The 53,880-nt window shown below is 33.2% G+C and overlaps 2 protein-coding genes and 2 long non-coding RNA genes across 5 annotated transcripts; 2 read left to right on the top strand and 2 right to left on the bottom strand.

Moving 5' to 3' along the window:
- On the top strand, positions 25,516 to 28,557 carry LOC109350317 (ubiquitin-conjugating enzyme E2 22-like). Of its 2 annotated transcripts, none has more exons than XM_019591548.1 (7): positions 25,516 to 25,627; positions 26,615 to 26,741; positions 26,856 to 27,000; positions 27,084 to 27,161; positions 27,403 to 27,515; positions 27,672 to 27,775; positions 28,128 to 28,557. In XM_019591548.1, the coding sequence occupies exons 2-7, from the start codon at positions 26,739 to 26,741 to the stop codon at positions 28,477 to 28,479; spliced, it is 795 nt and encodes a 264-aa protein (XP_019447093.1). In that variant the 5' UTR covers positions 25,516 to 25,627; positions 26,615 to 26,738; the 3' UTR covers positions 28,480 to 28,557. The 2 variants fall into 2 exon arrangements, with proteins under 2 accessions (XP_019447093.1, XP_019447094.1); XM_019591549.1 differs by having other exon boundaries at positions 26,601 to 26,741.
- On the bottom strand, positions 25,885 to 41,850 carry LOC109350321. The gene is made up of 3 exons (XR_002108102.1): positions 41,610 to 41,850; positions 39,924 to 39,926; positions 25,885 to 25,896 (listed from the first exon to the last, which is right to left on the bottom strand). It is a non-coding gene; the product is annotated as an uncharacterized LOC109350321 (long non-coding RNA).
- Positions 32,801 to 37,343, top strand: LOC109350319. The gene is made up of 3 exons (XR_002108101.1): positions 32,801 to 32,812; positions 33,386 to 33,390; positions 37,119 to 37,343. It is a non-coding gene; the product is annotated as an uncharacterized LOC109350319 (long non-coding RNA).
- On the bottom strand, positions 37,220 to 39,646 carry LOC109350318 (calmodulin). Its single transcript, XM_019591550.1, has 2 exons — positions 39,461 to 39,646; positions 37,220 to 37,821 (listed from the first exon to the last, which is right to left on the bottom strand). The coding sequence occupies exons 1-2, from the start codon at positions 39,534 to 39,536 to the stop codon at positions 37,448 to 37,450; spliced, it is 450 nt and encodes a 149-aa protein (XP_019447095.1). The 5' UTR covers positions 39,537 to 39,646; the 3' UTR covers positions 37,220 to 37,447.

Here is a 53,880-nt window from a genome sequence, read left to right as displayed (position 1 = left end):
ACTTGAATGATTAAAATTCAAACTTTTAGAATATAAGAAGAAGTAGAAATACATTAACCATATTCAAAAGAAATTGTTAGGAGCATGAGCCATCCATCCAAGGATTGGATGCTTTGAGTTCCAAATGAGATTACAAAATTGATTTTTCTATCTCATTTGCCTTTTCCTTTTCTCCTCTTGAATTCTAAACTAAAATTACAAACTTACTTGAAATAAAGCTCCTAAAACTAAGAACAAGAAGAGAGAACTTCGGAGAATTTCTAGGCAGAATGTGTAAGATATATTGTATCTTATTGATTCTCTTATGCTCGAATGGAATGCCCTATTTATAGAAATTCTTCTGGGCAGCTGAGCTGCTTGTCAGCCCCGCTAAGCACTGACCAAACCCTTCAACATGAGTTTGGTCCCTTGATCAAGTACATTTGTCACCTCCTTATGCTTGACTCATCAAAGCTAGTTGTGATTTATGAAACCAGCTATTGTGAGCTACTCTGAAAAGCCTATGGTGGGCTACTTGAGGTGAGGTCATTCGTGACTTCATGGTTTGCTTGATGGCTAAGTCAAGTCTGGGTGCATACCGCTTAACACACCTGTTGAACCGTTAAGCTGCTTGTTCAGCAACTTTGACCGTGCTGACTGGGATGTGGCCTGGTGCTTGCTGATCTGGTCAGGAGTCTAGTTATCCGCTAAGCTGCTTGGTTGGACTGCTAAGCTGCTTGTTCAGCAGCTTGGGCATGTGCAAAGCTTGTGTCTGACCGTGTCAAGCTTGAGTTCTAACCGTGCCAGGACTAGTCTGGTGCTAGGCTGAGCGGCCAAGCAGGTCCGCTCAGTTGCTTGCTTGAGCAGCTTGGTCCAGGTCAGGCTAATGTCTAGGTCAGGCTAGTGTCCAGGTCAGCTTAGTGTGGCTTGGTCCACGCTTAGCTGCCTGGTTGAGCACCTTGGTTTTTTACTTCTTTTTATTTTTGGCCATGAGTCTTTTTTCTTTTCTTTTCTTCTTTCTAAATTCTACAAACTACAAAAAAAGAAATACACACACAAATATACAAGATTGTGATATTTTATACAAAAAATATTGTTTTAAGTTGGTTTTTCTCTATTATGTTTAAGATAAGTGCCATAAAAGTGTATGAAATTTAGGTATGTTCGACACTTACACCAATTCAGATTAGGGATTGAAACTCTAATCCTCCTCATTTATATTCTTAACTTATAAAGGATGAGGCAACAAATTTTAGAAAACCCTAATTCAAAAAAAGGAGAGGCACTCTTTCTTATCTTATGAAAAATAAGAGGAGGACAAAAACCAAGAAAGGAGATAATTTTAAGAAAATGAGGTAAACAATATCTTCCTCATTCACACTTTGGAACTCAAATATACTAAGAGGTTCATTTCCCTCTCCCATTCTTTTCTATACTTCCTTTCTATTACTATTTATGTGCTTATTGTATTGAGGTTTGTTCTTAGAAGTGAGAATTAGAACTGTGGAAAGAACCCATTCGGTGACGGATTCAAACCGCAACCCTTAGAAAACTCGACACTGCCACCGATCCAGGTGGGAGGCGAAGGGGGGTTGCCTTTCTATGGCAGCCATCTAACCCTATCCTCTATTATTTTTCATTTTTTGTTGATTATTAGTTTACTACTTCTTTCTTTTTTATTTTTTTTATTTTTTCACTGTTCACATTCTTTTCATTTCTTTTATTATTATATTTTTTTTATTCCAACTTGTGTGGTCTAATTGTTTTTTTTTTGTGTATAATAAAAGAATATTTATAATATGGAAATACGTTGGAAATATTATTCAAAGGAATTTAATAATAGGATTAGGTAATTCCACTATAGGCATTGTGCCTTGTCGTGTTACCTTATCTAATTAAATATTTTTAAATAATTAAAAAAATAATTAAAAACACTATATGCTAAGTGCATTGATGCATTATTTTATGTTGTCTAAAATGAGGTGAGGTAACCCACTATAGGCCTTGTTCCTTATCGTGTTATCTTATCTTGTTAATTTTTTAAATAATTTATAATACTTTTTAAAAGCAATATAAAGTACACTATAGGCTGAATGCTTTGACGAGTTACCTTATGTTGTCTAAAATGAGATTAGGTAACCCCACTATAGGCCTTGTGCCTTGTCGTATTACCTTATCCTATTAAATATTTTTAAATAATTTGTTATAATTTTCAAAAGCAATGTTAAGTTCGCTATAGGTTGTGTGCTTTGACGCGTTACTTTATGAGGTGAGATAACCCCACTATAGGTGTTGTGCCTTATTGTATTACATTTTCTTGTTAAATTTTTAAATAATTTTCGGAAACAATATAAAGTAGTACATTATAGGTTGAGTGCTTTGTCACACAACTTTACGTTGTCTAAACAAGATGAGGTAGCCTCACTATAGGCCTTGTGCCTTGTCATGCTACTTTGTGTTATTAATTTTTCAAATAATCTTAAAAGTGATGTAAAGTAGTTCCACTATAGGCTTAGTCCTTTGTCGTGCCACTTTATGTTGTCAAAAGCAAGTGAGGTAGCTCCACTATAGGACTAATATATTGTCACGCTATCTTATCATGTTAATTTCATATATGTAAAAATATAAAATAAAAATATATCAATCAATCAACTATTTTCTAGAAGAACTATGTAGAATTGATTTCTCTATTGCAGCTAAAGATATGTAGGAGCAGTTTTCCTCTGTCTGGCACAAAAAAATAAAAAATTGTTTTTGGTCTTTCTTTTGTGTAATAATATAAGGGTACAATTAATGTTTTGAATGAATATCCATATTATTGATCTCGGTATCGTTTTATAAACAAACGTTATGAGGTGCCTAACAGTTTCCTCATCCGTAATGACTCTCGAACCTAATTTTTCTATGTGAGCAGATCAATCCTTATTTTTAAATTGGTTTTCATGTTTCCCCTCTAAAAACACCGATGTCGAATCCATTTCATTTATTTACATTACTGTCGTCGCGCCCACAAAAGTCGGGTAGCGACAACATGACGACTTCACTAGGGATAACTGAGAGTCAGGCCTTCTATGATTAATTGTGTCGATATTTTGTTCAGTACTTTAATGTTATCCCTTTTTATTTTTGTTGTTAAAAAAATTTACGACCAATGTGTATATATTTAACTTTTGTATATATAAGATGTGTGTGTCTACCATGTACTGGTTCTAGAGGTGGTTTATGGGGTTTTTTTATGCATTTCTATAGTTGAGGTTTGTACACTCCCATACACACTTCACACATTATGCATTGTTCCTTTGGCCATCTCTGAGGCCTATTTACCTATTGTATAAGGATACATTGGCTTGTCATCATTGGGCCTCTATGCACACTTCAATATTGCACTAATGTATCACACAAATTATTGCTAGGTATTACAGATATGGCCCATATGGTATCTCATACATTTTTGTGTCATATTTCTGATATCCGGGTCATCAGCTTCTATTAGTGACGACAGTCTAGGGAACCCATTAAATTGGCTTCTTTGAGGATTCATATCATCCTTGCAACTGTTTAGGCAGATCATTCAGCTTTTGCTTCACCTCAACAAGTTGTTGTTGAAGCAGTTTATTTTGGATTAACACAACATTTGTTGACCCTAGGTCAAGGATACCACCTCTTCATGGTGGACATCGTTGGTGTTGACTCTTTTGATCATTTAAAGCTATTGATTGAATGATTTCAATAGCTTCCTATGGAGGTTTGGTCATCAAATGTCCTCCAATAGTTGCATTCAATATCCACTTGTATTGTTGTTTTAATCTGTTGACAAAGATATGGATTTGAGTTTGAACGTCAAATCCATGGTTTGGGAACTTTCTTAGCATAGACTTGAATTTATCCTAAGATTCACTTAGCTTTCCTAGTTGGTTGAACAAAAGTTGAGATTATTGTCTTTAAATCCATGAACATTCCTTGCAGAAATTATTTACACATGCACTTTTCTTCTACCATGTTCTACTTATTATGAATTTGGGGTCGAAGATCCAAGAAACATTCCTTGGCTTTTCCAATTAAAGTTAATGGAAGTAGCCTTACAAATATAATTTCCTCTTCTGCCTCAAAGATTCCAATAGTTCCACCAACTCATGAAATTTTGTGAGGTGGTTGTATGGATATTCATGGTCTAAAGCAGCAAATGGTTTGGCGTACATCAAGTCTGCCAATTATGCCAATTCTGGGGGTTATTGAGTTCCATCAGGTTTGCCAATTTTGCCATACTTCATCACTAGTTAGATTATTAGCAATTATTGGTGTTGAGTGTGAAGAATCAACTCCTTCACTATTGGTCTTGTTCTGGATAACTTTCATTTGTGTCTTCTTTTTGTTTTTCCTTAGTGTTTTCTCTAACTCAAGATCAAACAAAAATTCTCCCGGATATTTCCAGTTTTTCATACACTAGTGGAAATTGTGCTATTTCCATATACAAGTTAGTAAGAAGAAGAAAATAAAAGATGTAGAAGACATAATTTACATTTTCGTACAAAGAAAATTAATTTGAGAAAAATGAAAACGAAAGGATTTTATGTACAATTAATAATAATAATATAATATATGATAATTTCTATTATAAGGCAATTCCCCGACAATGGCGCCATTTTGTTGAAAGAGGTTTTCGCCTTCGGATTGTGATTATCCGATGTGTTCCAATTTTGAGTGATTTTATTAACTTTATGTTAACTCTCTTTTCAAGTTCAGTTAACCATACCATTTATTATGAAATGTTGGTATCAAGAAAAAAGTTAACCATGTCATTTCATGTGAAATGTTGATATGAAGAATGGTGTTAGAGTGATAAAAGAGTAAAAACAATAACAAATTGTTAGTATGTGCATAAATTAAATGACAGAAAGTAAATAAATAAAAATAAAGAGTTAGTAGTTAGTTGAGGAATTTAAATGATATAATTAAATAAAGAAAAGAAAGAGTTAGTTGCATGACATAAATGACAGAAATGTAAAAGTTAACAGTTACATGTTAATTTGCCAATTATATCACTCTTTTACATAAAGCTACAATCAATTGATTGAATTGCACTTTTCTATGTTATTGTTATTCACAAAGTTACAATCCATTGATTGGATTAAACTATTGTTTTAGGATTTTAACTTTCAACTAACAAAATTTATGAGTAACTCTTTATTATATTTACTTTTGGATTTCTTTCAAGATTCAATTATAGTATAGTATAGAACTATGTCGAACCACAGATAATTGTCTAATAGAATATAATCACAAACACACACACACACACACACACATATATATATATATATATATATATTATATCAAGAATAATGATAAACAAATTTTTGGATTTTTATTAAGTTATCTTAATTAAATGTAAACAAAAGAAAGAATCTACATATTCAAGAGGAAATTGTGATTGGTTTAGAAATATGAATGTAAAGTTTCTTCTAAACTGGATTTAGTGTATACAAGTTATTTTGATGTGCTTTAATTCACCATACATCATTTCTTAACTCACCCTTCCTCCCGGATCAGGTAAGATGATTTTCAAGCCTTGCTTAATACATTATTAACCATCAAGTATCATATTAATGAAATAAGATTGTCACCACTTATTCTGGATTCCCAAATGTTAATAATCTTGAAAACAAGTTGCTTATAATGGAAAATATTCAAGACTATCATTGTAGCATGAGAATATTTGTTATTTCATCTAACAAAAGATTTTTGGATGTTTGAAAAACATATTTTAGGTGATCAATCTAAAATAAGCATTAGGAGTAGATGGAATAAAATAATGGAATGAAAAACACATAACTTGTATAACTAAATTATAATCAAAGTAAACAACTAGAAATGTTACACTATAGCCTAAGCCATTTATGAGCATTAGCCATCCAAAGATTGGATGCTTTTGGTTCTAAATGATGATGCAAAATCAAGTTTTTGCACATCATTTGCCAACTTCATTTCCTCATGAACTACCTAAGGAAAAATAAAAATTACCTAAGCAATGAAATCATATAATAAAGTTGTGTAGAAGGTATATAATGAATGTCTTGAATGGTGAGGGAAAGGATTTTATTTATAGATTTTTCTAGTCCCGCCGAGCCACTTTTGGACACCGCCTAACGGTTTGATTACTTCATGGATGGGTTTGCCCCTTCATCAAGATGAACTAATTTTGTCTCATGCAAAAAAAAGCCTAGTTCCTATATGGACACACCTAGCGGATTTGTGAGTATTGGTTTATGGTTTCTGAAAATTTATTTGAGATGAGTGATGAAATTTTCAAGAATGTGGGAGGTTTGTCCACCATTGGTGCTAGCATTGGTAATTGTGATCGGGTCAAGAATTCATTCGATGCTACAGAGGTTTACTAGTCATGCTTGAGAGGTCCCCATCTGTATATCCAAGGAGAATTAACACAAGATGGGTCATTATCTATGGAAAATAGGCTATTGGTCTATCTGATAGCGTACATTTTGGTTCAGAGGAACACAAACCATGCATAGCCTACCGTGAATGATTTGAGGTTCATTTATGATGTTAAGGAAAATGTTATGATTAATTGGCCTGAGGAGATCCTTAAGGTCACGTATAGTGTGTTAACATCACAATCCAAGCTGCTACCCTATAGTATATTCATTTCGAGGATCATCGATTATGTGCATATTAATGTGTCTGAAACCATCATCATGGAGTCTTCTGATAAAGATCACCTGGTTGGTGAAAGTTTGATCCACAAGATGAGTATTTACAAGTATGGGAATACTTGGCAATACCAAGAGGATTACATTACTATGGATCTGGACTTATCTGGAGATGAGGATCAGGCAGGAACGGATCAGCATAATGCAGGAACTCAGGGGGAGTTGGTTGGAATCGCACTACAGGTACCACCCTTTGGATTAGCTCAGTTAGATGCAATGGAGCAAAGGCTAAATAATAGAATTGATTTACATTTTCAGTCCTTGAAGGATTCTTACCATACAGACTTGGAGCAATTTGAGGAATGTCAGGTCGCCTACATTGATAACCACTATCACTCTATAAGGAGCTTTGTTCAAAACACTGTTGAAGCACATAATGATAGGTTTTGTGCAGAATTTGAGAATCTGAGAGTCCTCATCCAGGGAGATAGTAGTCTGACAATTCCTGATGACAGCGACCTTCCTCCGTATCCTTAGATTAGAATACCTTAGACCCTAGGTTGCCTTTGGTTTAGTTCTTCTATTGGCTAATTTTAAGGATTTTGTTGCTTTGTACTCTTCAGAGATATTTTCTCATTGTTTTTATTTGGTTGTAATAGTTACTATCTAGTCTTGTTGAACTTTTATCACTTGATATGCATGATATTGAACTTTAATTGTTATTGGATTTGTTTTGCATTGCTTATATCATATGTGTATCTATGTCATATATAGTATGAATTTGTGTTTAATGGTACTTGACCATGATTGGTTATCTGCATATATTCTATTTTATTGAGCCTGTTGTATACATGTTATGATATTAATGCTTGATCATTTTGTGCTTAATTAGTCATTGTATAACCTTTCATGCCATTAAATGTGTTCATTTACTATATACTGTCAATTTAATCGATTAACCTACACTTTTAATCAATTCCTTCAACTGCTTAATTAATTGAACTCCCAAATTTAATTGATTGATTACAGTTTTGATTTTATTATATAACTCTTCTTACTTTTGACGAGATTGATTCGTTCATCTTTTTGATAATGTCAAAAGGGGGGAAAGGTTGCTTTGCTGTTTGATGTGAATTTGTAGGTTGCAAATAATATTTAGCTTCCATTATCCAGCTATGCGCTTTAACTTTGAAATTAACAACCATGAATTCTATAACCATCATCAAGCTATGCATCAAAACAAGATTTGATGTGGAGTTCGTCATCATCAAAAAGGGGGAGATTGAAAGTGCAAAGTGTCAAAGTGTAGCACTATTAGATTGCTTATGTTTTGATGAAGACAAGGATTTAGTGAAAGCTTGAAGATGACTCAAAAACTCAACATGCCATGGACTTAAGGATTTCATGTCTAGACTAGGTTCCTTACAAGGGTCATTTTTAGAGTCTTAGATGTGTGCCTTAGATATTGAGTCTAGGTTAGGTAAACCTAGATGCAATTCTCACAAGCCTTAAAAATAATCAATTCATTTACATGAGACATGCCATCTAGATTATTATATGTTCATGATTTAATCATACATGTAACTTGTGCATCTTAGGCATAATATATTGGTAAAACATGTACAGTTGATGAGCATAACATATAGGTAGTTTACCATTTAATCATTTAGTTGAAAAATATGCTAGTTAATCGATTAAGGAAGATGTTAATCGATTAAGGAAGGTGTTAATCGATTAACGTGAATTTGGTTTTAACATATAACTGAAAACCTGAAAACATTTATTCTCAACAACCCGTTAATCGATTAAAAGGACACTTAATCGATTAACTGGTCTCAGAAAGGTTTCCTATATCAATTATCATGCTCAATTATCATTCATTCATTTTTAGAAGGGAGCGACTAAGTTTTTAGGTCATGCACCATACATCATATCATTCATTTTTAGAATTTCGAGTTGCATATTTTTCATGCTCAATTATCATATTGGCAGAGTGAAATGCATTGTGAGATAGTGAGAGATAGTATCATACTTAGGGTTTAATTGTCAACCAATTGCATGTGATTAATGTGGTAAACTTTGTTATCTTTTCTTGCATGATTATTGCATTTCTTTAGAAGAATTTTAGGATAGAAATTCTCTGTCTCTGTATATTAATGAACCCATACATATTCATGTTAACTTGTGAGTTTTGTATAGGGTTTTTAGCTGAGTTTCAATTGTAATATTTTGAGCTATATTGTGCTTAATAATAGTGCATTTTTGTCCTTTTTTGTGTTGTAATAAGGGAACTCGTCTCTTGGTGTCTTACCACCTAAGAGATTCAGTGAGTCTTCATAAAGACTTAGAGGTCTTGACTTTAGAATATTTTTTTGGCTGGGGCTAGATCGTAAGAAATGTTTTCTTAGGCGATTAGGATAGTCAAACCAAGAAAGTGGGTTCTTGTATTCAAGAAGGGAGCGACTAAGTTTTTGTATTGGAAGTTTGCATGTAACAATACATTCATTTCAATATTAGTGAAGAAAATCTTCCGAGATCAGAAGGGGAGGCCTGGATGTAGTTTGCTAGTGGACCCACAAACGAATTAGGATAAAATTCCTTGTTGCAAGCTTTTTCTATCCTTAATCTCTTTATGTTTCAAGTTGTAATATTGCCTATTTTTACCTGATTTTTTGGATACTGTAAATTTGCTATATTGAGTTTAATTCTGTTCAAATATATATGCTTTATTTGTATCTGAATATTGGTGAGTGGTTGTGCAATAAGCCATTCTGGAACTTGTTGTTTTCTGTGAGTTAATCGATTAACTGGGGCTTTTTCCAGAATAAGGCTTCGGTGCAAAAAGCGCTAATTGGTAACCGCGACACCTATTCAACCCCCCTTTTAGGTGTGTTCTATCCACTGATAACTAATAAAGGTAAGTGGTAACTTTCCTTATGTATATCACTAATGATGTTGTTGATAGGATAATATTGATGTGTTCTCTATCCTTTAGGTAAACTAGAATGAATATGCTCTTCTTATGCAGGGAAAGCATCATCTATTTTCAATTGCTCCATATTGGTTGTTGCTTCGAAAATTGAATTTTCTAAGAAAGAACTCAGTAAATCATCATCATCTATAATGGACTTTTCTTCCATAGAGGAATTAGTCTCATCAGAAGGTACATGAATAGATTCTTCAATGGCTAAAGTTCTCTTATTAAAAATTCTAAAAGTTTTGCTTGTAAGAGAATAGCCTAAGAAAATTCTTTCATCAGCTTTTGCATCAAACTTACCCAAGTTATCCTTACCATTATTAAGGATAAAGCATTTGCAATCAAACACATGAAAGTGAGAAATATTTGGTCTTATACCTTTGAAGAGTTCATATGGGGGTTTTCTTTAAATTGGTCTTATAAGAACTGGATTTGAGACATAAGAAGTCATCCTAACTGCATCATCCCAAAAATACTTTGGGAAATTAATCTCATTTAACATGGTATGAGCTAGTTTCTCCAAAGACCTATGCTTTTTATCTACAACCTCATTTTGTTGAGGTGTTCTAGGAGCAAAAAAATTGTGAGTGATTCCAAGATCATTATAGAATTCTTTAAGATAAGCATTTTGAAATTTCCCCCCATGATCACTCCTTATAGCAGCGATTTTCAAAGATTTTTCATTTTGTACTCTTTTAGCATATTTGCTAAAGGCATTAAACGCTTCATTCTTATGTAGCAAGAATAAAGTCCAAGTGTATCTCGAGTAATCGTCTACTATAATAAGAGCATAGTAGTTACCATCAAAACTCTTTGTCCGAGAGGGACCAAATAAGTACATGTGTAGTAAATGCAATGGTCTATCAGAAGAGACCATACACTTTGGTTTGAAAGAAATATTTGTATGTTTACCCTTTTGATAAGTACTACATAGTTTCTCTTTAACAAACTTCATATTGGGTAAACCAACAACTAAATCTTTCTTGATCAGTTTATTCAAATGATCCATATGAATATGAGCAATTCTCCTATGTCACACACATGCATCATGATCATTTACAGCTAAACATTTAATGGGAAGAGAAGAATCATTTAAAGCAATCATATAGATATTATTAATTCTCTTACCAACGAGTTTAGAGTTTTCAGATGCCTTGCAGTCAATGATGCATTTTTCGGGGCAAAAAGCCACATGGAACCCTTTGTTATAGAGTTGACTAATACTTAGTAGATTGTGCTTGAGTCACTCCATGTATAGAACTCCTTCTATTGTAGTAGAAGGTGGCTTCCCAAATCTACCAACTCCAAGAATCATTCCTTTATTGTTGTCACCATATGTGACATAGCTCTTATCTCTTGGAGTAAGGTCATAGAACTTTCCTTTGTCGCTCATCATATGTTTTGAGCAGCCACTATCCAAATACTATAAATCATTGGCGGCTCCCAAATATTCCTGCAAAACAGGTTAAGTAATATTAGATACCCAATTCAGTTTGGATCCTAGAAGGTTATCACCTTTCTCTACCCATTTAAAATGTCCAAGGGGTACACCATATTTTCTAATCATGCAAGTGTTTGGTGTATGCCCATGATTTTTACATTAAGTAAAAATTGCTTGATACTTATGTGTCCTTGTTCGAGATTTAGAAACTTAATGATTATGGATACTTTGTTTTTGAAAATTATTTTTGTAGATACTTCAATTTTCTTACTTCAAGAAGGTTTTGAAAAACCAAGACCTCTACGGTCGATGGAGTGCCTTTGCATTTTCAACATTTTGTCCAAGTTTTTACTACTCTTGTTTATGTTCTTGAGTTCTAGATTCAAGGTAGAAACTTTGTTTTCAAAAGTAATACAATTTGGACAAGAGGAAGAAGAAGGATTGTCTCTGAATATGTCTAATTCATTTTTTTAAACAAATTTTAGTGAGTTTAACATATTCACTATGCAATTCATTAAAGGCATTTTGTAAATTAGAAAGAGATGGCTTATCTAAAAATTCAATTTCACTTACCTCATCATCGTCAGAATGATGAGACACCATCAAGGATAGATGAGCCTGATCCTCATTCTCTGGTTCTGAAGTTGAACTTGTGTCATTGTCTTCCCATGCAATACAGGCCCATCATTCGGTCCTCTTTTCTGATTTTCCTTTGAATGGATTCTTCTTAAGTGTAGGACAATCCATCTTCATATGAACAGGTTTTCCACATTCACAAAAATTGAAGTTTTTAGTTGAAGTTGAAACTTCATTGCTCTTGGTGAATTTCCTTGATTATCCAGCCTAGACTCCTTTGTTCCTTTGAAGAAATCTGTTGAACTTCTTCACCAGCATGTTCATATCCTCCCTCTCTTCTTTTTCTGATTCGTCTGTTGAAGACTCATATACTTCTTCTGCCTTTGCCTTAAGAGAAATATTTTTCTTCTTTTTTTCTAGTTCCTCATGTTGATCAAGTTGGCTTAATTCCAACCTAAAGTGACACACAGATCGAAAAAATAAGAAATGTGTTGGAATTAAGCCAACTTGATCCACATGTTTTGGAATTAAGCCAACTTGACCAACATGAAGAGCAAGAAAAGAAGAAGAAAAATATATCTCTCACGAATTGGAAATCAACCAACTTGACCAACATGAATCGGAAAAGGAAGAGATGGAATACATGAGCCTCTTTGTAAAGAAGTTCAGCAAGTTCCTTAAAAGGAACAAAGGCACTAAAATTGGACAAATAAAGAAATTTACTAAGAATAATGACGCCTCCACTTCAAACCAAAACCTCACATGTTTTGAATATGGTAAGTCCGGTCATATGAAGATGGACTATTCAAACCTGAAAAAGAATGCCTATAAGCCAAAAATCAAATGAGGACTGGACGAAGAGCCTACATAGCTTGGGAAGACAATGATACCAGTTCTGCCTTTGAACCAAAACATGAAGAACAAACTCATCTCTCACTAATGGCATCTCATCACTCTGATGATGAAGAGGTAAATGAAACTAACCTATTTTCTTCTTCTGAATTGCAATTTGTATTTAATGATTTACATGATGAATATGTCAAACTCATTAAATTGTTTTGAAAACAAAAAACCGATTTAGAAGTATTCAGAAATAAACCATCATCTTCTTCATGTCAAAACTGCATTACTCTTGAAAAGAAAATTTCAATGTTAAGTCTTGAACTTAATAAATTAAACAAGAGTAGCAAAATTCTGGACAAGATAATTAAAGATCAGAGACATTCTACAGACCGAAGAGGTCTTGGCTATTACAGCAGCCAAGTTTTTAAGAAACAGAATGTCTCAACAACAAAAATTCTAAAACAAAGTGTCCATGCATTTAATTATAGTAATAATAAATCTAGGATACATAAGCATCATCACATATGTACTTATTGTAAAAACCATTGGCATACATCAAACACTTGCATGATTAGAAAACATGGTGTGCCCTTAGGTCACTACAGATAGGTTGAGAAATGTGCTAACCATGTAGGACGCAAAGAAAATTGGGTACCTAATACTACTGAACCTGTTTTGCAGGAAAATTTGAGAGTTGTCTACAATCTATGGTACTTGGACAGCGGCTGCTCAAAGCACGTGACGGACGACAAAGATAAGTTCTTTGTCCTTACTCCAAGGGACAAAGGCTATGTCACATATGGTGATAATAACAAAGAAAAAATACTTGGAGTTGGTAGTATCACTAAGCCACCTTCAACAACTATAGAAGGAGTATTGTATGTCGAAGGACTCAAGCACAACTTCTTGAGCATAAGTCAACTATGCGACAAAGGATTTCATGTGGCATTCTACCCTGATAATTGCATCATCAAAAGTAAGGATACTAAAAACTCTAAACTAATTGGTAAGAGGATAAATAATATATATATGATTGACATAGATTCTTCTTTACCAATAAAATGTTTAGTTGCCAATAATAATCATGATGCATGTCTTTGGCATAGGATAATTGTTTGTATTCATATGGATCATTTGAATAAATTGATTAAGAAAAATTTAGTTGTTGGTTTACCCAAAATGAAGTTTGTTAAAGATAAACTATGTAGTGTTTGTCAAATGGGTAAACAAACAAAAACCTCTTTCAAACCTAAGTATATAGTTTCTTCCAATAGACCATTGTAGTTACTCCACATGGACTTATTTGGTCTCTTAAGGACCAAACATTATGGTGGTAACTACTATGCTCTTGTTATAGTAGGCGATTATTCAAGATATACTTGGACTCTATTCTTAGTTCATAAGAACGAGGCATTCAACACCTTTAGCAAATATGCTAAAAGAGTTCAAAATGAAAAATCACTAAAAATCGCTGCTATAAGAAGTAATCATGGGGGAGAATTTGAAAATCCTTCTTTTGAAGAATTTTGTGATGATCTTGGTATCAATCACAATTTTTCTGCTCCTAGAACACCACAACAAAATGGTGTTGTAGAGAGAAAGAATCAGTCCTTAGAAGAACTTTCTCGTACAATGTTGAATGAAACTAATCTCCCAAAATATTTTTGGGCTGACGCGGTTAGTACAGCATGTTATGTTTCAAACAGAGTTCTTATAAGGCCAATTATCAAGAAAACCCCTTACGAACTCTTTAAAGGTATAAAACCAAACATTTCTCATTTGCATGTATTTGATTGTAAATGTTTTGTTTTAAATAATGGTATAGATAACTTAGGCAAGTTTGATGGAAAAGTCGATGAAGGACTATTTCTAGGCTACTCTCTTACGAGTAAAGCTTATAGAATTTTCAATAAAAGAACTCTAGCTATGGAAGAATCTATTCATGTGTATTTTGATGAAACCGATCCTGTAATAAAGGATGGGTTAACTCTTGATGAATAGGACTTGCTAATTCCCCTTTAACTCAAGAGTCTTTTACCAATGCAACAACCAATACTGAGCATTTAAAAATGAATGATACTCTATCTTCTCAAGAAGAGCATATTCATTCTGATTTACCCAAAGAATGGAGAACTCATTGAGATCATCCTATTGACAATATTATTGGCGACATAAGTAAGGGTGTCACAACCTGTTTAAAGCTAAATGATGCATGTTTAAACATGGCCTTCATTTCTCAAATAGAACCTTCCAAGATTTATAATGCAATCGAGGAGGAACACTGGATTATTGCAAAGTAGGAAGAGTTAAACCAGTTTGAGAGATATGAAGTTTGGCAACTTGTTCCTAGACCAGATAATATGCATGTTATAGGAACTCGTTCGATATTCGGTAACAAATCAGATGAAAATGGAATTACTGTTAGAAATAAAGCTAGACTGGTAGCACAAGGATACAATCATGAAGAAAGAATAGATTTTGATGAAACATTCGCTCTAGTTGCTTGACTTGAAGCTATTCAGTTGTTACTTGCATATGCTTGCTCTTTAAATTTTCAGTTATATCAAATGGACGTAAAGAGTGCATTTCTTAATGGTTATATACAAGAAGAAGTGTTTGTAGAACAACCTCCAGGTTTTGAAGACTACAAACATCCTTCTCATGTTTATAAACTAAAGAAAGCTCTCTATGGCTTAAAGCAAGATCCTCGTGCTTAGTACGATCGTCTAACAAACTTCCTACTTGAAAAAGGTTTTACCAAAGGAAAGGTTGACACAATACTTTTTATTAAGAAAATAAATCATTATACTCTTCTTGTTCAAATATATGTAGATGATATTATTTTTCGTTCTACTAATGAGATTTTGTGTAGTGATTTTGGTAAAATGATGCAAGGGTAGTTTGAAATGTCTATGATAGGAAAGTAAAATTACTTCCTTGGATTGCAAATCAAACAACTCAAGGATGGCATTTTTGTAAGTCAGTCCAAATATTGCATAGATTTGCTGAAAAGATTTGAAATGGATGACTGCAAGACAATAGTCACTCCTATGGGTTCGGGTACGTACATCGATACAGATGAAGCTGGAAAATGCATTGACATATCAAATTATTGAGGTATGATTGGTTCCCTACTTTACTTAACTGTCAGTAGACCTGATATAATGTTTAGTGTCTGTTTGTGTGCATGTTATCAATCAAAACCAAAAGAATCACATTTAGTTGTTGTCAAAAGAACCATGAAATATTTAAAAGGCACAACTGACATTGGATTATGGTATCCAAAAGGAAGTATATGTGATTTTCTTGGACATTCATTTTCAGATTTTTGTTGGATGCAAAACTGAGAGAAAAAGTACACGGGGTACTTGTCCTATATTAGGAAATGCACTAGTCTCATGGTCATACAAGAAACAAGCTTGTGTTGTCCTAAGTACTGCTGAAGCAGAATACATAGTGGCAGGTAGTTGTTGTACCCCAAGTGTTGTGGCTTAAACAACAATTACGAGATTATGGCTTAGACTTAGGCTGCATTTCCTTAAAATGTGACAATACTAGTTCTATAAATCTCACAAAGAATCCAGTAATGCATTCTAGAACCAAACACATAGATATAAGACATCACTTCCTTAGGGACCATGTCCAAAAGAAAGACGTGTCTGTAAAATTTGTTGAATACTCATGATCAACTAGCAGATATATTTACTAAAACTTTGGCAAAAGAACCTTTCTATAAAATTAGACGAGAATTAGGCATTCTTCATGAAGCTTACTTGTCCTAAATTCTTATACATGATTATATGTTTGTTTCATTATGTTTATCTTATGCCAACTTGCACTTAAAATGGCTTAATTTTATTCAAAATTTTCAATTTTTTGGGTATGTAATTAATTACATATGTTTAGTAACCGATTATCAGGCATCAGTATGCCTAAAAAATTCGAAATTCTAGGGTCAGTAACCGATTATTGTATTAGACAGAAATTTTTAGTAACATATTACTCATATGCGTAATCGATTACCTAAGGCTACTGTTTGAAATCTGGGAATTTTCTGCGTTAAGTAATTGATTACTCACTTTGAGTAACCGACTACTCTAACCTTATTTAAGTTTCCCTTCTCATTTTTCAAACACCTCTTCGTTTTTGATCTAATTTGCGTGAATTTTGAGACATTTCATATTACTTTTTCAATTCTAAACACTTCTATTCCCTAGATTTTGTGCTTAGTGGCCTAAATCAAAAATCCCCAAATCTCTCAAACCTCAAAAACCTAACCTTTCAAAAACCTCAATCAATGGTTTCATCATCAAGGGCTAAGAAGCGACATACCATTGTGTCTCAAAAGAAGCAAGGTAGTTAATCTTTTGAAGCTAACCCTCTGGATTTGGCACGTCTTCTCGTCAATGATGAACAACGCAAAGTTTTCTTAGAGCATTTCCTTGGATGATCAATATTTGCTCCTAAGTATGGCAATGTAAGTAACTTTGAGTTTGAAGATTTACATTTCCCTATTTTACTTAGGCAACAAGATCTTTTTTATTTTTGTGAAGAATCAAATGCCTATTATCCTCAACTTGTTAAAGTATTTTACTACAACTTAAACTTTAGGTAGAATCGTTTGACATCCTATGTGATAGGAAAAGAAATTGTTTTAGATGTTAAAACCTTTAGATCAATATGTTGTAATATACCCTATCAAGGTAGCATAAAATATTCCGGTCTTGCATGTGAATGGGATAATTATGATATAAAATATTTCTACTACTCTATGTGTAGATTTTCTAAACGGGAAATAGAAATGCGTAAGCAACTAGCTTTAAGTGAAAATGTAAAGAGTAGAGATATCCTTGTTGTAGGAAATCTCAATCTCGAAGATCGTTTGCTTCATTACTTTCTGAGCTATGTCATTCTTCCAAAATTTTCAAATCATTCTCAAATTAATGATATGGAACTCCAATTGATGTATGCTCTTAAGTATAACCTTTCAATCAATTGGGCTTTAACAGTAATGAGACAAATGTGTTATGTCCGAGAGACTCACAGCCTGCTGCCTTATGTAATCTTCATTACTAAAGTTCTTGAGAATTTTGGTGTATCCACTGTTGGTGAGTCTAAAGTCACACTTGAAGCACGTGATTGTAAAATCGATGTGGATGTGATCCACAAAATGGAATACTTTCGAGATCCCATTGATAGAATCTATAAGCATCAAAGTGATAGACAAGTTGCACCTGTTGATCTAAATGTCTCTACTAGCTCTCCTAAACATCAACCTTTTGAGTTTCATGTTTAGTCTTCTTCATCTACTGTCATGCCTACCAACAAGATGATCATGGATGAGTTATTATCTCTTCGATGCCACATCTCTAATTGGATGGATGCTCTTAAAGATAAGAATCAACAAGTGCAATTTGAGCTTCAACATCTTTCTTATAAGATCAATAGCATTGATCTTGATGAAGATAGCACTGAGCCTGAGTCTTAGAACATTTGTTGTCTAGGAATTATCTTTGTAATGTTGCGTGATTGTGGACAATTTGTTTTTTTGTTGTTTTTTTCTTGTTAATTTTGAACAATGTATGAACATCTTTTATGTTTTCTGCTATGTTATGTTACATCTATATTTGCTATATATTTATTGTATATGTGTTGGACTCTTCGCTTTTCTTTTTTTTGATGAAGTCAAAAGGGGGAGAAAAGTTGGGAGAGTGTATTTTCTGTTTAAAAATCTTCCAAGTACATAACTCCAAAACAGAGGGGGGAACATAAAATAGGGGGAGCATACTCAAGACAAGTCAGAATATCACAAAGTATGCTACTCTCAAAAAAATACACTGTCAAGAAGATATTGGTTTGTCATCATCAAAATGGGGGAGATTGTGAAGAAGATCTTGCTTCTGGCCTTGACAAGGTTTTGATGAAGACACCAACATCACATAAAGAAGAAAAGGAAGAATACTTATGAAGACAATGAAGATAAAGCTTCAAGAAATTAGAATCTAAGTCTTTAGGTACTTTTATCCTTATACTCTATCATATACAAATAGTAGTAATGCTCAAAATTATTTTGAAAGAAAATTGAAAACTATAAGTATAAATGAAAATAATTTTCAAAATACTTTGTAATAGGTTACTGGATCTAAGTAACAGGTTATTGTAACTAAGTAACATGTTACCAGAACTAAGTAACAGGTTACATGAGTGAGAAACGAGTTACCCAACAAAAATTGAACAGGGTAATTGGTTAAACCCATTTGAGTAATTGATTACACATTCTAGTAATCAGTTATTCAGTTGAACAAAATACTTGGGTAATCGATTACATCATGTGAGTAACCGATTACACTGTGTGATAATCATTTTTTCAGTTAGACAGAATGTTTGGGTAATCGATTACATCCTTTGGGTAATCGATTACGTCAATGTTGTAATCAATTACTAAGAGTTGTTGCACCAGTTTTCAGATTCAAACTATACAGCTTTCAACCCAAATGAAATGGTTTCATTCCAATAGAATCCTAGTCTTTAATATAGGTATTATGGCTAATTGGAAAGCCTATTTAAAGGAATTGAAACTCATAATTCATAACACATAACTCATATACACAATTTAAACTTTTCTGAAATACTTGCTCTGCACTTTCTACAACTTGTTCTTAACTTTCAAAATATATTTTTTGAAGTTGCCTTAAGTGTTGTTTCAAAGTTATTCAAACCTTCTGAGCATTATTATTAAAGTCTATAAAGATTTATTGGATTACAAGAGTTCATAGTTTCAAATCTTGTAAAAGCAATCATTGTCATAGTTGTTGAATCACTTTCTTTCACAAGGGTGTGATAAGAAAGAGGATAGAGTCACTTGGAAAGGTTGTTTTCCAAAGAGTGATATATGTTTTAGAGAGTGAGTTAGGTACAAGGAAATCTCGGGGTGAGAATTTGTAATTGCTACTCTTAATATCTAGTGAAGAAATCTCTTGTGATGCAAGAGTACTGGAGTAACCTTCGTTGGACAAGAAGATAAACCAATATAAAAATCTCTTAGTGCCCTATTCTTCCTTATCTTTTTAAATTTGTTTGATATTTTTTGCATAACTTTTTCAACTGCTACTAACTCCAATAATTGCAGAAACATCTGACATAGATTTAAGACAACTAATTTACCCCCCTCCTCCCCTCTTAGTTATCATCTCAGTCTTACATGCTTATGCCTTTGCCTTAGGAGAAATATTTTTCTTCTTCTTTTCTAGTTCCTCATGTTGATCAAGTTGGCTTAATTCCAACACATATTCCTGTAGTTTGCCAAAGAGTGCAGCCAAAGATATTTTTGATAAACTTTTATTTTCAGAAATGTGTGTCACTTTAGGTTGCCATTGTCTAGTTAGTGATCATAGAACTTTGAAAATCAATTCACTATTTGATAGCACCTTGTCCAATGTAATCAAATGATTTGTAAGATGAGTAAACCTCTTTTGAAGATCAAGAATTGTATCTCCTAGTTTCATGCGGAACATCTCATACTCTTGGGAGAGAGTATTGAGTCCAGACCGCTTGACTTCTTCTGTCCCCTCATGTGTGGTTTCTAGAGTGTCTCATGTTTCCTTTGCCGATTTGTAGTTAAACACTCTAAAGAATTCATTAATTCCTAGGGTTGAAGTGAGGATGTTTTTGGTCTTGAGGTCATATTGGACTTTCTTCTTATCCTCATCATTCAGGTTGATGTAGGTTTAACTTCCCTTACACTATTGATTACTATAAAGGGTTCATAGGGTCCTTCCTCAATCACATTCCAAATATTAAGGTCTTGAGATTCTATAAAGATTATCATCCTTATTTTCTAAAAGTCATAGCATTCTCCAACAAAACTTGGAGGGCGATTGATGTTAGAACCTTCTCCCAAAAATGATCTAGAGGCCATCTCAAAGTTTAGGATCTATGGTAGTAACTTACCCAAACTAAGCTCGGGTGCCAATTGTAAGTATTAGATGGCAACTAAGAGGGAGGGGGTGAATTAGTTGTATGGAGTGATGGTCAATTTTTCTACTTTCATATCAGAATGTTGTGCAGCGGAAATTTTGCAGAAAGATTACCAAACAAAAAATCCAAAATAAAAGAGATAGAGTAGAGTAGAGAGAAGAGATAAAGAACACATAATTTTTATATTGATTCACTTTCTTGTTCATCGAAGGCTATGTCTAGTACTCTTGCAGCATAAGAGATTTCTTTACTATATATCTTCAGTTGTGATTACAATTTATCTCCCTGAGAATCCTTGTACCTTACACACTCAGAAATACCTAACACCCTTGGAAATCAACCTTTCCAATTACTCTCTTTCCCCTTCTCACCACACCCTTGTGATGACAAGTTTACAACAAGTTTTGAAGAATAAATTCTATGGTAGGATTGCCTTTACAAGATATAACAATTATATAACTTGCAATCATCTTACTCAATATACTTAGTATATAATGCTCTTGAAAGTAATTAAGTTTGAAAACTTTAGAACTTTGCACTTGAAGCAACTTCATAAAAAATCTGAAAGTTTAGAACAAAAGTTGCAAAAGAAAGTGCAAAGAATTGTATTTGAAAGTTGTGAGTAATTCGTGTATCAAGTATATTTCAAATGAGTGTCTTAATATCTTTAAATAGGCCTCCAATCAGCCAATATACCTTCCATGAAGTTGGGACACGATTGGAATGAAACCCATTGAGTTTGGATGAAAGTTGTTCAGTTTGGATTTGAAAATCTAGTTATAACAACTCAATGTAATCGATTACACCATGATATAATCGACTACCCAAAATCCATGTCAGAGAAATAATCGGTTACTACATTGCAGTAATCGGTTACACTGTAAAAATTGATGGGTAACTTTTTACTCAGATAGGTAAGATATTACATAGTCTCAGTAACCTGTTACTTACTATTACACAGTCCAAGTAAACTGTTACCTCGGTCTAGTAACTTGTTACTCAGTTCAAGTAACACATTACTTAGCATTTTGAAATCTGTTTTACTTTGTCTAAGAGTTTTCAATTTTATTTCAAAATAGTATTTGACTTTCATTTGAGCATTGCTTACTAATCATATTAGAGTGTAAATGATAGAAGTACTTATTTAAGACTTTGACTCTATTTGAAGCTTGATCTTCTTTTGTCTTCAACATCTTCTTCATTTTTCCTTTTTTTTGTGTAATCTTGGTGTCTTCATCAAAATTGTGTCAAGGTCATGAGCAAGATATTCTTCACGGTGTCCTTTGTTCATTTCCCTTTTTTTTCATCACACCTTTTAAGAACAAGCTCGAATAATCTTGAAGACAACTCAACTCACAAGACAATAATTACTTTTAAGTGACAAGATGTGGTTGGCTTTTTCTAAGTCTCAACAAAATTAATGTTCATTTTTTTGCTATTTACATTCCATGATATCCCTCTAACCTTAGTTAGCTTGTTATCAGGTATGCAATAATTACAGAGGGGCAGCTATGAACACTTATTTCTGTTCGGCCTAGAAAAAGCCCAAAACCCATTTTTCCACTATAAATAATTTCCACAAAAAATAGATACCTAGATTTTTCAATAAATAAATACATTCAAAAAATTATTAAATAGAAATTAGGTTTCTTTTAACCTATATCACTTTCCAAAAAAAAATAATCAAAAAAGGAATTAAATAAAAAATAGGTTTCTACAATCCTATATAGTTGACTTTGACTGACGGCCAAGACCAATCAGAATGTGTCACTTAGGAAAGTGTAACTCTCCTCGCGTGGATGCGTCAATAGTATATCAGAGCTTCCTTCCTAGTGATCATTCTTGTGCAGTCGTGTTTATTGCAAATGTTGTGCTTCCTCTACTCTGACTAATTGATTAGCAACACGTAGAAGAATGCAATTCTCACGTGTGGATGCATCCGTAGAGGGTCCACGCGTCCCATCCTGGAATTAGTTCTCCTATGTCCTCCTTCCATCTCCACCAACTATAGATGTCCATGTGTGTCAGTTCTGCCTGCTCCTCTCTCTAGCCAGTGGCCATGTGACACGTCAGTGAAGCGTTTTGTTCCCATCTACATAAATCACAACCCCATATCAAGTTTATTTCTTATTTTTTGTTTTGTAAAATGTATATATTTGTATTAATTATCACCATTTGCATACTATAAAACTATTTAACAAATAAAAATGTAATATTTTATTTATATCTCACAAAAGTCCAATCACAAAAAATAAATAGTTTTTTTATATAGAGAAATAGCAATAACAAAAAGGGATAAAAATGTAGGAGTTTCCTCTGGTGTGGCAAAGAATAGGATAGCAAAAAAGCCCCTGTGGCTTGGGACCATCTTTGTGATCCTAAGCTAGCTGGTGGTATGAATTTGATTGCTTTAGTGGAATGGAATAAGGCCACTATGATTAAACTACTTTGGAACCTGGCCACAAAAGCTGATAAATTGTGGGTTAGATAGATACACACTTACTACTTGAAGGGGTGTGTCATTAAATATTACCAAGCTAGCCTAACTTGCTCATGGATTTTCAGATCTATCCTACACTGCAGAACTGAAGCCATGCAAAGCCTCTGCTGGACAGTGGCAATTGGCAAACAATTCGGGGGTCTTCAAGACAAAATAGATATACATGGAATTAAGATGCCTCGAGCAATATGTGAGGTGGGAAAAAATCTTCTATGGCAACAATGCAAGGCCAAGAGCACAATTCACCCTTTGGATGGCTTGCCAAAACATACTAGCCACAAAAAACAGACTGCTCAAGTTTGGTATTGAGACAGATGGTAAATGTGAATTCTCTGACTCGATGGAAACCGTTGAGCACATCTTCTTTGTCTGCCCCAAATCTGCAACTATATGGTCCTCTGTCCTTCAATGGCTGAAGACAAATCATCAAGCTAGGAGCTGGTAGAAGGAGTTAAAATGGTTGGACACCAAACTAGAGGAAAGAGCATGAAGAGTAAAATGTTGAAAAGTGGTGCTATAGAAACAATTTATGATATTTGGACTTTTAGAAATCAATGTGTCTTCTAGGGGCAAAATGTTAATTCTGATATTTGACCTAGTATTATTAGAACCATTTGTGATAGGGCTAGCATTCACTGATGATTAAATCTGTATTGTGATAAACTTAGCTCTAGCTACTAGGTGTCTATCTTTTGACTTTTGGTTTTACCTAGATCGATAGATGAGTTTGTACTTAACTCTTTTGGTAATAGATGTTTATTTCTTGCTTCAAAAAAAGGGATAAAAATCTCTTTAATGTAACTAACAATCAATGACTTTTTTATCAACTAATTTAATTTCTTTCTTTTTCCCGTAATATAATAAAAAAATTATTATTAACAAAATGTCCGAACCTTTTACTAATTTAAAATGACTTTTAATAAAAACTATTTGATTAAAAAAAGATGTCTTCACATAGTATTATTAGTGTTTATAAAATTTTATAACTTTTTTGGATTAATCAAACGATGGAGGTAGATCGTGGTAAATCTACTTGTCCTCATATCATCCTTGAACGGTCACATTACGAGCTTTTTCACTCGATTAATTCATAAATTAGCAATAAAAAATAAAAAATTATTATAATTATTTTTAAATCTCTTTAAAATGGGATGCGATGTGTATAATAGTTTTTATTGTTTCACCCATTTTAAAGAGATAATTATTTTACAAACAAACCATTTTAAAACATAGAACCATATTGTCTTGATTTCCGAAAGCATTTAGGAATACGTACGAGCAAGACTCATCTTGTGAGACACAAAAATAAAATAATAAAAATTTTGTTCAAGCAATTCAATTTTAAATAAATCAATGGTATTTAATTATGCAATTAGTTAGGGTATCGTTTTATTGCGGACGGATATGGTATTAATACCCTCCATGTTTCGAGGCGCGACACTAGTTTAGCAATTATAACATCATACCAGTAGTCTTATCAGTATGATAACCAATATGATATTTTTTTGGGTACAAATAACCAATATCAATAATACTAGATTTTACATTGCAAGGACAAAATATAAAAAGATTAAATTAGTATTTTTTTAGATGACTAAATTAAAACTAAAAACCATATATGATGAGAAGAATATCATAGAAAATTTTGATTTCTTTAAAATTATATTTTAAATTTAGGGACTAAAACGATAAATTTATTGTTTCGTGATTAGGGATAATAATGAGTTTTAATAAGTTCGGGTAATATAGTAATGAAACATCCCATTTATTGATATTTGGACCGAATTTTAGATATTTGTTACTTCTTATATTCACTCTATTCAATAATGACTTTTAAAATATTCGATCCCAATTATTCGCGAATCTAAAATCATGGACCTGAGTCCAATCCATTACGGATATTATTTGTGGGTATGAGTATTCCTTATTATCCTTATTTTAGACTAAATTATCAAAGAATATAATATATATGTATTGTCAGCGTAAAAATTTATATACAGTGATTATATTATCCATCATCCATTTGAATTAATTTTTTGAAGAGTTAATAATAATTAAATATAAATTATTATTGATATAACGACACTTCATAAAATACATACACTCTTAATACATACATTTTTTTCTCATTATGAAAAGCATATATATTATATATTTTGGTTATTATATATTATATTTTTTAAAGGACTAAAATATGGTTTGACCAAAAAGGCCAAAGTTTTATTTACTGTATTTTCAAGTATTTACTACTACCAAGTTATCCCAAAGTTTTATTATAACCTTAACCCTTCAACAAAAAATTATATTAATCTATCGTACGAGTAACAACCCTGTGGTTCACGCGCATCTTGATCGCGTGTGACACCTTTCATTTGAGGAAGACATTAAGGTTCCAACGGCTATAAAACCAGAAAATGTGTCCCAGCAACACGTCATTTCAATTTTCAAGTTCGTAATTTATGAATCCTCTCGTTAAAAGAAATTAATGAATAAACTTACCAAATTTATCACACACTTTCCAATATTTTATTAAGTAGTTAATGTTATCTCCATTTTGGTTCTTACCTCACAAAAATAAATACGAAGTGCCAATCAATCAATCATTCATTCCAAGGAGGGATCTCTCTCTTTTTTTCTCACTCCCACTTTAAGCCTCTCTTGTGAAGGTGAATCAATTCCCATCTTGATTTTGTATTTCTATTTGATTTTAATTTTCTGGGTTTTGCATTTTCTGTCCAACATTGTCACCAAATTGGTTCCTTTCTTTAAATTTGATGCTTTGATGATACCCCAGATTTTTTTGGCCTAATGGTGCATGTGGATTATGCTTCTCCAATAGGTTAAGTTTGTTTTTTTTTTTGGATCTTTTTGATGATGGATTAGGAATATTAAGATTCTGGGGTTTTCATTAACGTTCTGTTGTTCTTCCTTGCCCCTTTCTACTTTTTTTGTGGGAAGTGATTATTTTTTATTTCATGTATATTAAAGTTTGTGATATGAGGCAAATTCAAGTTTTTAAGCTTTATGTGAGTTGCTTTTATTTTTCTGTGGTTTTACTTGATTAATTGGTAAATTATTATTTCATGGGTGGTGCTTGTTGTGTTTGTGCTATGCTTCTGAAGGACATAGGGTATTCAATTTTACTAACTTTTAGTTTTGTGATGTGTAGAAGTCTCTGCTAACTGGATTAGCCAATGTCATTTGTACTTTGGTTTGTGTTACTTTATCATGTATGTATTGCTTTTCCACTGAAATGAAGGGGTTTTAAGTTACAGAAATGTGTTAAGAAATGTTTTTGAGTGGTGCAAAATGAGTTTGAGTCACAACAACTCACAATTGATTATTCAATTTTAGTTGCTTTTTTTCATGGAGAGTGGCTGATAAAGTAAATCGGCATTTGATCTTTGCTCACTGCTTTTGCTTTAGTATATTTGAGATTCGTGATTACCCTAAAGCTAAAGTAAATGGTGATTTACATTCAATACTTTCTTTCTACTGCAAATTGAAGTATACTTTCTTGTTTGAATCCCATGTTTGTGAAATAATAATTTGAAGAAGTGATTTGAGCCTAGAAGTTACAAAATTTATAGATACTATTCATAGATACCCAGTTTTATTTTTTTACTTACTCGTTTTCAGAAATACCTTTGTAGGAACTTTTGCTTGGGATTGACACTGCACCCTTTTCTCTGAGCATTGAATTTGAGAATTCCGCTTGAGAGGGTTCATTCTTACTCTGACAGAACAAAACAGAGAGACAGGTGCTTTTTTTTGCCGATGGTAAGCATTTCTTGGCCTATATGAATGGTGTTATAATAATAAATTTGGCATTAATGTTTGATTCTGTTGCGGATGCTGAATATTCGTACGTTTAATATGGTGCTTTCACTTTAGGCAACTAATGAGAATCTACCACCAAATGTAATAAAGCAACTTGCCAAGGAGTTGAAAAATCTTGATCAGTCCCCTCCAGAGGGCATCAAGGTTGCAGTAAATGATGATGATTTTTCTACAATATTTGCTGACATCGATGGTCCAGGCAAGTAACTTTATGTTTCTACTTTCTAATGTACCGTTGAGTAATAAAGAGCTCTAGCTAACCAGATTAGTATACGCTTCCAGCTGGGACTCCTTACGAGAATGGAATTTTCCACATGAAGTTGTTACTGTCTCGTGATTTTCCACATTCTCCACCTAAAGGTTTGCTTAGACAGTTATATGGACCATTTTACTATATGCTATTTACATTGTCAATACAGAATATCGTTAGTTATTTCCTTTAGAATTTTAACCCAATGTCTTGTTAACTTTTTTATTAGATGGACCCTTTTTTTGGTTAACCAAAAGAGCAAAGATATATTTTCCCTGTAGTTCTGTATTACTTTTTTGTTGCGTTTTGTGAACTGTTAAACTTGTGAAGCCATTGAATTTAATGTTGCAGGTTTTTTCTTAACAAAGATTTTCCATCCAAATATTGCAACCAATGGAGAGATTTGTGTCAACACACTTAAAAAGGATTGGAATCCTAGCCTTGGGTTACGGCATGTTCTTATTGTAAGTTTTTCTGTTGTTTAAGCTATATCTTAATTGTATTAATTCTTTTGACTTATCTGCTTGTAAGAGACTAAGAAGAGCTGTTTGGATATTCTTGAATTATTGAATTTAGTTTTGCATGATTGCTCTTCATATTGTTGGTTCCTATATGGACAGGTTGTTAGGTGTCTATTGATTGAGCCATTTCCAGAATCGGCTCTAAATGAGCAGGCAGGGAAATTGCTGCTTGAAGACTATGACGAGTATGCTAGACATGCCAGGTGAGTTAAGTCTGTGATGCTATTCTGTAACATTCCATTTTTTTCGGGAGCCATGTGACAAATGAATTTTAGCAACACTATGCTCGAGTATGTTTTTAATTTTTTTAAAAGAATCATCCGATTTTCTTTCTTCATCTGCCTAAGTTCGTCCCAGACACCTATCTTTCTGATCCTGACTACATCACGTTAGTGACCTTTTTGAGTACACCAATCTTGATTATGAATTCTGGATTTATTTTTTTCAAGTTCAATAAACCTTCAGGTTGCAGGAGCTGGTTTCTGTGCCATTTTTTGCATATTTGATTCATAATTCCCATTAATATTTTTGAGGAGATTCAGTTTTTCCATGCAGGCTTTACACTGGAATCCATGCAAAACCAAAGCCCAAATTTAAGAGCCGAGCTATATCTGAATCAACAACTGCTCTGAATGTTGGTCCTACAAACACCTCAGTGCTTAGTAATGAAATAAAAGCTGCGCCACCCGGTACTGCATTGCCATTGCCGTCCTCGTTAGCCCCCGCTACCACAGCAACAAGAGGAAATGATCAGGAACAAACACTTCCAACCGAGACAATTGTCAACGTTTCCGCTACTATAGTAAGTTCTGCTGCTGCATCACAGAAGAAGGAAGGTGGACAAGCAAAAATTCAGCCAGACAAGAAGAAGATAGATGCTAGAAAGAGAAGTTTGAAAAGATTGTAATGAAGTTGTTCAATAATTGAACTTTTCATTTGTGGCTTAGTTTTGCTACTTTATAGAGAGGAAAAAAGGAGGGGTTTGATTTGACATTTTCTGTAATGAGCAACTTTTGCTGGGAGCAAATGATGAAATTGAACTGTTATGTCTTTGACATTGTGTTATTTTTAGCAGCAACTTTGGTAATATTTATTTGAAAAATATTGCCCTATGGGGTGGACCAATGTATGGGTTTGAAGAATCAGAGGAACGTCTTTCATACCCTTCATGGATTGAGTAGCATGATGCCTCTCATTGCTATAGGTTCTTAAACCTTTCTTTTTGCATTTTGGTTTTCTTATCCCATATCCACCCATCATCTTACCACCAGAGGGACCACATTTTCTCATGGCACCCCCAAAGCTCTCCACCACATACCCCCACGGTTGTCATTGTCGCACCACCTCATCCACCCAGCACTCTCTCCTGCTACTCCACATTTCTGTAGAAGTTGTAGGTGTGGTTTGAGGTGGTGGTTCATTGTCGAGCACAAATGAAGATCCCGAAGGAATGTTTTTGAGGATTTCTCTTTCATTGACCACTCACTTTACCACCATAAGAGTTGTGTGAACCTTAAACGTTATACTTGTTGTGAGAACTTTGTTGTCATGGTGAAGAACGTGCTATTGATGAGTTGTTGTTACCGTGACTTGCAATAATTGTAAATGGCACGAAATAATAGTTACTGGTTGAGTCATGATCAAATCGCTTTCTTTAAGACGTTTCGTGGCACTGCTCAAAATGTGCAAGCAGACTATCAACCACGCCATTGTTGATATTTTTGTACGACAAATGAACCGTATCGTTCAAGTAACAAAACCGGTAAATACCGGGATATCATCCTCAGAGAGCAATTCAGATCTATATTATTTTCTAAAACAGTAAATTGAGTAGATATGTACAAAGTCGAGACTAAGGTTGTTCATTGGTTTAGATTATCAAAAACAATTAATTAAAAATGGTTTTCTAAAACAAAAATAAAAATCTTTAGATTCAAATTTATAAAACTTGTGAAGTTATTGATCTTGATGCAACATTTTCTTCGAATCACCTGTATCAATTCCTTGATTACAAAATCCTTAGATAATTCATCAAACACCAATTCCTTGGATATTTAATCAATTATCTAACATTAAATCCAATGTAAAAACAATTTTTACATTATTGTTCATTCCTATATCAATGATGAATCAAGAAAGATTATCCAGATTCGATTCCAAGTTTAACTTCCCAATTAAACTTAGATCCAAGATCAAGAAACTAGAAATTAAGAAGAATCAAGCATTAAACACATAATAAACTTTTCAAAATCAAACAACAAAATATATTTTCGAATTGAATCCAAAAATACAAGAGTTAGAAGATTACATTTCAATCCCAACACTGAGAGAATTAGCCACTAATCTTAGGCATTACAACACTAGAATGATGTAAGATACAAGAAAATCCAGATCTAAAGTCGTTCCCACGACTTCTCTCTTTCTCTCCCTTGTTTTTCTCTCTAAAATCTATGAAAAATATTCTGAAAATTGATTGGGGCCCCCTTTCACGTTTGTGCAACCGCCTATATGTGATTCATAATTTTTTCCTCTCACTCAAGCTAGAGAATCTCGCTCGAGCGAGAGAGCAAATTTTAGCATTAAGAAATTCTTCTAGCTTAAGCCACAACTCTCTCGCTTGGGCGAGAGACTTGGAGTTTTGAACTTGTCTTTCTCACTTGAGCGAGGTAATCTCACTTGGGCGAGAATGTGACAGAAAATTTGGTCTCTTTTCTAGCTTGAGTGAGGTCCTCTAGCTTGGAAGAGAGACCAATGTTAACTTTTTCACAAATGCTCTTCAATATTCAACTTTTTCCACCTCATTACCTTGCAAATGACACAACATATATAAGCTTCCTAAGTAAGAAATAATTACACTAGATTCTTTAGTGTTGTACAAGGATTTCATCATAACTAAACAATAAGTGCCCAAAATTATATATATTTTCTTCACAACATGACACTTAACAGCCATCCCCAGGATAAAACAGTCTAGATCTCTGTTATTGAATTCTTACTGCATTGTAAGATTTAATCTCGAATACACCCACCTCAATATGGCTACCAGTGTCAATTCTCGAAATACCCACAATATGCCTACTCATGTCAATTCTTTTCCAATATCTGGCTACTAGTGTCAATTCTCGAAATGTCCACGATATGACTATATGTGCCAATTCAATTCCCTCAATACTGACTACTAGTGTCAGTTCTTGAAATCTCCATAATATGGATACATGTGCTGATTCTTTTCCCTCAATATTGACTACTAGTGTTAGTTCTCGAAATTCTCGCAATTTAGTTGTTTGTAACAATTTTTAGTACCACGAAAAGAAAGGGGGGAAGTTTGTCGTAAATGCATTGGCGGAAAATATGAGGGAGAAAGAAAAAGTTGAGTAAAAGCGCATTCCACTTAGGGCGAGTTATAATAGGGGAGAATACCTCTATTTATAACATGAGATTTTTTCCAAGTTCTCCATCTCTCCAATGTGGGACTTGAGAGTTATTTTTTCAAAACTCTTCCATGTGGGGCTTGAGAGTTTTTTAGATTTCACACCCAAAAGTTCTCACTAATGACTTTCAACAATCCTTTACTCAATAAGATTGTGCACAAACAAAGGTGTCATGCGACTTGAACCTTTGCATAGTGAGAAAAATCCAAATTTTGCTAGAGTGACTCATAGTCTTGAACTCTATTACAGACATCAAACTACAAACAACCTTTTCAAAGGTATATTCTGTAAAGCCCGTGTATTAAAGGTCATGCATGTCTATCCTAATATAATGAATGCTTTAGAAATTTATGCCCCAAAATTTCATAGGAAGCGGTCCCACATCCACATTCACATAAATGAGTCTATCAAGATTACTCATGTAGCCTAGGTACTCCACTCTAATTGGAGCATAGATCTCATTAAGAGTTTAATTCATCCTTACATATGCTGCAAGAATCATGTTTCTCATAATTTTATAGCATGTTCATTCTCATATCACTTCACAACTTGTTATTACCCATTGAACTTATTTCTTGGGATCTCTAGTCAGTTAGATCGAGTTACCATCATGAGTGATCCTAGTTCTAAGGGTAATAGTCTCATACTCTTAGTAGTATTATGGACTTTCTCTCTAGCTAGTCCTTTCGTCAATGGATCTGCTAAGTTATTCTCGTTGTGTACATGATTCACTCTAACAACTCCTGTAGAGAGTAATTCTCTAATGATGATGTGTTTACGACGAATTTGTCGTTTCTTACCGTTATAAAATCAGTTCTAAATTTCTGCAATAGTCGTGGTACTATCATAATGGATCAACATAACTGATATAATTTTTTCCCAGAGGGGAATCTCTACAAGCAAGTTTCTTAGCCAGCTTGCTTCTTCACTAGCTGTTGTTAGTGCTATCATCTCAACTTCCATAGTTGATTGAGCTAAAATAGTCCGTTTCTTGTTAGACTATAGATAATTCATCTCATCATTTATGACTTATTGCCACAAATCAACATACAAAGAAGTCAAAACTTCTTGGAAAGTTGATGGATTCTCCTCCAATATATAGACAATATACTCATGTCTATACTCTCTAGTAGTTGTTGTTCTCTTACTAATTCTAGGTTCTATTTCAAACCTTGCATTTTTATCATTATCTCTAATCACATGTATGTGACTAGTTCATGTGTCCCCGTTATTCCTCAATTTAAAAGGGAATTTCTTTTTCATTGAAATCAATATCACTTAGACTCAATAATCACTTTTGTGTTAAGGTCATAAAACTTGTACACCTTGCTGTTTACAGCATACCTAACGAATACACATTCATAGGCTCTGTGACTTTAACTCTTTAGGGGCATACCATCAGAAATGATTTCACGAGCAATTTTATGTATCTCAATGGACTGAGACTCTATTGACTTATCATCAATCATATGATACTTGAGGTAACGACTAACAACATATTTTTTAGTCTCAGCTTTCTCAGTATCATATTTTTTTTCAAGTGCATACTAAATGAATTTCGCAGACTTGTACGAACTATATTAATCATATAGATCATGTGACAACTCATTCAGAATGAAATTCTTATATGGTAATCATTTTCATTCTAGAGAATTATATTAATAGCTAGTTTATCCATTTCCTCTTTTTCAGCCTCATCCGACACCACTAGGATATCGGCTTTCAAAACGTAGGCAACATTTCTCATAGTGAGGAAAATTTTCATCTTATATTGTCAACGTTTGAAATTTATGCCGTCAAACCGAAATGGTTTGTTCAAGTCATAGTTGTTCGGTCTAGTAATATTATCTATGAATGTCATTGTAGTAGAAACGTCTTAAAATTGTTGTTACCATAGCTTCCAACAATTGTAAATGACACGAAATAATACTTACCAACTGAGTCACGACCAGGTTGCTCTCTTTAAGACGTTTCGTGGCACTGCTCAAAATGTGCAAACAGACTATCAACCACGTCATCCCTAGGACAAAACAGCTTAGATCTCTGTTATCGAATTATTATTGCACTATAAGAACCAATCTCGAATACACATACCTCAATATGACTACTCGTGCTAATTCTTTTTCCACTATCTGACTACCAATGTCAGTTCTCGAAATGGCTACCTATTCCAATTCTTTTTCCTCGATACTAATTACTAGTGTCAGTTCCCGAAATGCCCATAATATGGTTACCCGTGTCGATTCTTTTCCCTCAATACTGACTACCGGTGTTTATTCTCGAAATTCCCACAATTTGGTTGTTTGTGCCAATTCTTAGTACCACAGAAAGAAAGAGGAAGAAGTTCGCCGGAAATGCTGGCAGAAAATATGAGGGAGAAAGAAAAAGTTGAAAAAAGTGCATCAACTTAGGGCGAGTTATAATGAGGGGAGAATGTCTCTATTTATAACATGAGATTTTTTCCAAGTTCTTCATCTCTCCAATATGGGACTTAGGATTTGTTTTTTCAAAACTCTTCTATGTGTGACTTGAGAGTTTTTTAGATTTCACACTCAAAGTTCTCACTAATAACTTTTAACAAACCAAATTCCAACATGAATGAGGGAGTGAAAACTTAGAACCATCTTACTAAATATTGGTTGCGTTCATCAGAGTGAAGATGCGGGGTTTGGGTGTGAGCAGCTAGCGAACGTGTGGTTGATGGGTGAAGGGTGAGGGAGTGAAATGGGACTAAGATGGGAAAAAGTTGATAGGTTTAGTAAAAAGAGAATTCAAGGACTACTCTCTTCATGCTATTTTAATTGTCACCTTAACATTTTTAAGTTTTTCATATTGTTTGTATTAACTACCTTTTTCTCCTTATTTATCCTTACTACATTAAAGAAAGTGTGATAATGATGAGTATAAGTTGTAAGGAATACTTTAGTCAAAATAATTATTTTACATTGGTAATTAACACATTCAATGATTGCCTCTTAATTTATGTGTATTATGCTAAAGTGACAACTAAAGTGGGATGGAAGAAGTAAATGGAATGAACACATTTTCCATGTCATGAAATGGACCCAATGCCATGTCACCATAATGTGGATTTTTCCTACTTGGATAATAACCATTTGATTGGCCTTTATCTATGAAGGATTAGGAAGTAGTGGTGAAATGTACTGATATGATAAGTTATGAGTCCGATGGATTTAACTTTCTCTTCCTTCTATATTTTTAGGATGTCCTGAAATCAAATGTGTGGGATATAATTCGAGTTATGCTCATGATAGACTTTCTATGGTTGTTCTCTCTTGCTTTGTAGCTCTAATTCCAAAATTTTGAGTCCCAACAAATTGGAGGATTATCGTCCTATCTTTCTCCTTGAATATAAGATTGTTGCAAAGCTTCTAAACACTAGATTAAGAGGGTCATACCTCTTCCATTTTAGTTAATCAGTTTGCTTTCATACCAAGTAGACAGATTCTTAATGGGATACTTGTGTTGAATGAGGTGATTGGTCATGCCAAAAAATCAAGGAAACAATGCATTCTTTTGAAGGTTGATTTCGAGAAAGGTTGCGATTCTGTAAGCTAGTCTTTCCTTTCTTATATGATGAGAAGGGTGTGGCTTGGTTAATAAGAGCCTAGCAAGCAAGGTTCAAATAGGTCAGGGCCTTAAGTAGGGTGACCATCTAGCCTTATTCTTTTCTTTAGTTGTCGAGGGGTTGAATGGTTTGACGCACCAAGCTATATCATTCACTTTTTTCGAGTTATATGATAAGATCCTTCGGGGTTGATATTCCACTCCTGTAATGTGGTTAGTGATGACAAAACTACAATGCTCTCGAACCCACTCTCATGTCCCCCGAAAAAAATTGTGGGCATGACATATAATTTTAGTTCATTTGTCTATTTTGTCCATCCCATTTACCCACCAAACTCGCAGGAATCTCTATTAGATAATGCAAGCTTACATGTAAAAAAAGAGCTTAAGTTCAAAATAAATTTTGATATAGTATGATCAACGCCTCAAATTTTTTTGTGATGTCATGTAATTTATTCAATTTCATATAATATATTAATATTTTCTTTTGTTTTCTCAACTTTTTTGTCTAATTAGTTATTATTTAGTTTTATGAATTTTTTATTTATTATTGTTTATCAATACTTCAGGTCATCGGTTAACCTATTTTAAAATGGGCAAAACATTTGAATTTATCTAAAAATACTAAACATACACACTTACACTTTGGTTTGTAGCCATTTTACGGACTTACTAAATGGGATGGACGGTCTTTTTGCCATTACTAAATATGGTGACAATACAATTATTGGGGTAAGGCTTCTTGGCACAATGTTATTTGTTTGAAAGCAATGTTGAGGTGTTTTGAGTTGGTCTTTTGTCTATGAATTGTAAGGCAGGAGTGTTGTGTTTTTTGTAATTATGTAATTGTTTCTATGCATAAGAAGCTTGCTAATTGGAAAGGTAAACACTTATCTCTAGGAGACAAAATAACGTTGGCGAATTATGTTCTGAAGTCTTGGCACAATAGCAGAAGAAGAAATCCTCTATTAGATGGGTTCTGTTTCAAGTGTTGAAAGTTTTAGTAACTGTACTTTTCCTTTTATGTATTATTGACAGGATTCTTGGTAGTTTGTGCTGCAAGTCTAACAAATGCCTCTTGTATAAATAGCAATGTTGACTTCTATGATCAATAAGAAATAAGATGTATTCATTCCGAATTCGCTTTAAGGGAGGAGATGGTGAAGTCGAGGAGGTGGAGAGTGTGGGGGAAGAGGAAGAAGAAGGAATGATGGAGAATAGGGAGAGTTTGAGAAAAAAGAAGAGGGAGCAAAGGTTCCAGTGTTTGGGATTTTTGGAAAACCATAAGGTCCAAAAATCGACTCCCAAATTGCACACCGTTTTAATCAATGATGTAAAAGTTGTACCGTACCGGCTAGTTCGACTGGAAAACCGGCGAACCAGACCCTTAACCAATACGATACAAATGTTGAATTGGCCAAGTGTTAAAACCGGTCAACTGGTGGGTATTTGACTAAACCGGCTGGTTTATACACATATATATATATTTTTTTAAAGAAAACTTAAAAACCCATTACAAGGTGACCCATCTTTTCAACCCTTCAAAGCAGATGCTTCCAATGTGTAATCTCAGTGACATGTGTAATCTTGGAGTATTGTCTAAAGATAGGATTTAGTGCAAAAATATAATCCCGGTATAAGACAACTTTGACTTTTTGGTGTTAAATGTTAAAACTCCAAATTTATTTGTTTTGTAAAGTGAATTGTGAACTTGTGTTATTTATTTATATTTTGCGGTTGTTAAGTGATACTTTTGGATTGATATATGTTTTGTAATTTAGACTTTAAATTTGTTAAAAACTTAAATTGTTTGTTTATGTGAATTTTGAGTAGATTATAAATATGGATTATAAATTTGAACATCTACCTATTTGAAATTTTTTTTGTTAGAAATTTATACATATAAGCAGGTATGTCCGGTTTAACCAACATACGGTTTAATTACTGAACTACTGATTGAATCACTGGTTTGATAACCAGTATGGTTTTAACAACACTGGTTTCAATCTTCTTGAAGATAACACATAGATGTTCTCTTTTGGAGACTTCTAAAAATGTTGAGGTAGGGAATACCATCCATCCACAAAGACATACTGTTTGAAGTATTATGCGGCTAAGATTGGAGTACAAATAATAGATTCAAATGACTAATTTGACCCATATTTAAAATTTTTGGAAACCATTTTGAATTTTTTAATTTTTGAGGAACCAAACTAGTAAAGTCGAAAAATATGAAGGACTAAAATGAGTTTTTCAATGGATGATAAAGGTTGATTTCTCAAGGACAAGATATGTACAGAAAAAAATCCTAGTGTTCAGGGAACATGTTAGAACCAGACAAAACATAACATATAAGTTTAATTTAGTATTTTTGTATAGTTTCTTAAAAATAGAATAGAACTGAAGTTATCACGAAACATTTTTGTTTCTACTAAAATAATGGAACTAAAGAAAACATTCCTTACCATTCTACGATGAGGGAAAACATAACCTATTCCATAATTTGTGCAACTCAATGAGTCAAAAGCATTCGTGCAATTCAAAAACATAGACAGATCATATTCGTAAGTATTACAGGATCAGATACACTTCTCGAAGAAAAATGAGACCCAAAAATGAGGATTGGTAGAAAGCAAACTGAAATGAACATTAAAAACATGGGACAATTTAAAAGTTAAACTAGTAAGACCCCATTCCATCACAACCATTAGCAGCAGTAACTACTAAATGTAGTTAAGGTTGGATTAAAAACCATAAATTATAAGTATAAAAACAAGAAAAGAACATTAGGGTAGGACTAGGTGTACCATCATACAGGTCAACTTAGCCTTAACTTTTGAAGTCTTTGCTTCTAAATCACTTGGCCATCATCACCTTAACAAACTCCTCATAATTTATCTGGCCATCACCATCAACATCGGCCTCTCGAATCATCTCATCAACTTCTTCATCAGTGAGCTTCTCCCCAAGGTTGGTCATCACATGGCGAAGTTCAGCAGCAGAAATGAACCCGTTCTGATCCTTGTCGAAAACCCGGAATGCCTCTTTCAGCTCCTCCTCAGAGTCAGTGTCCTTCATCTTCCTAGCCATCAGGTTTAGAAACTCAGGGAAGTCTATGGTACCATTACCATCAGCATCTACTTCATTGATCATGTCTTGGAGCTCTGCCTCAGTTGGGTTCTGCCCTAATGACCGCATAACAGTTCCAAGCTCCTTGGTTGTGATGCAACCTGCAAGATCAGACACCATGTACAATCAACAATAGGTCCCAAATTTTTTTTTTGGTGCAGAACAAGAGTGACCGATTAAGCATAGAAAATGATTCTTGCAAGTCTCGTATTATCAGATGAGCCAAAACCAGAAATTTAATTTGAGCAGATACACCAAACCAAATATATCTAACATAATGACAATTGTTTAAGGAGGCCAAACCAAACATAAAAACAGTACGTAATGATAATGACAAAGTTAAGAAAACCATGGCACAAGCATTCCCGTGACCCAACTGCCCAGATTAATAATGTTGATCAATTCATTAATGGCATAATCATGTTTCTAAAAAATTGAAATTCTGCTAGAAGACAATTAACCGATACATACACTTTATTAACCGATACTGAAAACATCATTAACCAATGTAACAAGATGTGAGAAATTTAGTGTGTAAAAACTACAACTGTTTAACATGTGCTCACAAGGTTTCACAAAAACCATCAATCATGTATAAATTATCAAATGATCATTATTTAAAATATTAAAATCCTACTAGAACCCAATTAGCAGATTCATATACATTATTAATTGATACTGAAAACATCATTGACTAATGTATCAATGCATGAGAAGTTTAGTGTATAAATTAGCAATTGATTAATGAAATAATCACATTTTTAAAATTTGACACCCTGCTAGAAGTCAATGAACCAATTCATGTACAGTGTTTGTTAATCAATATTAAAAAATCATTAACCAAAACCAATGTAACAAGATGTAATAATTTCAGTGTGTAAAAACTATAACTGTGAAACATGTGTCACAAGGTACACAAAAATCATCAATCATGTATAACAGGGATGTCAATACAATGAGTAAAAAAGTTTCAATTGTTTCAGCAATTAAAACTTCAAACTTCACAAGGTATTGGGATCTGACTGCAGTTTTAAGTCAAATTTTACATACGCCTAAAGTTTTGAATTTTATATAAATTCTAAACCTTAGCAAGAGCTCAAATTATTCTCCACTTGCAGAACATGGATCTATACATTAGGAGTGGGAGCTTCGTGCATTGGGCAACCTTTTGTCATATTACAAACAAAAAGTAAAATGCAATGATTTAAATTGCAGACCACATCACGTGATGCAGTCACAATATTTCGGTTGTATCGGGTCGCAACACAACCACATAGGACCGAATTTGAGCCGCATCAAATTCAAAAATATCTCTTAACCACAAAATAATTCACACCATAACTGGTGCAATCCGCATCGCAACAGCCGCAATGACCAGCCGACCACCTTAGTAATAAATGCAACTGTGACCATAATGACGATAGTAATAAAACACTGGTAAAATGTTTCCATTAATCTTTTCAGTATATATACTTTTTATTTTCCATTTTTATCATGATATTTTCATATTTAAAACATATAAATCTGTAAAGAAAGGCATAAAAGCTTAACATATTAGAAACAGAAAGAGTCAACCAAAAACGAAGAATCACAGAAGGAAAAACAATAATAAGAGATCTAAAAAATGGAAAAAATTAACACGATAATGGTAAACAATGTTATAAATGGGTAATTAAAAAATCCATAAAGGAAAATTAAGAAAACACACATATATAGATGATATAGCGAAAAGGAACGAACCATCGCCATCTTTATCGAACAAGCTGAAAGCTTCCTTGAACTCAGAGATCTGTTCATCGGTGAGTTGATCTGCCATTGTGTTAGAAGAATAATCGCTCAAAATGAAATTCTGAAATTATTTCTTTATTTCTCTGCTTTTCTGACGAACCCCTTTCTTATAAACACACATTTTCTTTCTTTACCATAAATAAAATTTATTTGTTTTCTTTTTTTTTTCTCATTTTAAACTTCCAATTTTTCTTTCAAATAATTATTAAGTACGTAAATCGATATATAGCCGCGCCGCTTATTCTATATCTGACTAGAAAAGGAATTGTATTAATGGGAAAATGTTCTATATGCAAAATTTAATATTTATAACTACATTTCTATATATAAGTTGGTTCTTGTTAAGGCCTTAAAGGAATAGGTTAATTAACACTAATAGGATGACAATAGATCTAGAGGGGTTTGGACAGTATACTATCTAGACCTGTCTATTCATATTTGGATTTGTCCTTACTCCGAGCTTGTATGAATACCCTTTTAGCTTGTATCAGACTTGAGTATCCAACAGATATCTTGAAAATCATAAAATATTAAAAAATTGTGAACAACTTATGTAATTGCACGTTCGTTTTCTATAATCCTATATGTTATTTTAGACAATTAGAAAGAGAAAACAAATTACAAAATATAATTCAAATCAAAGAACACAACTTCAAATTGTTAATTAAACATAATTTATTTGATTTAAATAAACATAAAGCAAAGTCACTACTTCAACATTCAACAACAACAAGTTTTTATGTCACTAGGTGAGATTATATGAATTAAACAACGTCATAATGTTATATCATAAATCATATTCATTGATAAAACATTGATTTCTAAGTCTTTCTTTATCATTTGACCTATGGTTTTCTTGGTCTCTCTTTCCCTCTGGGAATTGGACTAGCTTCTATTTGATCTACTATTCTTACATGGGCATTTACTGGTTCCTCCACACAAGTCCAAACCACCTAAGGTGCGATTCTACCATCTTTTTTACAATAAGAGCTACTCTAATGTTCACCCTAATGCATTCATTTCTAATCATATATTGTCTAATATGTCCACTCATCTAACGAAACATTCTTATCTCTATTATATGAAGTATATTTTCTTGTTGATATTTTATCGGTCAATGTTCAATCTCATATAACATTATAGGTCTTATAGTTCCCATTTAATTCCTATCTCGAGTCTCTCACTAAGACAATATAATTCGCAAAGAGAATGCAATGTGGCACTAGTTCTTGGATATACTTTGTGAGCACATCCAAGACTAATGTAAAAAAATAGAGGTTCAAAATTGATCCTTGATATTGTCCTGTGGCAATATGAAAATATTTTGAAACCCAATCTTTTATTCTCATGTTGATCTTGACCCCATCATACATATCTTCCACTACTCGAATATAGGCAATGCCAACCATTTCTTCTATAGAGCATTCCGCAAAACCTCTTTAGGGACCTTATTATAAGCATTGTCCAAATTAATGAAGACCTTGTGCAAGTCACTTTGCTTCCTTCAATATATTTCCATCAATCACCGTAGCAAGTATATGGCCTCAATGTCAGAACCTCTCGGTATAAAACTAAATTGACTTTTAATGATATTTATCTATTGTCTAAGCATCCACTCAATTATCCTTTCCCAAAGCTTCATAGAATGATTCGTGAGTTTAACCCCCTATAATTTACACAATTTTGTATATCACCCTTATTCTTATAAATAGCGATTAAGATGTTTCTCCTCCACTCGTCTGACATCTTCTTAGACCTCATGATCTCAATAAATAACTTTTTAAGCCATCTAATGCCTTGCTCTCCTCGAACCTTCTATGACTCAATAGGCATATTATCTCGTCGAACCACTTTGTCATTCTTCATCATTTTCAAATCTTATTTCATTTCCAACTCATGAATTCTATGATATAAAGTATAATTTTGATACTCCTCTTTTCTATGTAGTATATCAGAAAGCAATAATCATGTTCGTCATTGAAAATCTTGTGGAAATAGTTCTTCCTTCTTTTCTTCACATCTTTGTCCTTCACCAAGACTTTGTCATCTTCGTCTTTAATGTATTTTATTTAGTCCAAGTCTCTCATATTTATTTACCCACCCTTTTCAAGCCTATAGACATTTCTTTCCCCTCCCTTGGTACCTAGAGATTTGTACAACCAATCATATTCTTTATCTTTAATTTCACTTATCGCTTTCTTACTCTCTTTCTTAGCTACCTTGTATTTTTCTCAACTTTCAGCTTTTTTACAGAATGACCATGAATTATAACATTCCATTTTCACCTTAATTTTCTTGGACACTTTTGTCCCAACACCATCATTCCTTACCCTCTAGTCTCAAGCCTCTATATTCGCATAATATCTCATTTTCTATATTCCTAATTCCTTTGGTCATCTCCTCTCACATACTTCCTTGTGCCTCCCAAAACTTTCTCCCAAAATCCTTTGATTCAAGCTCCTACACTCATATCCTTCAATTTCCAACATTTAATCCTTGGGGCTCTTTGTTGTCATTTTCTCTCCACTCTACTCTTAACTGTTATATCCATAATCAAAAATCTATGTTGGTTTGTCAAGCTCTCTCGAGGTATGATTTTCATTTCAAGCAAAACTTTCTATTCGATTTCGTTGTGATAAAGAAGTTGATTTGAGAACGTGTAACTCCACTTTTATGTGATAAAATGTTCCTCCCAATTCTTAAAACATGTATTGGCTATTGTAAAATCCAAAGCTAAAGAGAAGTCTAGAATAGTTCGACCTTCCAAATTTGATTCTCCTATTCCATGTCCACCATGAAATTTTTTAAATCATTTGGTGTCCCTCTCTACATGCCCATTCAGATCACTTATAAGGAAAACATTTTCTCTTAAAGGTATTGTTTGGACTACATTGTCAAAGTACTCCTAAAACTTTATCTTATGATGATCATCTAGCCTTACTTGGAGTGCATAAGTACTAATCACATTAAATACGACTTCCTTCATTATAAAATTTAGGGATATAAATTTATCTCTTATATATTATCTTTACAACTACTACATCTTTATTTTAGTTCTTACATAAATTATACACACCCCATTTGTTAATCTTGTCTTATTGATGTACCAAAGCTTCAATTACAATTATGTTATTATATATATAGTGATTTAGGAATTTAGGGTCAGAGCACTCGTGAGTCTCGGTATCCCATGACCCAAATCTAGACCAATTTAGAAGTAGATTTTATAATCTCCATGAAATGTTAAATAGTCAAAGGATGGCATCAATGACTAACTTACTTTGTTTTGATGAAGACAAAGAGTTATATGAAAGCTTGAAGACTTGGACATCACCAACAAACAACATGTTGAAAACTAAAGGTCAATGTCATAGAGATTAGGATTGCTTTATTTGTTTAGAGTCTTAAGCTTGTCTATTATTGAGTTTAGGTTAGGTAAACCCAAGATAGAAGTCTCACAAAAATTCTAAAATGAAAATCATATAGGTTGAGGCATTCCATCTTATTATATATATATATATATATATATATGATAGATAAGACTCATGCATTTGCATTAGGCATACATGGTTTTTGTGCATAAAAGATTCATCGATTTCAAAATCATGTATTGCATGTTCTTGCATCATAAAGAATGTTTACCATACAATTACGAAAAACCATTTTCATAGATATTAATCGATTAACTAGATTGATAATCCATTATAACTTGTTGAAATCTGTTAGTCGATTAAGGTATTGTATAATCGATTAAAAGGAGTTAGAATAGCTAACCTCCCATGATTTCTTGCTTATTAATCGATTAAGGAGGTTGATAATCAATTAAGCCATAAATGTAAAACCATTTTTCATAAGCACGTTAATCAATTAATGTATTAGAAAATCGATTAACATTTGTTACAATCAGTTACATATAAAAGCCATGATTTTAACAAATGTGCATAATTCATAGATTTCAATTTTTATACATTGAGAGAGAAAAAAACCCAAGATTCTCAGAGCTGCATTTTCAAAAGCGTCTTGATTATCTTTAAAAGATTTCTTGCATCATTTTCTAAGAGAGAAAAGAGAGAGAGAAAAAACCTTTTCAAAAGTGCTATCATTGTTTTACATTTGTAAAACCATTGCATATCATCATAAGTAGTTCTAGACTGTTCGTGGGGATTCTGCATAGGGTTTTAGGTTTGAGTGTGAATGTTATATTCGCACATTAAGTGTGCATGATAACTCAGCAAAATCTTGTTATTCAAGGAGTTGTCTCTTTGTGTGTTAGTATCACATGAAAAAGATGTAAGACTTAGATGACAACTAAGAGGAGGGGGTGAATTAATTGTTTAAAACTATGACTAATTTTTCTGCACAATTCAAGAGTTAATAGCAGCGGAAAATGATATGCAGAAATAATCAAGTAAATGTAAGGAGATAGAGAAGAGAATACACATATATTTTTTATATTGGTTCATCTTCTTGTCCACCGAAAGCTACATCTAGTACTCTTGCAACACAAGAGATTTCTTCACTAGATAGTAAGAGTAGTAATTACAATTTCTCACCCCGAGATTCCCTTATACCTTATTCACTCTCTAACACCTATATCACTCTTTGGAAAACACCATATCCAAGTGACTCTATCCCCTTTCTTATCACACCCTTCTGAAAGAAAGTAATTCAATACTTTGAATGAAGAAAATATTTTAACAATGACAATGGATTGCCTTTACAAGATTTTGAAGTTATAAACTCTTGCAATCCAATAACTCAATGTATTATTTAGTACTAATGCTCAGAAGGTTTGAATAACTTGCAATAACACTTAAGGTAACTTTGCAAAAACAAGTTCTGAAAGTTATGAACAAGTTGCACCAGTGTAGAACAAGTATTTCAGAAAATTGTAGTTTGACTAGGTGATTTCAATCTAAGTTATGTTATGTAAATGTGTGTGTTTGAAATGAGTTTGAAAGCCTTTATATAGACTTTCCAATCAACTAGAATACCTCTATGAAAAGGTAGGATTTGTTTGGAATGAAGTCATTTCGTTTGCGTTGAATGTTGTGTGGTTTGAATCTGAAAATTGGTGTAACAACTCTCAGTAATCGATTACTTAATCAATGTAATCGATTACCTAACAAGTCTGTCCAACTACGTAATTGATTTTCACAAGCAGTAATCGATTACTCAAAAGGTGTAATCGATTACCCAACTATTTTGTCTAACTGGGTAATTATTTACCGTATTATGTAATCAATTACCCACATGGTGTAATCGATTACTCAAAAGGTGTAATCGATTACCCAACTATTTTGTCTAACTGGGTAATTATTTACCGTATTGTGTAATCAATTACCCACATGGTGTAATCGATTACCCTGATCAATTTTTGTTGGATAACTCGTTTCTCACTCATGTAACCTGTTACTTAGTTCTGGTAACCTATTACTTAGTTCTGGTAACCTGTTACTTAGTCACAGTAACCTGTTACTTAAATCAAGTAACCTGTTTCACAGTATTTTAAAAATTGTTTTCATTTATACTTGTGTTTATTAATTTTCTTTTAAAATAATTATGAGCATTACTACTAAATAGAAGTACCTAAAGACTTAGATTCTAATTTCTTGAAGCTTTGTCTTCATTGTCTTCATAAGTATTCTTCATTTTCTTCTTTTATGTGATGTTGGTGTCTTCATCAAAATCTTGCTAAGGTCAGGATCCAGATCTTCTTCACAAAAGAGATGGAGAAAACCCTAGTTGTGGTTAGGTAAGTGTCATCACGAGGACAAGAGGTCTTGGTTCAAGTGATACAGAGGCTAGGGCTATAGTCGTGAACAATGTGGTATCCTAGTAGGTGAGCTTAGTAGTCATACCGAAGTGGGGGCTTAACAGTTCCAAGAAAGGAACGTCATGTATCTTGTATTGGAAGTGTGTTTGTAAAGAACATATAATTTTCATAGTGAAGAAAAATCCCTCAAGATCAGAAGGGGAGGCTTGGATGTAGTTTGCAAGTGGATCCGCAAACGAACCAGAATAAAAACCCTTGAGCACCTTTCTCTTTTCCTATCTCTTTTACGATTCTGTTTTTACATGCTTTCTGTTTCATTTGCATTATGTGATCTGTGTTAATTGGTAACACTATATGTACAATCAAGAATCAATTAGGGACAGTAAAGATCAACAATCATCACTGTTTTTATTGCAAGCAAAATCTGTTTTTCAAATAATCAACATAATCGATTAACGCTAACTATAATCGATTAAGACAACTGTCAATAATCGATTAACCTTATTATTAATCGATTAATTGCAGCAGTTTCGTATTCTACGCATAAATTGGAAAAGCGGAATTATTGATCTGCTACACTTATTCACCCTCCTCTATGTGTTTTTACCTTACTAGTACCAAATACTCCAACCCCAATTATCCGTGGGTCTAAAAACACAGACTTGTAACCAATCTATTACGGTATGATTCGCAGGTATCTATAGATTCGGATACCCATTTTTATCCTTAAAGACCATAATGGAATTGACTAAAGATTATGAATAAAGTAGAAATAGTTTTTTAAGAATTATAGCTATCGGTCTCTTAATGCATTCTATTATAATACTTCATATTGAAAGATTTACTATATTAATTTCTGTTAGCTAATGCTTTTAAAGAAGGGGCTGAGATTTTCTATAGTAATTTCTTAGCGAATGCCTTTAAAGAACAAAAATAGTTCCTCGAATTTTGTATGTCAAAATTTGAAAAAAAAATGAATGTGCATAAAAAAATATAAGGTGAAATAAAATGCGTGTGCTTTTTTGTCAATAAATTTAATATTATATTGTTATAAATAAAATTACATGTCTTCCATGGTACAAGGAGTTCAGAATCATCCTAGAATAAGTCTTACACCTTAGATTCAGTGATAATCAATTTTAGAGTGAATTATCATAGTTGTGGTGAACATATGGGGGTGACTTTGATGTGATTGTCTTAGGTGATGATTCCTCACAAATTTAATTGAATAGTGACTCACTTAGATGATGCTACATGCCCAAAACAAACATGCCAAGACGGTGAACAAATTTTGGTTAGAAAGAAATCAAATGGAAATATCAAATGATGATTAAGTGAATTAATTGAAACATAAATGGAAAGTGGATGAGAAATGGGAGGCGAGTTAATGCAAGCGAGTGGATGAGTATGTGAGACAAATCATAAAAGGAATGCTGACTCGTGAAGTTAAATATATTATTATGGTTATGGAAATGTTTTGAAAAGAACTTATTGAAATGAGATGGTTATGAGAATGGTTAAATGATGATTAATGGGTGAAATTATCAATGTGTCTTCCTGTACACGAAAATAATACTAAAACACAAAAACAGGATGAACTATTTGGATTAAATGCACTAATGTGACTTGAGTATGCAAAAATTAAAATACAAATACAAAACTAATAGCACATGCATATGAATATGATCATGAACCCAAGTAAACAAGAAAAAATAAACAAAATAGAATGTGGATTAAGGGGATATAAGGCGCCACACCAAGTGTTGATGATCCTTTAGGATACCACACGAACAAGGATATTCTTAATAATTTCAAGGGGTGTTTCAAACAAGAAACCAAGAGAACTAAGTCTCTCTAAAAAGGATAAACCCATTTTTCATATATGAGATCAAGTTTGAAACCATTGGGGAATGATGACTCATTTGTAGGCATATGATATCCTTTACATTTGTGCAACCACAACTGAAATGAAGGGATTCCATTATGACATTCTTGGAATGGTAGGCTTGATGGCAAATTCGTTCACCACTTGTGTGCAGCCTAGAAATACTTTAAAACTCTTCACAACTATATGAAGAATAATCTACCTCATAAATGGGAGATAATGATACATGGTGATGGAGGTTTTACTTTTGAAGGTGGAGGTGGAAAGTTGAAACTGATTGTCATCCAAAGGGTTTCTCTTTTAATGCTTTTAGGTCTCACAAAACAAATTTGATTAGCTAACAACATGCCAAACTTATGCTCCCCTTTTTGGACCCATAAAAAAACTATACCATTCTTCCCATATGTGAGCCAAACATGTTTAATGATGGACAAACTCATATGCAACTATGGTAACTCATTTTCCCAACACTAAACCTCTCTATAAACAACCGAAACAATATAAAATAAAGGGTAATAGGCAGACCTATGAGTACCAATCAAAGTGCACTCCATTAAATTTATTACATCACTGGAACATCTCTAAAACACTTTATTTTTAGGTTTGGTTTTGGGACCACCTCTTATCCTTCAAGTATGACTCCAATTATTGTTATTGAGTTTGTGTTTGTCCTTTAAATTGTCGGGTGAACTTTTGAGGTCTTCATCATCTCTTCCTTTTTGGAAATGATTTGTCCTCAAATCTAAAGGTTCCTTGCATTACCTACATTAAGAAAGGAGACATTATTAGTCTTAACAAATTGGAAAAATGCTAACACTTACCTTCAAGCCAAAATTGGCCAGCACATTATTGTCTTTGATACCATATTCTTGGAAAGAATTTATTCTCCTACTGTTGTGTTAAAGTCCAACCTCTAGGATAAAACACTAGTTTGACAAAGCCATATTTGTCATCTTCCTCTCGATTTGGCCGATCATCCATCTTTATTAATTCATTCATAGGCCAACCATGTACTTTCAGAAAGTCAAGCCCAGAATCACTACATAACAGAATTAAACTATGCAAAATGTTAGTTCTAGTAAAATGTAATGATGCATGACGAGTAGCTATGGTATGCAAAAGGTTTACTTAAAGGGATGAATGCATTACTATGTTCTTCTTTAGGTCCAAATTGAAATATAAAAAAGGAGTCACACAAAGTATAAAATAATAATGAAAATCCCTATCTAAAAAGTTCACAATAGGGTGCCGTTGAACATTCTCTCTTAGTATTTATATGCAACGTTTTTCAAAGAAAATATTATCTAAGGGTTTTTTAAATTATCTTTACTACACCTCCTTAAGGAAATTAATGTTATTCACAAAAGTTTCTTTTATTTAAATGACATACTCCCTAAAAAGGAAAAATTAAAATCATGGAAATGGTCTTTAAATATTAAACTTCTCTAATCTAACTTGTTATGGTAGTTAAGCTGCTAATGTCTACACAAAAAATACAATTGTTGCTATGACCTAAAAAAAGCTGCTTCATCTACTCGGATCTATACCTAAACAAAAAACACAAACATTCAAAATTTATTACTTAAAAAAATAAGTTCTTAAGACTAAAAGAAAATAGCACACTTATATAAAAATGTAAAAGCAAATGGAACTTATTACCATAACTTACGGATTATATAATATATAGGACATACCTAGCTCATTCTTCCTTTGAGTTTAAAAAACATATCTTAAGAGTATTTCAATCATGTGAAATGATATAATGTTGTCGAGAGCCTTCGGTGTTGATATTATTCAATGATTTCCCTCGTGAAAACATTATATAATAGTCGTAGTTAGGATACTTATAAGATAAACACAGAAATGACAAAAATAAACATATAAGCAAGAAAAGATTTGAAGGAAAAAGTAATTAGAAGGAAAAAACAAAGAATGGATCACATCTAAGCAAGGATTTGAAGCCCTATTTGATAAGCATAGGGGATATATAAGCAATATAGGATTTCAAACTGGTGGCATTAAAAAATGAGAGTCAATGAGTGCCATTGAATATTCTCTCCACGCTTTACTAGGTGTTAGAAACATAGACATACATGAAGATATAAATGGCAAATTAGTAATATGAAGAAATCAAGAATATTGGAATCCAGAAATAACTTCTCCAATCTGATTCAACACCCACTATCCAGATACAAATAAATTATATGGGTCTTGAGCCACACCTACAAACTAAAATTAATTTAAAGATTTAGATACACAAGTTGTCTTGGATTCTTTTCGGTTAGTATTAGGATTTTGTCTCTTCATTATCCACATATAATTATCATTTTGAATACCCTATCTTCCCATATTACATGAGTAAGATGTGTTTCCATGAATGTCACAATAGAGAAAAATAGGTGAAGAATTTTGAGTATTATAAGAATGTGCTACTAATTTTCTACATGACACTTTGTTTTATTATGAGTCTCTTATCCTAGTATGGGTCTATTTCCTACACTCTTTTAGATTCTAAGCAAGGTATTCAAGTTTCATTTTCCCATTGTGAAACTTGCAAGTGATTTTTTCAACCCATTATTTTGTTCCTCTAATTTCTTGCATTTTTCACAAGTAGCTAGAATTAACTACATTTTAGATGCACAATAATATGTAGAGTGAATATATATTAGTTCGAAGGTGTCATTTTGAAGCTTCAATCCATCTATTTCAGCTTGAAGATCTTTTAACTTCTTTTCAAGCATCAAAATTAACATTTTTTTCAATGATAATTTTAGCTAGTTTCTTTATCTCTTCATGCATTTCTACATATACATCAAAAGTTGATCATAAGAAGGAAAATTATTAGAATCATTGTCACTAACCTCATCGTCACTTGATTTTTGATCCAATTGTGTCATAAGGCAAAGCTTAGCACTTTCTTCATCATGTGATTCACTTGAACAATTCTCTTCTCCGCCATCCCATGCTATGCAGACTTTCTTACCTTTGCAATTCTCTCACTTTCCATTTTAGGCCTTTTATTTTTATCATTCTTTTTTTGCGTAAGTGGGACACACGATCTTTATGTGCCCTTGTTTGCTAAACTCATAAAAAATAACTTTGTCAAGAGAAATGTTGTTGTTTCTTCTACTTGAGTCCTTTTTTGCTTGAGTTTAAACTTCCTAAAGAATCCTTTATTCTTTAGCAATTTTCCAAATTTCCGTACTAGTAGTCTCGTATTGTCTTCATCAACCTAGGATGAAATGGAACTATCTTTTTCATTATGCTCTTCCACTTCTTTTACCTTTGATGTAGCGGCTTTTAGAGAAATTCCTTTACATTTGCGACCGATTTCCTCATGTAGTGTGAGACGTCCAAGCTCCATTTCATGTTTCTTGAGCTTCTCAAATAAAATAGCTAGAGACACAGTTGAGAGATCCTTTGCTTCCATAATTTTTGTTACCTTGGGTTGTCAAGTCCTATCAATATATCTTAAAACCTTGTTAGTCATTCATCATTTGTAAGTATGTTTCCTAAACGAATGAGATGATTAACAATATGAGAGAAATTTTGTGTATATTACTTATATTTTCATTTGGAAGCGTACAAAAGAATTCACACCATGCATTAGTGTATTCAATATAGCACATTTTGCTTTACTAGTACCCTCATAGGTAACTTACAAAGTTTCTCATATATCTTTAACACTAACATATTGAGAAACTCTAAAGAATTCAACATTCTATAAATTTATGGCCTTCATATTGTTTTGAATTTTATTTTTCTTATCATTTGTCTATAGAGATTTGGGTTATGCAGTCCATTATCTATGGATTCACAAAAATCAATATCAATGGCCTCAACAAATATCTTCATTCTTGCCTTCCAATAGGCATAACTTTCAGTGTTGAAGATTGGTGACCTGTATATAGAAGTACATTTACCCTTAGAGCTCATTCATTTGGATCTTTCTTGTTAGTAAAAAGACTAATCTATATAGTTAAGATCTAATTCCACTTGTTGGTTAACAATGGCTCTACACACTGAGAGGGGGTGAATTGGTGCGTAGCTACTTCGTTGCTCCAACCTAAAAACTCATTATTAAATACCGTTAATCAATTACCAAATTGATTACCTAGAGAGTTTTAGTTATATGATCATTAGATAATCGATTAATGTACAATTAAATACCAATTATGTCGTGTTAAATATGACTTAATCGATTTGGAATCAATTTTAACAGAAACCAACAAAACTTTATTTGGTTCAAGAATACCTTAATGATTCAAGAATGATAAAATTAATTATGAAATCATAAGCCTATCCAATGCTACATCCTATCTCTTGGTTGATTTGAAGATTTTCACTTTTGACATATCGTTCTGATACAATTAGATCAACAAAGACTTTTCTATCTTTCTTCATAAGCTTGGCTCTGGTTGGTTCCCCTCAACCTCCTTGCTTTATCTACCCCAAAATGACCAATCTCCACAGAAAGTGCGCATGTCAAGATAGCACTTTGGAAAGCTTTCTCTATGTGTTTAGTTTTGATGAGGACAACTTGTGATTATGAAATCTTGAAGATCATCAACAAATTAGCATGCTTAAGTTTTTAGATTGGTATTAGACTTAGACTAATAATTAGTTTAGGTTGAGTCTAAGGCTTAAGTAAACTCTATACATGTCTCATATGCATAAAAATTTAAATTATTTTAAGTTTTGAGATATGTCATTTATAATAATGTCCATGCATTATATAAATACATGTAATCTGTGCATCCTAGGCATAAACTTAGTGTTGAACATGTATAAATTAAGTGCATAACGTATTTAAGTTTTGTAATTTGAAAATACACTTAGAAATATGCTGTTAATCGATTAAGGCATGATTTAATCGATTAACATAAGTTTTTGAAACTGAAAACTTGAAAAACAGAATCAGTTATGATTTTAAACCGCGTTAATCGATTAACCAAGGTTTTAGTCGATTAACTGGGCTGCAGAAATGATTCTTTATAAACTGTGTTTTCAGAACTGAAGTCATAACTTGCATGTTGTATTTTTTAGAGAGTTAGAGCATATTTCGTGTTTAGTGTTGCATCTATATGACATTGCATTTGTGAGATTAGAAAAGAGAGAATTCTATGCTTTAGGATTGAGAGGCATTTCATGTTTAATTTTCTCACTATTTCACCTCACATGTTCATGCATTCATTGATGTTTTTGTGAAGATTTTGCATTCTGTAAAAACTGTTTTCAACTAATACATTGTCATTCCATATGAGACTTGTGTTAGAGCTTTAAGTAAGATCTTAATTGTCTGTTTTGAGTATCTTAATTGCTTTAGTTTACTCTATGTTTTTCTGTGAAAAGTGTTGTAACATTGGGAATCTCAAGGTGTCTTACCACCAACGAGATTGTGTTGTATATTCGATAGCTTAATTGCTTTAGTCAATGACCCCTTTGTTCCAAAGCATTTAGTGGACAATGAACCTAAAGACAAGCCTAAAAGTCTATGGACCGATGATGAGCGCAAGAGGGTCCAGTATAACCTACGCGCCAAAAACATCATCACATTGGCCCTATCCTATGATGAGTTCTTTAGGGTCTCGCAGTGCCAAAATGCAAAAGAAATGTGGGACACTTTACAAGTGACTCACGAAGGCACCAGCGAAGTCAAGCACGCTAGATCGAATGCGCTGACCCACGAGTATGAGTTATTTCGCATGTTACCTAGCGAATCAATCAGTGATATGCAAAAGCGATTTACTCATATTGTGAATCATTTAGTTGCTCTAGATAAATCTTTTGCTAGAGAAGAATTAACTAATAAAGTTTTAAGTTGTCTTGACAGGAAATGGCAACCAAAAGTGACTGCAATTGTGGAATCCAAAGACTTGGACTCTATGCCTCTAGCTACATTATTTGGAATGCTTCAAGAGCAAGAAATGGAATTGGGCCGCTTGACTATGCATGAAGATTCGGACCGGAATAAGAAGAGCATCACATTGAAGGCTACGACCTCCAAAACAAAAGAAGATAAAGATGATGATGAATCTGACTCTGATCTGGATGATGAAACAATGGGTCTCCTCGTTCGAAAATTCAGTAAATTCATAAAGAGAAAAGGAGGATTCAAAAAGTTTCAAAAGAAAGAAGCGAAGGAATCAACAAACAAAGGCAAGAACACTAAAGATCACTTCACTTGCCACGAGTGCGGAAAAGTAGTGCGGAAAAGTAGGACACATGCGATTTCAGCGTCCAGCCTATCTGAAAAAGGTTGATTCAGAAAAGAACACTCCCACAGAATTCAAGTCTAAGAAAGCCGACATCGTGTGGGATGTACCTGACGAGGAAACAACATCAAGCACCTCTAGTGAGGAGGAGTCAGCAAAGCTATGTTTGATGGCCATACGATGGGAACTCAAGCACACACGAGGATAATCATGAGGTATATTCTGACACCTCATCCACTTCTCATCTATTCTTGTAGTACATGTAACTACTCTGAAAATAACTTATGTCAAAGACCTGTCTGTGACACTTGCGAGACTTTCCAAGAAGACAATTTTCAACTTAAAGAAAAACTCACACGTCTCACAAACAGTTAACAACAATTAGACACTATGCTAAGTCAAACAAGAAACGTTGGTGATCATACAGGACTAGGCTATACTCGCCCTACTAGGAACAAAAGACCATATAGAAAACCTGTAGCTCGTCCTAAAAATA

The sequence above is a fragment of the Lupinus angustifolius genome, chromosome LG06, assembly GCF_001865875.1.
Source record: "Lupinus angustifolius cultivar Tanjil chromosome LG06, LupAngTanjil_v1.0, whole genome shotgun sequence".
In the NCBI taxonomy this organism is placed as follows: domain Eukaryota; kingdom Viridiplantae; phylum Streptophyta; class Magnoliopsida; order Fabales; family Fabaceae; genus Lupinus; species Lupinus angustifolius.
Note: the sequence above shows the minus strand (reverse complement) of the source record. Positions and strands in the feature narration are given on the sequence as shown.

What these genes read in the sequence shown, in the direction of transcription:
- LOC109350318 (XM_019591550.1), bottom strand. Translation starts at nt 39,536, where the DNA reads ATGGCAGATCAACTCACCGATGAACAGATCTCTGAGTTCAAGGAAGCT. An exon ending in GTTCGATAAAGATGGCGATG is followed by an intron (nt 37,822 to 39,460) that starts GTTCGTTCCTTT and finishes CTGATCTTGCAG; the next exon opens with GTTGCATCACAACCAAGGAG.
- LOC109350317 (XM_019591548.1), top strand. An exon ending in GGTTACGGCATGTTCTTATT is followed by an intron (nt 27,516 to 27,671) that starts GTAAGTTTTTCT and finishes CTATATGGACAG; the next exon opens with GTTGTTAGGTGTCTATTGAT. An exon ending in GAGTATGCTAGACATGCCAG is followed by an intron (nt 27,776 to 28,127) that starts GTGAGTTAAGTC and finishes TTTTCCATGCAG; the next exon opens with GCTTTACACTGGAATCCATG.